The sequence below is a fragment of the Cryptomeria japonica genome, chromosome 5 (genome assembly GCF_030272615.1).
Source record: "Cryptomeria japonica chromosome 5, Sugi_1.0, whole genome shotgun sequence".
Taxonomy (NCBI): domain Eukaryota; kingdom Viridiplantae; phylum Streptophyta; class Pinopsida; order Cupressales; family Cupressaceae; genus Cryptomeria; species Cryptomeria japonica.
The window spans coordinates 394,144,022-394,216,110 of record NC_081409.1 but is presented as its reverse complement, the minus strand read 5'-3'; positions in this window follow the sequence as shown (position 1 = coordinate 394,216,110).

Genomic DNA, 72,089 nt, shown 5'->3' with positions numbered 1-72,089 from the left:
CTTTTTAGTAGAATCTTTGTTAGGATAGTTAAAAGCCATATGTTCTATTTTATCACAATTGAAACATTTCAAAGGTAGTTTTCCTTTATACTTACCTTTGCCTCTCGGTAACCTTCTAGCTAATAGTGCTTCAAACTCTTCCTGCTTTCTGATTTCCTCATATAGTTTGTGTACTTCTTCCATGTTCTTACGAAATCTTTCACTTGCTCCACTATGATCTGCTTTAGAGTACTTGTACTTTCTTTCATTGTAATCATTAGATTCATCAAGATGAAAAGAAGTAAATGTAGATTCAACTTTATTTACCAAAGATCCACTATTATCAAAGTTACTTAACTCAAATGCATGTAGCTTACCAATAGTAGCATCTAAAGAAACTGGCATATTAGGTATAGACGTCAATTCATTGATTGTAGAGACTCAGATTGCATAAGTCGGTAGAATGGTTCTTAACAACTTACTTGTTATATCCTTTTCTTCAATAGTTCAACCTGCTCCTTTGATTTGATTGACAATCTCCTTTAGTCTTGTACTGTACTGGGTTATGTTCTCACCTTCATTCATCCTCATAGATTCAAATTGTCCTCTTAGACTATCTACTTTTTCTTTTTGAACATGTTCATCACCACCATATACAGATATGAGCTTGTCCCACATTGCCTTTGCATCATTGCAACGTTCTAGATCATTAAACTTTGAGTCAGTCAATGCAGATGTTATTTCAATCATTGCTTGGATATGTTCTTGCTTTGCCTTTATTTATTCCATAGTCAATGGATAGGTTCTCGGTGTGATGAAATCATTCTCCAGATAATATACATCATATTCTCCAATTCCTGATAGGTGCAACTTCATCCTTTTCTACAATGTAGAGAAACTTGATGTATTCAGCTTCGGTGCATCCCTCTTATACATCTTTGGATCTTTGCCTCAAGTACCTTTAAACTTTTTCTTCCGGAGTCCAAAGCTCTGATACCAATTGATAGTTCTGATACTTAATGTAAGTATAGATCCAATAGCCAACAAGATGAGAGGGGGGGTGAATCATACAAACTTAATCTTCCATAAAAACATCAGATTAAACCTCGGTAACATATACTTCAGTAATATAACCAAAACTGTTAAACATGCAAACTCAAAAGCATATAAACATCATATCACTCATAACACTAGATTTAACGTGGAAACCCAAATAGGGAAAAACCACTTTGGGATTTCGGACCCACTAAGAAATATACTCTTCTAGAGTATGCTCGGTTAAAAGCAAATCATGTTAAAGATTACAAGCACATTGCTAGATGTGACTCGGTTAAGGGATTTCCCTTAAATGTGTTAGGATCTTCACCTTGTTAGAAGTGACCTTGTTAAAGGATTTCAAACACTCAATCAGAATGTCACCTTGCTAGAGGGTTTTACAAATAAGACTGTTAAGTCCACTCGGTTAAGAGATTTTATGTCACTTTCACAAAATAACAATAATTAAAATCTATCTGCAACTTCACATCTAAAATGCTAAAGAAGATTCTTATTTGCTCAATACAATCTAGACATAGAACTAATCTAGTCCATCTGCTGGGCTTCTATACTTAGTTATTCAAATAGGTCTTCAAGCTTCTGTGCTTGGTAATCACTATGTAGCATCCCTGTGCATACATTTGCCTGCATACATTGTTTATCAACAGTTCCCTATTTATAAACAATTAGCCAACCGCTTAATTTCTTTGATTACACTTCCCATGATCAATCATAGCCATCAGATCTTCAAACTTGTACAGGTTTAGTGTATCCTTCGATCTGAAAAACATTTTACCCTACCTAGGAACTTGCATACATTTCTTGGAACTTGTGCTAGGGTAATGTAGTTCAATCTGCGTTGTAGATCTTCATGCCAATTTTCCTTTGCCATAGATTCATTAACAAACTTCACGCATGACATACCAATCATTTAATTAGTTCCAACTCATCAGCTTCCTTCATTAAATAATGCATGTAACCATTTAATGTATTCTGTTACAGCTCAGTTACAACTCGGTAACAACTCGGTAGCAACTCGGTAAATACTAAACTTTACTCGGTAGACATTCCACCTTCATTAACCGATAGCGATAACCTTAGGGTTTACCAACTAGGTTTTTTGCTCGATAACATAGTATAGTATTAACCTTACAATTTACAACATATGTATGATGTTAAAACAATCTAAACATCATGATCTCATCATTGTCTGACTCGGTAATAGTTGCCCATTGAATACCTTATCCATCCCCTTATTCATCATATTCTCTCTATGTCTTTTACCGACATCTTTATACTCATCAAATCATACTTCTCAAGATATGACAACATCATACTGAGTTAGAAAATCAATTTCTTGACATCAATGACAAAATAATAATATTATGACAGTAAATCATCCTTAATTAGTTATATCCATAATCATCAACAACCTTCTCAATATCCTTATTGAAATGCCAACAATCTCCCATTGTCTGTTATAATGTCAAATGCCAACAAAGGACTCAAAAATAAATATTACAACAAGAAAAAAAATGATGATAATGACATGAACACTGAGGAAGACAACCACACCTTTTCTCCAACACACAAGAAAATTCAGACACTTCCTGAGGATTGGGAGGTCTACAAGAGGCTCTAAGACAATTCCAAGGACATAGGGATGAGTTTGAATGTTCCCAACACATCCCACTTATCCTCCAACCACAAAGGAGAACTGAAATGAGACCTTGGTGAGGTGGTTCTCATAGTCAAATGCAAGAGTATAAAAATGGATACAACATGCAATCCAGTGTTATCATAATTGAATATTTTCTATGATATTATATTGATTTAAGACCAAATACAAATATTCTCTAAGTTCATTTAAGCTACCATAAAAAATAATGATGAAAAGCATAATAAATGACATGTGTCTTGACACCAATACTTGAGATACAGTAAAAATAATAGTCACACCATCACCACTAAGGAGTCTTCAATATAATAATAATAAAATTATGTGAGAGCACTCAAATTTTCTAATTTACATATTTGACAACATATTATATTAACAAGAAAATTGAAGGTATGGAGTAAATGAATCTCACTTGAAAATCCTTCAAAGCTCATCAAAGATCTTCCAAGTCCCAAAAGTGGTTCCATGCTACCAAACCATGTTTCACCCATGGATTCATCCCACTATTGTATGAGATAGTCACCTAGGCACAAGCACACACACTCATATACAACAAGAGACTAGGTATAACACACATGCCAACCTATATGAATAACCATCATATCATGCACAAGATAAGTAAGACAATCCATCATAGCATACATTCCAAGAATAATGCTCAATCAATCATAATATAAAAATGCTCAAGGGGAAAACATCACCAGAATAAGCATAAGAGATAATCCATATCACATAGCATAGACCTATCAACAAAAAGCATACAATATATCCAAAAAGACTTCTAAAAGGGAAGACAATGGGTGCAGAGCGACAAGGAGCGGGAATCCCAAATTTTAAATTTGGGAATGGCAAATTTCTTGGGGAAGGCAAATTTCCTGGGGAAGGTAGTTTTTCTGGGGTCGGAACTAGCAATCAGGCAAGCAGATAGGCGTCTCAAAGTACAGAAGAGGACAAAGATACAGTCAAATCGGTGGAGGACAAAGATTCCAAAACTGGGGACCCACATGATAGAGGTAAAGGAAAAAAATGGTCTTCACTTTTTGGAGTGAAGCCGCTGGCTAAATCAGGGCTTCCAGAAGTCACAAACATCTCTGATCCAGTTTCAGGGTTGGTTGCTATTTCTGTTCCAGACAAATTGGTAGATCTGGCTATCACTGGTTTAACCATGACTTTAGTTGGTTGATTTGCTGGCTTTAGGCCTAACATTGATGTTGTTAGGAATTTTATAAGGAGGAAATGAGTTTTAAAAGGTCAAGTGGATGTGGTAGCGCTGCCTAGGGGGTTTTTTCCTTTTGCTTTTAACTCTGAAGAAGATATGAATAAGGCTCTATGTGAAGGTCCATGGATGTTCGGCAAGTCAACTTTGGCTCTTCAGAAATGGGCCCCTAACATTTCCCTTGATGAATCCTTCTTTGTATCGGCGCCTATCTAGACACGCCTCTCGGGTCTTTTGTTGGAATTCTGGAATGAGGAAGTCTTTAAGGGTATTGCAAATTCTTTTGGATAACTTCTTTCGATTGACCCAATGACAGCTGCTAAATCAAGGTTATTCTTTGCTTGCATATGTGTAAATGTTAATCAACTGACGGATATGCCCCAATCTATTGAGATTATTTCTAAACTAGGGAAATGGACCCAAGCTATTGAATATGAATCGCTCCCATTTGCCTGTTTCCATTGCAAAAAATCGGGTCATTGGGGAAAATCATGTCTGCTTAAGAAGAGTAAGGAAAGCAAGATCGATAGCAATGTGAAGTATAAAAAGAAATGGCAAACTATTGAGAAAAAAGGAGACCCTTTAGTAGAGTGTGATCTGGATAAGGAAGAAATGGTGCTAGCAAATGAGGTGAAGAAGGGTGAGAATAGTAATAATGAAAAACATGATTGTGTTTCCTCTAATAACCAAATAGAGAGTACTAAAGAAGGGGAGAAAGGAAGAGAGTTAAACAACAAAAATGATCTAGGGGACTAGGAGGTTGGTTCTGTTAGTCAAGAGAAAGAAGAGGAAAGTTCTAATAAGGTTGTGCCTACTTCTTCTTTCTCAAAATCAATTGAGGTAAACTTCAATGAAGCTCAGGAGTTTAACCCTTCTGATATTGAGCCCTTATTTCTTCTAACCAATGGAAGCCCAAAGCCTCTCCAATGTAAAACCCCATCTCATAGTGTGGTAATGGATATCCTGGAAGGAAATCTTAGGATTCTTGGTACAAAAGAGGGAAAATCAAATAAGGAGGAACCCAATGGAGGTATCTCAACTAGAAGCAAGAATAAAAAAAAGGCAGATGTTGGAAGTCAAAACAAAAAGCAGGGGAGACCATCTCTAAAAGATCAGAGGGAACAGGAAAGCTGGAAGAACCATGCTGATGGAACACAGTGTTCCATTGAGTTAGCCCTATCTCCGGTTAAAGTATGAAGATAATCTCCTAAAATATCAAAGGGTTGAATGCCCCTCATAAGTAGGATGTGTTACGAAACATCATAAGAGATCATAAACCGGATGTGGTCCTTATTCAGGAAACCAAGATGAGTAAGGATAAAGTGGAAAAGATTAGAATTTTTAAAAATAATGGAGTTATAGGATCTAGCTCGAAGGGAGCATCTAGAGGAATTGCAATTTTTTGGAACCCAAAAATCATTAAAGGTAAGGAAATCATCTCTGCTTTTAATAGGAACTCTATACAGCTTGAGCATATCAAGGATAACTTTGTCTAGGTGTTAACTAATGTCTATGTGCCTAATACCAAAACTGGGAGAGCTAAATATTGGAGAAGCCTTGCTGAAGACAGACTTAAGTTTGTTGATCAAAGCTGGATAATAATGGGAGATTTCAATACTCCGCTAAAAGAGGAAGAGAAGATGGGAGGTCCCCCTTTTCATCTTGATGGTAAACAAGACCTTATGGAGTGCATTAATGATCAAGCTCTTATGGATGTGGATCTTCAAGGGATTAACTATACCTGGACTAATAGAAGAACCGGAGCTGACTTGATTCAAGTTAAGCTAGATAGAACCTTAATTTCTCCTGAGTGGTTAGCTGAGTATAGTTGTTCTCTTGCTTCTGTTATCGAAATTGGTTCTGATCATTATCCAATCTCTTTTACTGCCAATTATTTTTCGACTAAGAGAAACTTCCCTTTTAGATTTGAAAAAGTGTGGTTATCCCATCCTTCCTTGGAAGCTTGTGTTGCTGATTGGTGGAATTCTGAGGTTGAGGGTATGACTCTCTTTAGAATAGCTAAAAAGCTCAATATTATAAAGGCTAAAATCAAAATATGGAATAAAGAGATTTTTGGGGATATCTTCACGAGTAAAATTCAAATTAAAACTAAAATAAAAGATGTTCAAGATAGAATCCAAGAGAATGGGTTGTCTGAAGAACTGAGATTTGTAGAAAATGGTCTGTTGTCTAAATACCATACTATTATTTCTAATGAAGAGATGTTTTGGAGACAAAGATCTAGAGCCTTGTACTTGAAGGAAGGTGATAAAAATACCCGGTTGTTTCACTTAACTGCTCTTAAGCCTAGGGCGGCTAAAAGGATATCCAGGTTATCCTGTAATAAAGGGATTTTGACGGAGGATAATGATATTAGAAAGGAAGCTCTGGAGTATTTTGGCACCCTTTTGGGAGAAGTGGATAACCTGAATGCCAGTAACCAAAACATCCTATTGCAAGCTATTCCTTCTACCCTGATTGTGGAAGACAATAACTATTTATCCCAAATTTCATCTAATTAGGAAATCAAAAAGGTGGTGTTTTCCTTTCAGGGAGATAAGTCTCCTGGACCGGATGGTTTTCCAATGTTCTTCTAATTTTTTGGCATATTGTGGAGATGGACTTTTGTAAAGGTGTGAAAGAATTCTTTGGTTCTAGAAGGCTTTTAAAAGAACTCAATGCTACCTTCATTGTCCTTATTCCGAAGATCCCAGGAGTTGATTCTCTCAATAAGTTTAGACCTATTAGTCTCTATAACTATGTTTACAAGATTTTATCCAAGGTTCTTACTTCCAGATTACTGGAAATTCTTCCAAGAATTATCTTTGTCCAGCAGAATGGTTTTGTCCCTGGTAGACAGATTCCGGACTCCATTATATTTGTTCATGAAAATATCCATTCTCTAAAAGTGGCTAACAATCAAGGTTTCTTTCTGAAGTTAGATATGGCTAAAGCTTATGATAGAGTGAATTGGAGGTTTCTCTTAAGAATTATGAAAGCGTTTGGTTTTGGTGAAAAAGTTATTCAGCTTTTCTCTCAACTTATGGAAACTTCCTCTTCTACTGTTATTGTCAATGAATCCCCTTCAAGTTTCTTCAAAAGTTCAAGAGGTCTTAGATAGGGGGGGCCCATTTCCCCTATCTTGTTTACTATTTTAGTCGAAAGTCTGGGTAGATTTATTTTTAAAAATGTGGAAGAAGGAAAACTTAGAGGACTAAAACCATCTTCATCCAATTTCACTTGTACTCATGAACAGTTTGTTGATGATTCTATCACTATGGGGGAAGCTACCATTAGGGAAGCTAAAAACATGAAGAATGTGTTGAATATTTATGAATCTGCCTCTGGTCAAAAAATTAATTGGGATAAGAGCTCATTGTTCTTCATCAATACCCCTATTCAAAGACAATCAAGGATTGAAAGAATTCTTGGTTGTAAAATACCTGAGCTTCCCTCTTATTATATGGGGCTTCCTCTATGTATTAAGCCTGCGGATAATTTATGGAATAAGTTGGTGGATAGATTCAACTCAAAATTGGCTGGTTGGAAAGGGGCAGTCCTAAGTCAAGTGGGCAAAGTTACTCTGCTCAAAGCCACTCTCCAAAACATGCCTGTTTATGCTCTCAGTTTGTTCAAAATCCCCAGAAAATTTGCGGAAGCAATTGAAAGGATCCAAAAAAAGTTTCTTTGGTCGAGGGTGGAAGTCAAAAATAGAATTCCCCTTATTGCCTGGAATAAAATTTGTTCTTCTAAGGCCACAAGGGGGTTGGGCTTAAGGAAATAAGTTCTATGAATAAGGCTTTATTAGCTAAACAAATTTGGAGAATGAAAGGGGAGGAAAGAGAATGGAATTTAATTTGGAAAAATAAATATCTTCATATGCAACCTTCTGAGGAAGAATTTTTAGGGGAATCTTTTATTGTTGAAGGTTCTTCTATATGGAATGTAGTCCAATCGGCTAAAAGTTGGGCCGCTGTTGGTCGAATGTGGAATCTGGGGGATGACAGAAGTATAAGATTTTGGGAAGACAGATGGATTATGGATAAATCTTTGGAGTAAATTCCAATCCCTAATGACTAGAAAGATTGGTTCAAAAGCAGGTTTGGGGAGTTGGTCAAAGACTACTGGATAAATGGGAAATGGATTGATTTTAGCCAACAGTGTCTGGGGCCAAAGTTCCTTTAGATTGATCTCTCTGCTAAAGTTCCTAGAGACAACAAAGAAGAGAGATTGATCTGGAGGGAAGCCCCAGATGGGAAATATTTTGTGTCCTCAATTGTGGCTATCCAAAATGAAGTTGTGGAAGAAATTCCTATTTGGGCTAAAGTCTGGAACAAGAAGTTAGTTCCTAAGGTTAATATCTTTTTTGGGATATTCATCCAAAACAAGGTTTTAACTCTAGACAACCTTCAAAAAAGAGGTTTTTTTTTTTCCTAATAGGTGTTCTCTTTGTTGTAGGGAAGAAGAGACTGCTTGCCATATTCTCAATTAGTGCACATTCAGTCAGGAAATCTAGAAAATCATTTTAAGCAGGTGGACATTGAATTGGGTTTTTCCAAATTCCCTAGGGGATTCTTGGTAGCAATGGCATTGCCCTAATTCTAATCAAAAGATTGTGGAGACTTGGAAATTTACTCTCCTGAATGTTATCTGGAATATATGGAAAGAGCGCAACAATAGGATTTTTAGGGATAAAAGTGCCATCCCTGAAGTGGTGGTGGATAAAATTTACAGGAGCATATTTGAATGTATCTATGGTACTAATAATGGACTAGCTGCTAAAGATGACTTCAATGACAGGTGGAACCTCTCTACTACCATACCTAGTATGGAGAAGGGAAGAGAAGGTCTGGTTTGGTGTTTTCCTCCTCAGGGATGGATTAAGGCTAACTTTGATGGGGCCTCTAAGGGGAACCCGGGTAAAGCTGGTTATGGGGGCATTGTCAAGAATTTTGCTGGAAGTTGCTTAGTGGTGGTGGCTGGTCCTTTGGGGAGTCAATCTAGTCATTTTGTTGAAACCTCAGCTACGCTGAATATCCTAATTATAGCTAAGAACCTTAATCATGATAAATTATGGCTTGAGGGAGATTCACTTAATATTATTAAGTGTTTGAAGGGGGAGTCTGAGCCATCATGGTCAATTGAAAACATTATTTTGAAAGCTAGGGAAATCATTGCTAGTTCTAAAGAAATAATTATTCAACATGCCTTTAGAGAGAAAAATATGGTGGCAGAATATCTAGCGAATCTAGGAGTTAATTCTGATTCTAAAAAAATTTGGCATGGGGAAGATATTAATATGAATATTAAAGAGCTCCTTAGAAAGGACAGATTTACGGGGAGAGAAGGACTGCATAATCATGATAGGTTATATGATTAATTTATGCTTTGATGGAAAGGTAATGATTACCTGGCAAAGTGGCAGAATCCCTATCAATTTAATATTACCTTGCACACTTTGTGGGTCATCCTTTTAAAAATTTCAAGTAACTACGGGAAGAAAGTGTTGAGTTTACAACAGAGCTGAAAGTTTGAATTCGAATATGGGAGGAGATTTAAGGAGGGAGGAACCAAACAACACGTCTAGATGGAAGGCAATGCCGAAAGTGTGGGTGAAGCTGGAAAAAGGGTCCCTCACAAGCTTTATGGAGAAGCTGGTTGATTACGACAAAGGTAGGGTAAATCTTGTTGTTTCCAAAATTTCTGAAAATTGGTGTAATGGGTCCTTTAAAATCTATGGGGTAAAGTTCAAATTGGACGCGGGTCTCATCGCGACTGTGACTGGTATGCCCCACACAGGGATCAATTTTTTTAGAGACCTTAAAGTTTCCAATAACGCGGTTAATCTGTTCCTGCGTAAGGAAAAAGAGAGGGCTAAAATTGGAAAAGCCACAGGGGGTTACTATGAAGCCTCCAACATCAAGAAAATCTGGGGCTGGGTTTTGAATGCCATAATGGAATACATAATTGTTGAGGGCTTCTTTTCTAGGGCCCACACTTATAACTTTGTTTTATTAAACCATTTCATACATGCCAAAAGGGTATCCTTGCCCTACTATTACTATCTCTTCAGGTCCCTTTCAAGGTCTCTCAATAAACACAGTAAGAATCCCTCGAATCCGGTTCTCCATTCAGGGCTTTTGATGCTCATTTATGAGCATTGTAAAAACCTTGCCATGCTGGAAAACAAGAGGTTATCTGCTTCTCCATGGAAAGGAAAGAGAAAGTTGGAGGGAGGTGAATCCAACAAGGAAAAGGTGACCTCTAGGAAAAAAAAGTAAGAGTGCCTCTGGGACGGAAGCCCATGAAGAAAAAAATGATACAGAGCAAACTGGAAAAGATGGCAGTTATATGAATACACATGATTCTGAGGGTGAAGACAACTAGAAAGATGAGGAGGTGGGTGCAGAGGATGAAGATGGTGAGAATGAGTCCGATAATGATAGCCCTATCCAAAGTGCTTGCCCTGGCAATGACAACAACCAACCAATGGTGGATGTGGAAGACAAGGATATTGAGGAAAAAGATGTGAATTCTGAGAGGGAGAAGAACAAGGAACTTGAGAAGGAAATGACTAAGGATAGTTTAAGTGAGGATAAGGAAAGTGCTGGTAAAGGGTTAGTCTTGGATAATCTTAAAAAACTCACTGAGGCTAGATTGGATTATGATAAATGGACATATGAACTTTTGAAGAACCTAGAAAAAAATGGGAAACAGATGGACAGGAAAAGGAAGGATTATGATAGGGATCAGATAAAATGGAAGCAGAATATGGAGGAGAAGGTTAAATCACTGGAAGATGGAAATGTGGTGATGAAAAATTTGCTGGGCATTATCCCTAATATTCTGTCAGCTGTCAGTAAAAACCTTGAGGACATTGCTAAGGTGCTCGATAATTCCATCTCTCCTAAATTGGTGGTGGACCTTGACATGGATGAAGACACTATCAAGATTGGTAGTGGTGAAGCTACTTTAGGTGGTACTGCTAAGAGGACCAGGGGTAGTGTCAAGAAAGCAACGACTGCTTCTGCCAAGGATATCCCTAATCTTAGGGAAAATATCAAAGACCTGTATGGGATTAGCAATACCTTGGTTAATGCCTTGAAGAATATCAATTAGTTTCTTCTCTCGGGTCTATCTGGTTTTTGCTAGTTTTTTGGGGCTTTAGCTAGTTTTCTATGGTTTTTTGTTGGCTTTTTGTTGGTTTGTTCCTTATGGTTTCTTAATGCTATATCTTTTAAGTTCCTTTTGTAAAGGGTTTCGGGGCCCCTTCAAAACCTTTTTTTACCTTAATCAAAAATAAAAAGCATACAATACAAGTATGAACATGATTACAATTAATATCTCATTCAATCACACACACATGGATAAAGAAAGACACATCAAATACAACCTAATGGAAAGAAGGATGGGGATACTAGAAGAATGCAAGGAGAGTCATCACAATAGCATAAAGGTAGGGCTTTGCGGAACCAAGTATAAATATGTATCTCAAGGAAAAAATATTACCCAAGTGATATCCACAACTCTATCTGAGAGTGGAATATATTTGAATGATCGTATATGTATATGTCATTGACTTACATCTTGGTTCCTTTACCTAAATAATTTCATTCATTATCAAATAATTACATTAATATCATTATTTGAGTCTCAAAAATAACATCCAGGCATAAGATAACATCAAGAGGCACTTCTTCATAACCATATACCTCAATCCTAGATTCTTCATGCACCAAATTGTCATTTGTACATGACACAAAAATTAATGTACAAAAGTGGGATGCCAAAAAATTGAATATAATCCCAAATAATATAAAGAAGGGGATTCTTACTTTTCCTATTCCAATTCCTCACAAACTATTCCTAATTCAAATAACATTCAAATTTTATTTTCAAATGTAAAACTACTAAAAAAAATTCAAGTACACATTAACGAATGCTCAAAATTTAAACTTTTAATCATTTTTATGACTTTAAAAAATTAATCATATCTTTTTGATTTGATTGTAAATAACATTTTTTTGAAAAAGACAAATCTATTTCTAAATTCTTATAAATTTTTTGATAACCACATCTTAAAATTGAATATTTTTAAAATTCATAACATTAAAAAATATAAAAAAATATAAAATAAATTAATCTATTATTTAAACCACACACATGAATATGATAAACATGAATGAAAAAAAAAGAATAGAATAAAAAATTACCTTTAAAGACAAGGTCGAACCATTCTAAATCCAACAAACACTCAAATTAACCACAATTACAATCTTTTCCCATACAACTCCAAACCAATCAAACAAGATTTTCTTCAATTTCTCTAAGAGAGAGTTTAAGAGAGCATTCCTTCTAAAATGTGCCTTTTCCCTCTTTATGCCTTTTTTTTCTTTTATCTTTTCTAGTCTATTTTCCTTTTTATTTTATTTTCTTATTTTCTTTATAAGAAAATGTATTTGCAAATAATTTAGAATAATTTTTTTCTTTTTTAAGGATTAATGAAATAATTCAAATTCTTTTATAAATAATAATAAGTATTTTTCAAAGAAAATTAAGCTAATTGTAATGTATTAAATCAACTATCTAATACATTTATTTAAGCATTATTTCTCCATTTCAAAATTTTCTAGAAGCTTTTCCTACCATTAAAATATAATGATATATTCAATCAAAATATAAATGATTTTAAATAGAAAAATTAAATTTTATGTATTTATAAGTTGTTCACAACACAAATTCTCAAATCACCACTGATTTAGATCCAAACAAAAAAATCAAAGACTCATCTCACATGAATCAAGTGCAATGAAGATTACCGACCATGATAATAGAAAGTGACATCTTTGATATAACCATCACTAGAAAAGTAACCCTCTATATTTAAATGCTTAGGTCACACCTTAAGCATACCTACACCATACATAATAGCTAAAGTGATACATAGTCACCCAACCAAGATAATATCATATGCATTGTATATAAACTAGACATCTATAATGATAGTGATATTTTAAAATACCATGATAGTCATAGAAGCATAATATGAGCATCTCAAAGAGTACAACATAATTTGAATACCATTAACAAGATTTGAGTCTAAGGCCCTAAGCATTCAATGCATACAACCACTCACAATAATATTTAATAATGAAAATGGTGAGCTTAAAACACTAATAAGAACCTAGAGAAACATACACAAGCATGACTCATGTACAAATTCTACATAGCTAAAATAAAATGTCAAACATAGACATCTCAAGACAATGGACATGAGAGCATAACATAAATTATTAACTACACATGCAACACTCTTGAGAAAGTATTCCTCTAACCATAGTCAATGATATATTTAATCCTTTCAAAACTTACGACAACTTTAGTTTCTTGAGTGAGACAACAACTACTACGACCTTATTTAATTATATAAACACGTAAGTCACTACAAACTGATACATGCATATTATCTAATAAAATAAAAAATCAATAATTATTTTATAAATTATTAAATATTTTACTAATAATATATTGTTATAACATATGTCTTCGGACATGTAGTGCTACGGTTAAAACACTTTGTTGGTGAAGTGGCCACCAAGGTTCAAATCTCTGTTAGGTCTTTGTGCTTGCAAGGCCTTGTGCTCCTAAGGCCTTGTGCCTTCGCTGGGCCATTGTGCTCACAGATTTGAACAAATGAAATGTGGAGATGAGGTCCCCCATTTGTGGCCTCACTGGTTCATAGCTCCAGATCAAAAGCATTTACCCCTTAAATAAAAGAAATATTATTATAACATATAATATACTAATCATTGTTAAAACATACACCTAATTAAATACAATTAGAATTTAAAAAAAAAAAAATTGTAAACCAATTTTATATTACTTCAAAAATGACAAATGATCCACTTCTAAAAGTCTATAGAATCTTAAATTAAAAAATAATTCTTTAAATTCTAAAAGTCTATAGAATCTTAAATTAAAAAATAATTCTTTAACTCAAATATAGATCCCTTGATAACTAACCATTTATAAAAAAAATATAAAAGTTTTTCCACCTAAATTTAGAAGAAATAATGATTTTAAATTGTCAACTTTCATAATAATTAATTTTATTTGACTGAAACAAGTTTATTTAGCATGCTAAACTACGACGTCCTAAAGTTTGACATTTATAGAGTTGGACTTTTCAAAAGAATCCTATGATTTTTGTCTTGAACCATAGACTTATGTTTATGACTTCATTTTAAAATATTGTTTGGAGGGGAAACCTACTACATGTTAACTAAACAACAAAAATAAGTTAACCTTAGTTTTAAGGGTCCTTGTTTTATCTAGCTCATTCATTTGTTTCATTCGAGATTTAACACACTCTTCCATTATTATTTTTCTTAATGTTAGGCAAAGAAATATGAATTTTTTATTTTAAATTAAGTTATGAATGTAAGGAGATATTCTATTTTATTTCATGTGATTGTTATAAATTATATGATAAATTGTGAATTTTAAAAATCAAAAGAAATATAAGCTTTAAATTGATTTTAGTGGTTGGTAGAAATATAAGCTTTAAATACAATGTTGTTCTTAGATTTTAGTTGGCATCAAATCTATGATCTAAAAACTGAACATTTTCTTGCAAATGTAAATATCTTCCATAGAAATGAATATGATGTCTAGACACTTTCAATATCTAAAATGTTTGGGCTTATAATAGATAACAATAGACACAATTAGTTGTTCCTATGGGTCAGCCCCCTTGTTTTTTGGCTTCTTCAAATATCAAAAACAATAGACACAATTAGGATTTTTCTAGATGAGAAATGTTTTCTTATTAATAACCCCTTATTATAGAGTTGAAGACAACAAACAACCATGTAATATGTCTAGACATGTGTGACTATTGGTGTAATCTTGATTCTATGTTCATACGATGATGTATTGTGTAATGAAATTATTTAATTAGGGTTTATCTTTTTATACAACACCCTAGCATACTCTTTCAAATATTCACAGCAACTGGTTAGAAAGGGGGAGCATGAGGTCAAGTTAAAATTTGAATTTATAGGTGTAAGGGTCTACTTTATACTCATATCTAAACCACTTTCATTTTTATGTCCACAAAATTAACCTAGTATGATGAAAACTTTAGATTAAAGATCATATTAGAATCTAATTTTGCATATAGAAATGAAATAGAGATTAGCTCTGATAGGGTTTGATTGTAGGTTGAAAGAAGCAGATATGGAATTATTTTTATGATAAATTAAAATCATTAGGAGCTTAGTTTAGGAGACTAAGGAGTAGTCAATGTGTGAGTGTTTGTAATTGTTAGATTGAAGAGATGTTTGTTTACATATTATTTTGTAGGACGATATTGCTTATTTTGAAAGGATAAACTCTATCAAAATTTCTCCAAAATATTGGGTGTATGTTGTTGGGTGGAGATATAAAGCTTAGCGGAAAATATTGTAATGAATTGTGTTATTTGATTGAGGACAAATTATAGATGATGGTTTTGATGTAATCTCTAAGGAAGAATCTATCAAATTTGTATATAATTCGTAAATGTCTCCTTATCTTGTATATTGAATAAAATCATATCCATTATCTAGATAACCTGTATATTAAAATGAATATTTAAAATTAATACCTAAGTATTTATATAATGAGAAATCTCTAAAGCCTTATCATTAAAGAAAATTATAACTTTCAGATTGTACAATGGTTATTTATATTTGATGATCATAATTGTACCTAGTTAAAATTTACTTAAAACTTATTCTATTCCAAACATTTTGAAGGACAAATACTATTTATACATTATAAAGATGTTCAAACAATATAATAATATTATAAAATATAATAATCTTATAGCTCATACTTGTCAACATGAATACCTAAACACCTAATTTTAAAAGGTACAAATCATTTCCTAAAAATCAATTCCAACTTATCTTAAAAGTGGCAACTCACTCTTAAAGTTTGTATAATCCCAATTTTAAAAATATTTATTTACACAAACATAAAAATAAAAAATAAAAAAATTCTCATAATCATTAACCAATTATAAAAAATATTAGAACTTTTTATTTCCACCTAAATCATTCTAATATATACTAATATTAATACTTTAGGAAGTGTATTAATCCTAATAATGTTATTGCACATGTTCTTAATTTTACTTGGGTAATGTTTTTACTTAAGTTAGGAACTATTGCAAATTCATGCACATTCACGGAATTCTATATTATTGTCTTATTCTTATTCTTATTGAATTTAGGAACTCTAAGTCTATATAATGTAGCTCTCCTTACATATTGTGATAAAGCAAGCATTTTGTAAAAACCTTAGATCAGGAAACATAGATAACTAATGTCAATTAAATTTTTATCAAGTTAGTTTGAATATACTTTTATGCGCTATATTTTGGTATTTGAATTTATACTAAATTCTAACATCATATTTGAGCATAGGTGTTAGGATAGGTTTTTGTCAATTTAGAATTTTTAGAGTTAGAGATCTTAACAAGTTGCATGCATAAATTTTTGAATAATTCAATGTGTTTTTCTTTCATATCTTTGGATGAATTGAAAAATCAACAAGATCTTTATTTTTTATGTGTATTCTTATTCTAATTTGTAGAATATAGTGTTATGGAGTCTACAAAACCCTATTTTATTACATCCAAAAAGTTTGAGAAGTTCAAGATTGACTTTTGTTTCCCCAAACTTAAAGTTTGGTAGACTCAATAGTAGAATAAAAGGATTTAAAAGCAAAATATGATAATCAACTATAATTATTGGATATCATTGGCATATGATGAACTTGCATGTTGATATGATGATAATGTATGTTATCATTGATGTCAATAAGTGTAAGAGAACCGGTATGCAGATTGAAAGAAGTTGGTGAACCGGTATGAAGAGGCATAAAGAGATGTAGTGAACCGGTGTCAGGGTTTCACTAAGTGTGACTACCGATTGGTAGTCTTAGCTCTATGGTTATCGGTTTGGCGATCCAGCTTATGAGATGCAACCGATGATACTCTGTGATGAGTTAGCTAAGAGATGTGAATGAGATTGAGGTGCCATGTCAGCCTTGTGCGCGTGAAGGATTGAGGTATGAGAAGATCAATCACGTTTGGAGTCTACCTTGGGAATGATCATTCTTCTTAGTGGTATGAGAAGAAAGCGTGATGGGTTATTGATTCCCATGTGCGGTGAAGAATGAACGATGTAGATTGTCTTGTGATCTGTTTGAATTTGTAATACTCTATGCAATATGTTTGGATGATCAGGAATGGACCGCCTATGTTGTAAACCTAAGATGCTTAGGGTTTAGGGTTTATGCTACCGACCTGACTGATGTCTATAAGGTCATTGATGTTTGTTATTGTAAAGTTGTGAGCAAAAGTTGTGTGTGTATCCGAGTGATGAGATACTTGCCAGACCAGTAAGAGGAAAATTGCCGAGTGTGATTATAGAGTAGAGGAAATGAAAAGGATCTGCCTTGGCATGTAGTGTTTTTATCAGATCAGAGTTTTACCTATTGTCTTCTAACCATTTCAATAGTTGGAAAATCCCTTTACCGGGTAGCTTTAACAGGCTTATTGTAAAACCTATAACCAGGTAACTCAAGATTGTTGAGTTCTTTAAATCCTCTAGCAAGGTAACATTTAACAGGGTATATAGCCATCCCTTAACCGAGTGATCTCTAACAGGATCAGTTCCTAGTAGAACCTTATTGTAAAGTCTTTAACTGAACTAGGCTCCTAAAAGGGTGAGCTTCAAAAGAGTTCAAAAACAAGCTTGTGGGTATTCATCCCCACCGTGGTTTTTCCCATTTGGGTTTCCACGTGAAAAATCTATGTGTTATGTGTTATGCATTTTTCATGTGATGTTTATAAAGTATTTGGTTGAAAGATTATGCATGCAGAGTTAATAGGTTATGGTATTTCTAGTATACCACATGCATATGTTTATGGGTGAATTTGATGTCAAGTATTGATCGTATTTGAAGTGTTCAGACTTATCAGTTTATGATATCTGGTGTCTTACTGTGTTTAACCGGTATTGCCATGGTTAAGTTCAATAATGGTGATAACCAGTTGGTATTGCTTTAGCTAGATAAGTTGTTGGGAGAGTTTTTGTCTGTACTGATTCACCCCCCCCCCCCCCCCCCCCCAAGTACCGGTTGGGGTATCTGTTGTTCATCATTATTCATCAATAATATGAAACATTCTTTAAGTTAAAAGAATAGCTTATCCTATTGAATTTGGAAATTTGTATAAGCAATTACTTTCTTTTTAGATGTTTTCCTTATTCTCATTATATTTAAATAATCTAAGTCTATTAATGTAACTCTCCTTCCATATTTTGATAATAATGAAACAATCATTTTGTGAGCAATATTACATCAAGAAACATAACTAATTAATGCCAATTTCAATTCTATTTAGATGGTTTGAATCTACTTCGATCCATTAGATTTTGGTAGTCGAACTTATCTCAAATTCTTAAAAAATTGGAACATATAAGTGATAGCAGCAATCAGGAAGGAAGATTGGGAGGGGGGGGGGGAGGGGGTGAATCAATCTTCACCGGATCAAAGCAAATTAAACATCAAAACATAAACTGATAAACTGTAGCAATGAATCAGATAAGAAAATTAATAGCACAACACCAATATTTTGACATGGAAAACGCGATTAAGGGAAAAACCACGATGGGAACCTACCCACAATAAGATGATACTCTGCAGTAGTATGTAAAAATATTACAATGGGGAGTGCACATGCATTTAGGCACACTGCCTAGAGCTCAGTGCTCAAAATATATATATCCAGAAGGCTACAACCCTCAGGGAAGTCTCACTGACTTACAATATGATTCGGACTACAATCCAGAAGAAATGAACTGCAATGATAGTGTTATCACTGATTAAAATGGGTTTTTCTTTTCCCATGATTGGTTATGGTTTTGTTGATTTATTGAATAAGGTGTAGTTCCAAATGCTTCAGCTTTGTTCTAGACCTCAAGGGTTTAAGGGTTTTTGTTTTTAAATCCTCTTGTGTTCGGTTCTAAAACCTCTGGTTTCTAATCTTTCGTTACTTTATTCATTTAAGTAATGGGTCATGGGGTCATAGGAAGTGTCCCCCCTTGTTGTTTGCCTAGGCGGTCATGTTAATTAATCGAAAAAATTTATGCCTTATATGTTTTTCTTCTAAAGTTGTCAGGCCCAGTAACTAGTGCGCATCTCACGGGTGGATCCACGGCTCGCGCTATTTCGCTAGGCGAAGTTGCGCATAGTTTAAAACCAGTGAAGTTGCAAAAAACACATGGCATGCCACATAGACAGTCCAGTTGGTGGTTGACAGCGAGTAAATTGGCGGCACGTGGCATAAGTCACAATAGTCAGTGGGCCAGGATTAAAGGCTAAAAAGGCGGTCCCCAGAGGTGAGTCAAGTCGCAGGTGGAGATGACTTGGCAGGTATAGCTGTTAATAACTTACTGGAGCCCCGTGGTTTCCTTTTGGCAAATAAGAAGGTGACAAGTCAGCTCCGAAAGTGACTGGGCGCTAGGTGTTCAGGATGCGTCAGTGGGCCCACCCCTCCTGAGAGCCTTTTCAAGCGGTTAAAAGCAGATCAACTTGAGTGATGATCCGACAGCCCGTGCTATTTTGCAAGGGTAAGATGCACGTCCTTTATACCCCATGAAATAGCAAGAGTGAACGCGAGCCGTCCACGTGTCATGATGACACGTAGTCTAAGAAGAAAGTGTGGGCCCACCAAAGTGGAACCGGTGGTATGAAAGAAAGACACGTGGCCAGTATCAAGTGGAATGCGAAGGGAATTTTAAGGCAAATGGTTGGATGCCACATGGTATCATGTAGCCAATAGAAAAGCGGGACCCAGAGAAAAGCCAAAGCCATCAGTTAACCTAACGCTCGATTAAGTTTCTTTTGATCGAACGGTTGGCGTTATTTCGTAGAACCAAGCTGCCCGAAAGTTATGCTTCGCGAAGTTGCGAAAGAGCAGAATGAAACACTTGCAGGGATATTGTGACCCGTTGGAGCGAAAAATACGACTTCTTGTATGAATTCAATTTTGAAGGGATGGCCGAAGCATGCAGAATCAATCTTATAGTTAAGGCCCTGAGTACAAATATTTGATTTCCTAACAACCGGGTAAAGATATTTTTAAAGGATATTGCAGAAGAGCAGACGCAGAGTTATTTTCCTCAAATATAGAGCAAGTCGGTCCAGTTGCAGAGCAAATTCCTTAAAGCAAAGAATAGGTTCTCTCATATTTTTGTGTAGCAATTCTTGTGCAGTGTTCTAAATAGATAATTAATTCTTCGCAGAGTTGTTTAAGAGTGACATTTATTTCTTGCATTTTCAAAATGGCTCCCAAAAGAGAATTTTCTAGTAAGGTTAGCTATTCAGAGAGGAGTGTATGTGATGATTTTTTAGAACAGTTGACGTTGTCAACTAACCAGGCATCAAAGGCAAAAGAGCTAGTGCCCAAGGCTCCCCGTCTAAAGATAGGAGAAGGATTATATGACAAGTGCAATTGGTTGAGAGACCCACAGGTTGGACTGTCTGGGTTGGGGATGTTTAAAGTGGGATTTGGAATGAGAAATTCTCCTACCCCGCAAAACAGTATCTGGGAACTGGATGTTGGGAAACTAGTAGTCCCAGGGGTATTCATGGATACAGATTTGCTGACCCAAATTGCGTTCAACTATGATCCAGTCACAAGAAGCATTCGGGATGTAAATGGGAAAACCCTTGTGGAAATTAATGCTGAAGAGTTTAGGACAACATTTGGGCTTAATGAGTTTACAAACTTTCTAGAACCAATAAATTTCATAGCATTAGCCCAAATTTACAGTGCACAGAGGAGTCATCTCAAGAATGGGCCTCTTAAGGAATTTTTTGTGAAAATAGGAGGGTTAACAGTTGTAGGACCCAACACACAAGAGCCCTTCTCATTAAGTATGTTCACCCTGAGGGCTAAAGGAATGTATTGGGCACTTTGCCAAGTTTTGGGAGAAGATGCTGAAGCAAATATGCCGAATCATTACTTGTTAATGATCGCTCAGATTTTGAATCCTTCTCTTGCAATCACATTTGATTATGCCGCTTATATTGTTGATGCTATTCATGGAGGGTTGATAGGAATCAAGAATGGAAAGGTGGACAGGTCTTTTGGATGGTACTCACTCCTAGTGCATCTTTTTCTCTTCAAAGGTGGTGATTACTTTGCTAGTGGGCTGGACCTGGTTAAGGAGAAGGAAGGAGAAAAAATGTCAGTATAGTTATGGAGTACTGTATTGTCATGGGACAGAGAGGATGCCAGTTTTTTGAAGTTTGATAAATATTTTGCATCTAAAATAAGGACTCTCCTCTGCTCAGAGAAACCAAGAATCCCCAAGGTTCTTCTGGAATTCATAAGACCAAAAGAATTTGCAGAAAACATAAACATTGTTCATAACTGGGGTGACATTTATTTATATCCAGTTTCCATAGTTTTCAGAGTTTTTGGTTTCAAAGGTACTCCATTTTTGTTACCTTACCAGGTCCCTCTCAAAGTGGGAATCGCAGAGATCCTCAGTCAAATTAGTGGCTTGCAAGAGGTAGAGTTGACAAGCAAGGGTAAAGGGACTATTTTCCCTGCAGCTACCATAGTCCACCAATTTGTAATAACAAAGGGAGGCTGAAATTGCTTTGAGGATTTCCTCAAACCTTATCATTTATCCATTGCAGTGTCCAGGTGTGCCGATCCAGAGGACTTCTTCAACGGTATGTTTAGGAAGAAGGTAGCATGCAGAGGTAAGCCTCATCAATTCCAGTTTCCTGAAGACCTCATCATAAATGAATTTGATCTAGATGAGCAGGAGCTAAGAAAAGAAAAGTGGGTGGCTTATAAGAAAGCCCTAGATTTTGTGTATCAGTTTGATGCTAGCTATGACCCATTGTCTAGCTTTTTCCCACTAGAAGAGAAACTAAAGTTTTTAATTATTTTCTTTGAGGATGTGATGCAGACATTGAAGGAGAAGAGGGAAGCTATAATCACGAGAAACCCAGAGAAAGCCAGAATGATCCTTAGTAGGTCAGCTTCTAGTAAGCCAATCCTTCCTGGTGATTACACACTGCATAAGAAATCAGGTTATAGTGTGCTAGTGCCTACAACAAGGGAGCCCTTTACCTCCAAAGGAAAGAGGAAGATACAAGATGTCATTGACATCTAAGAGAGCCCAAAGAAGCAAAGGGTGGGGAAAGAAATACAATCAGATACACCTTTGTATTCCCCATTCCAATCCCCTATCCATATAGGAAATGAGCAAGCAGCGGCTGAGCAACTCCTACAATTGGGTAGTCTAGGGGAAATTGCATACACCTATGATGAAGTGGAGGAAGGGATGCCGGAAGAACCCATTGCTACTGGAATGGATATTACCTCCACTGAACTTAAAGGCCAGGAGTGGGATCTTGAGATAAAGCAGGTAAGTAGTGCCTTTCTAGCTGATAACAATTTTGTCACATCAGAAACATTCATGCAATTTATATGGAAGCAACACATAGATAAATATAATGCTAGATGTGAAACAAGAAAGGCTGAGCAGCCCAATAAAGATCCAGCCTTGGTGGAAGAGGAAATAAAGTAGGAGATGATGGAAGAATTCAAAACCATCAACCCTGAGCAGGGAAGAGATATGGTAGCACAAGCTGGAGTGCTTATCTTACCTGAATGGGATATTGCAGATGCCCTGGTATTAGATGCAGTAAGGAAAGAGACTAAACCAATGGAGGGGGTCAGTTTCAATAAGGATAATGCTGCACTCATTATGTGGTCTCTCAAGAGAAATGAGAGCAAGAAAAGCAAAGACACCCTAGGGTCAAGTTACCTTGGTGGAATGATGGTGAAGAGAGTGCAGAGTACAGGGTTAGTAGAGGCTGCCAACACTATGCTAGAAACTGCAAAATTTAGTGTTGTAGTAGCAGAGAAGGAAGCCGAAGAGAAGGAGGCCCTCCAAATCAAGCTAGAAACAGTTCTGAAGGCTTATAACAATGCCAAGGAGGAGGTAAGAGGTAAGGATAACATCATTGCCAAATTGCAGAGCCAGTTGATTGGACAATACCATCAAGGTGAGTCTTCAACATTGATGATTTCCTCTTCTCCTACAAGGCCTCCACCTTCGATCCCTATCATTGAGTTTCCACCATCTCCAGCACCCTCCAGCTCTCAAATGATTGAAATTACTCCTCAAGAATTAGAAAATTTGAAACAGGCTCAGGCCTTATATGAAAAGAAGTATGAGGAGAGGGTAAGAGCTGCAATATCCAGTTTTGCAAATACAATAAATGCCTCATTGCTCTACAACAATGTAGGTGAAATTATGGAAATATGGAATGAGCTCAGGAGAGACAAGGCCATTTTGACGCCTATTTTTGATAGATGAAGGCTTAGGGAGCAGGATTTAGAGTTTATGTGTGTATCCTGCGATGAAGCAAGGGCCAATGCAATTATTAAATCCACTTCTGATGTCGCTAAAATCTTAATTCAATTAGCAGCAGAGGTGGATAATGTGGATAGAAAGGTAAATTTGTGCAAGAAGGAATACACTGACCAAGTTTTTGAGTTGCTCCCAGGAGTTTTTGCTAGCCCAGATCTGTTAAAAGACAAACAAATGTGGCTCAAGGAGATAGAAGCTAAATTGTCAGCAAGAGTTAAAGGAATTATTGATCTTGATGATGCTTCTTTCTTTGTTGTGACAATACAAGAGATAGAGAAAAATAAGTTGCATTATGCTTTTCTCAATTCAGAAGTCAATAAAATTAGAAATTCTTGGAAAAGGTTGACTAAGACTAAAGATAAAGCGATTAATTTCTCATGGCTGACAGAGGAGATATATAGTGAGTGGGCAACTAAATATGCCACCCATGATCCAGAACAGTTGGAGAGCGCCCCTGAAAAGATAGAAGAGGTTGCAACCGAACAGCTTGTTGAAGAAACTGCAGAAGTTGAAAAGAGCTTGTAACTGCTTTTGCGAAAAGTTTGTAACCTCTTTACTCTGAAAGAAATAATTGTAACAAACTCTCCTTGAGAAGTCCGAAGCTTTGTGCATCCATGTTGTTATAAATGGATACCAGGACTAGAGGAAAGGGGATCGCAAAAAATTGTAAGAAAACGCTATAGAAATTTATCTGAGCTTTTCTAAGTCTAAAGGAGAATCAAAATTTCTTGTAATGTTTCTTGAACTAAATATCAATATACAGACCATCGGTTTTGAGTAAAGCTTTGTGTTGTCTTCAAGTTTGTTCACAAATTTGTTTACTATTTTCATTTTGAATAATCCAGGGTTGTTCTATTTGAATGGAATTGTAAAGCAATTTTAGTATAAGTGTTCGTTAGCTTTTCTCTTTAGGAGGGAAATTAAAGAGGCAGGAATCACTCATACTAGTAAACTCTCTGGAAGGAACTTTGAATTTTGATGACCATAGCTTGGTTTAGAGTTCTTGAATTCTTATAGGTGTCAGGCATATACAAGGATTGATAGAAACCAAGCCGACGGGAAGCATAAAGATGTTTTGTTTGAGGAGTCTTATTTGAGTTTAGATGACTTTGTGACCTTGGATAAGGCACTGGTATTAATTGGAGTTGTTTATTGCATACTTTGTTGATCGAAATGCTGAACTTAAGTACAATTTTCATTCTTTGTTTTCAGTTGATTTCAAGGTGAATAGACCCACTGGTTTTCTGGACTGGTATGCTATGGGTTTATGTTTGAAAGCATGAATTTAATTCACAAAGGTATACCCACCTGGGCTCTGAGTAAGCCCGAAGTGTAGGAGGTCTAATCAAACCTTGTCATATGTTGTCTTGAGAATTTCCTTATCTTTGATGTCTCTTCTGCACCAAGCTTTAAACCATATTATTTTAAGGATGTTAAAGGGAATCAGATTTTGAAGACAACAAAAGTGGCGACTCTGCCGGGGAGAGTTACAATAAAGATATAAGCATAGATCTATGTTGAGGCTTGTAAAGAAAGTTATTGTGTGTTTGTGGATAAGATTGCTTGTTTTCATTATTCCCATAGTTTTGTGGGTGGCGACTCTGTTACTTTGAACCAGTCCTTGTGAGATACAAATCTTTCTGAAAGGAAGACAAGTAAGATGCAAGGAGCAAAAAACACAAGATCTTTCATGAAGAAACATCCTCGTGAAACTTTGTACGAAGGTCTGCCAGAACAGTCACGGAGAGGCCAGAAGAGATCCGTGTTGCATGAGCCATCAAATGCTGCTTGGGTGTAGAAAAACAATACTACTAGTAAGATGCTTGACTGACCTGTTTATGCAAAGTCTAATTCATCTTCCAGAGATTCAGAGCATGATATCTTAGGTTTTTATTCGGGATTGTTTGGAAATATTGATGATGCACCTATTCTAAATCAAGATCTATCTCATGCTAGTGTTTCTGCAAAAGATAGAACCAGTTCAAATGTAATTAGGCACTCTGTTCCTAGGACAATTGATGGGAACATTAGTCTGATTGACATAGATCAAGTTAATGCATCAGACTCTGAAGAAAACTTCCCTGAAGAGGATAAAATGTCTCAAGAGATTGAAGAATTAAATAAAAGAGTCCATCATTTGATCTCCCTAAGAGCCCAAAATGAGGCAAATAAGGAGAAGGAAGTTAAAGCCAAATTAATGGAAAGAGATAGGCTTCTTAGACAGATAGCTGATATTGAAATGCTTGCTAAGGAGAAAGAAAAAAGTGATGAGGAAGGCCCTGTGATTAGGGAAATCCTAATCCCTAAAACTAGACAAGCTTGTAAGTCAGTAGCCTAGCCAATTAGGGAAGTATTAAATGACTCCCAGCCTCCTAAAGCCAATCTAGATAAAGGAAAACAAAAATGGGTAGATGATGGAATAGAGTCTAAAACCGCAGAAGAAATTTCTCATAGGATTCTAGCACATGAGAGAGAGACGGAAAGGATGAGGAAGGAAAAGGAAGATCTCCAAATGGAACTGGAAAAGGCTGAGTTAGAAGCAGCGAATCAAGAAGTAAAAAGAAAGATTAACTACTTAAAGGCTCCCCCTATTACATTCCCATTAGAAGATCTTAGTAAGCCTAATTCCCAACACATTTCATTTCCTCAGGTTAATGCTCAACCTGCAGTACAGGCTAGTATTAACTCAGTAAGCCAACTACCTGTGAATAAACAGTATACCCCGACACCTCAATCTCCAATCCCAAAAGCTAGAGTGACCATGGGAAATAATAGTGCTATTACCCCTTTTCAAAGAAGGCCCATTAATCTGGAACAATATAGACAATTATTTTTTGATGGGATCCCAGGATATCCAAATCATGTTCCCACTGAGCTAAGAGACAGACTCCATAAATTTGCTGGGAACAATGCAATTAGTGCTGAGGAACATCTGAAATCTTTTGGGGATTTAATAAATGATTATGAGATAGCAGATGAAGATGTTATTATGAAACTGTTTGTTCAATCCCTGGTTGATGATGCAAGAGATTGGTACAGAGGTCTTCCAATAAATAGCATAGGTTCATGGGAAGATTTTAAAAATTGCTTTCAAGAGCAGTATGGCAACAAGACTAATGTGAGTTTCATGCTAAATGAGTTCAACAACATTAGAAAATCTGAAAATGAAATGGTCACTGATTTCAATGTCAGATTCTAGAAAGCTATGCACAGATTGTATCAGGTGATGAGACTAGATGACAACATGTGTCTTAATACATATTATAATGCATTTGATTCTAAGATGGCCTATATCTTAAGAGATAAAAACCCCCATAATTTGAGAGATGCTTTTAGAATTGCTATAAATGTAGAAAGTAACAGAAAAGCATCTGGAAAATTAGGAAGAAGGACTGACGGTAGATTATGGCAAGAAACCAAACATCAACCTAATAAAGTTGCTAAAGAGTATGATAAAATAGAAAAATTGGTTATTGCTATGAAAGATCTGACTGCTAAGGTTAACAAAAATGATAAACCTTATTATAACTGGCAAGACAGGTCGCCTAGATTACATGATATGCCCTATAATACCAATTGGAAGGATGGTAAACCCCAAATTGAGAAGCCCAAAGTTACCCAAAGTCAAGACACACCGGATCCCTTGAAAGGAAAAACTATTCACAATATAGAAAATACTCCCTGGTGTATTGCTTGTGATGGACCACATTCCCCTCATCAGTGTGCGGTGGCTTAAGCTCTGGAAGAATCTATGAAACCAGAAGCAGAGCTTGACATTAATATGTTTGAAACCATTGTAGAAAGTGATGAGGAATCTATGCAAAGTGAATACAGTGATGTACTAGATAATGAAAAGTTAATGCAAGGACAGTTAGCCTTAGGTTGGCATCCTACATTGAATGTGGTAACAATTGAAGATGAAGAGGTTCATCTTAGAAGGCCCAATGAGGAAGAAGTTAGAAATCTCACTAAGGCTGCAATTGCCAAAGCAAAACATAACTATAATTTGAGAAGCACCAAGAGAGACACTGATCAAGGTGAGCCAGGTTCTATGTTTGTAAAAGAAGTCACAAAAAAGGGGGCATCAAGCAGTGTTACTACTTTTCCTAAAGTCAGTCAAGACAAAGAAGAACAGGTTAAAGATGTACTTAAAGGCATAGATGATAAAAATGTTGGTGATGTACAAGGAGTAGAGACAGTGAAAAAGGCAAGTCAATTCAAAACACAAAAGGTTAGAGTTAATACTGAAAAATGTAATAATTCTACATTTGATATGGCCCAAGCTTTAACTCAAATGAAAGTCACTGTTCCATTAGTAGAATTGCTAAAGATTAAAGAACATAAGGATGCAACTTTGTCTTTATTCTCTAGTATATCTGATAGTGACACAGTATTATCCACTGGTTTAGCTAAAGTTGGAAAGGATCAAGAGTTCCAAACCCCTGAGGTTTATGTTGGAACCACTATCACTCAAGAGCCTTCTCAGGTAGATCCCTTCTATGTTACTTTGTTAGTCAATAACTGGTTGATCAAAAACTGCATGATAGATTCAGGAGCTGCTGCTAATGTAATGCCCTATGGTGTTATGAAAAAATTAGGGTTATCAGTAACCACTGTGTATGGGAAATGCTATGCCATGGATAACAGAGAAGTACCTGTGATAGGTACAATGAAAGATGTGGAAGTAAAAATAGCAGCATTTCGTGAAGCCACTTACAAAATGGATGTTATTGTTACTGACACTAAACCCCACTATGGTATGTTACTTTCCAGACAATGGGCAGCAGCAGTAGGGGGAAATGTTCAACTGGACTTATCTTATGCTACCATTCCTATTGGTGGTAATCAGGTCAAATTATATAGAGAACCACGAGCTCCTAGGGTAATTGAAAATGTAGACCCCAGTATGCTTAATTGTATGATTGATGTAGATTTAGATAACTTTAGACTTCAACCAATTTCACCTCAATTGAAGAATACTGACCCAATTGTAGTTGAGCTACAAGCATAGCAGTATGGGTTGTGGTAGATGTATTTTGATGGAGCTTGCTCCAAAGAAGGATCTAGAGTAGGGGTTCTTTTTGTGTCCCCGTCAGGCATAACCTTTAAATACTCATTTTTATTGGCATTCCAGTGCACAAATAATACTGCAGAGTATGAAGCCTTATTACTAGGACTTGAGGTTGCAAAAAGGCATGGAATCCAACTGTTGAAAGTGATGGGGGATTCATAATTGGTTATCTCTCAGGTAAGATCTAAATATGCATCCAAAAATGATAGATTAAAACAGTATAAGCATGCTATTTGGGATGCTATTGAGCATTTTGATGCATTTTCTATCAATTGGATAGAGCGAGCAAAAAATATTATGGCAGATTTCCTAGCTAATGTTGCTTTGAAAAATGATGATGCAATGCTAACCGGTATTTTCACTATGGAAATAAAAACTAGGCCTGCTATTCCTGATAATGTGTACAATTGGCAAGTTTTTGTTGATGATGAAGACATTCTTAGGTTTATTCAATGTGTTGATGACTATGATGGACAAAAGATTGATTGTAATGCATTGGTGGAAGTGGTAGACAATAGAGAGACAGTGTTTGGAAATGATGTCCAGTTGGAAACCAATGAAATACCTAAAGGGCTGGTAGAGCTTGAAAGCATGTTTAGTTATAATGATAGTCATTTACATCAGCAGTCTACCACCAAGTTGGAAGAGTTAGAGGAGGTAAACTTGGGGACAAAATCATCCCCTAAGTTGGTATATATTGGAAAGAAATTACCCCCTCATGTCAGGACTAACCTTATTAATTTATTGAAAAGGTATAAGCATGTCTTTGCTTGGTCTTATGAAGACCTAAAGGCGTATAAACAAGATCTTTTTCAACATGTCTTTGCTTGGTCTTATGAAGACCTAAAGGCGTATAGACAAGATCTCTTTCAGCATGAAGTTCCCTTACTTCCAGATGCTAAGCCTTTCAGATAGAAACAGAGGCCTATCAATCCCTTGTTAGAAAATAAGATGCAACAAGAGTTGACCAAATTGAGAGGAGGGATTATCAAACCAATAAGGCATTCTTCATGGGTCTCCAATTTGGTTCCAGTAAGGAAGAAGAATGGAGACATTAGATTGTGTGTAGATTTTAAGAATCTAAATGTTGCTTCCTTGAAAGATAATTACTCATCCCCAAATATGGAAGCCATGCTACAAAGAGTGACAGGCTGTGATCTTTTATCCATGATGGATGGTTTCTCAGGATAAATCAAGTGTTGGTAAGGGAGTCTGAACAATTTAAAACAACTTTTACTACTCCATGGGGAACTTATGTATATGTGAGAATGCCATTTGGATTAAAAAATACAGGAGCTACATTTCAAAGAGCTATGGATGTAGCTTTCAAAGAATTCATAAACATCATCATGGTGGTGTATCAAGATGATCTAACTTGTTTCTCTAAAAGGGCTGATGATCATTGCGGACATCTAGAGAAGGTGTTCATTAAAGCCTTGGAATTTGGTGTATCATTGAATCCCAAGAAATGTCATTTTGGGGTCACTGAAGGAAAGTTATTGGGACACATAGTTTCTAAGGAGGGGGTAAGAGTAGACCCTAAGAGAATTGAAGCAATCAATAGGGTGTCTGAACCTAAAAATGTGAAAGGTATCCAATCCTTTTTAGGTAAAGTAAATTTTGTCAAGAGATTCATTGCAAACTTCATAGAGATAGTGAAGCCTATTATCAAATTGCTTAAGAAGGACACAAAGTTTCATTGGGATCAGGAAGCTTCAAAAGCTTTTGCTGAGATTAAGAAGGCAATCCAGGAGGCACCAGTGTTGAAATCCCCTAATTATAGTAAGCCTTTTTCTCTATTTTCTTTTGCTTCATATCATACGGTGGCTGCAGTATTACTACAAAAGGACAATGAAGGATATGAACATCCCATAGCCTTCTATAGAAAATCTTTGCAGGTAGCAGAACTAAAATATGAAACCATGGAAAAACAAGCTTATGCCCTAGTTAAAGCTGTTAAGGCTTTTAGGCCATATTTGGTGAATGCAAACATCATTGCCTATGTCCCACATGCTGTAGTTAAAGATATTTTGTCTCAGTCTGAGGTTACTGGGAAGAGATGTAGATGGATCAATAGAATTCAGGAGTTCAACTTGGAGATAAAGATCACCAAATTGGTGAGAGGGTTAGGTTTGGCTAAGCTCATGACTGAGTCAAATCTCATGAATGCATGAATGTAGAAGTACAAAATGTTGAGGCTAGAGATGCTTTGGTCACTAGTATTGAGAGGCAACCCTAGTACACAGAGATAATCCAAGTTTTGAGAGGTGATATACTCCTAAAAAAAATGACATATAATCAGAAAAGAACTCTGAAACTCAAGTCCCAAAGATATGTGCTCATTCAGGGTGATCTTTTCTGGATAAATAGAGATGGAGAGTTACTAATGTGTTTGGATGAGTTTCAAGCTAAACAGGTGTTGACTGAAATGCATGATGGAGTATGTGGAGGTCACTATTCTGCTAAGACTACTGCTGGTAAGATAATACGAGTTGGGTATTATTGGCCCACCTTATTTAAAGATACCCATGCATATGTTCGGAGATGTGATCCATGTCAAAAATTTTCATCCAAACTCAAGTATGAAGGAGCCTTACCCCTAAATCCAGTCTCTGTAGAAGCTCCTTTTGTTCAGTGGGGTATTGATTTTATTGGAGAAATTGTTGAGAAGTCAGGGAGAGGTCATGGATGGATCATAGTGGCCACTGATTATTTCACCAAATGGATAGAAGCCATCCCTACAAGAAGAGCTACTAGTAAAATTGTCATTGATTTCCTGATGGATAATATTGTAACTAGATTTGGGACATCTGCAAAATTGGTGATGGATAATGCCATGTGTTTTAGATCAGAAGAATTTGTAGGCTTTTGTACTAGTCATGGTATACTCATGTCATACTCTTCACCTTATCACCCTCAGGGGAACGGACAAGCAGAATCCAGTAATAAAAGCCTGTTGAATATCATCAAGAAAATCCTAAAAGAGAATAAAAGATCTTGGGATCAAAAGTTGAAGTTAGCTCTGTGGGCAGATAGAATAACAGTTAAGAAGTCAATTGGAATGTCACCTTTTGAATTAGTTTATGGTGCCCAAGCTAGATTGCCGGTAAATAACCTTCTTCCAGTGTATCAGTTTTTGCAAAATCAGGACATCGAGGTATTTGAACCAATGGAAGACAGAATGATCCAATTTGTAGAAATGGAGGAGCTTAGGGCTTCTACTCATAAGAGAAATCAGAAGATCCAGTTGCAGTCAAAGTATCTTTTTGATAAAAGGACATCACTAAGGAAGTTTCAAATTGATGACATGGTTCTTCAGTGGAATGCAAAAGGACAGGATAAGGGAAAGCATAAGAAATTTGAATCACTATGGATTGGCCCTTTTGTGGTCTGTAATTTAAATGGTAAGGATTCATATTTCTTGAAGAATATGGATGATGAGATGTAGGAATTTCCAGTGCATGGACAATTCCTGAAGCATTATTTCTCTTAAATGTCCATGCATGGTAGGTCCTTTGTTTGTACATATTTTGTTTCTTTCCCGCTTTTCTGTTTTGGTTTGTGTTTTGGTCTGTTTTTCCAAAGTTTTCTGAGTTTTCTTGTGTTGACCTTGCGATCAACCATCCCCAGTCAGAGCCACTATTATCACTGATTAAAATGGGTTTTTATTTTCCCATGATTGGCTATGGTTTTGTTGATTTTTTGAATAAGGTGTAGTTCCAAATGCTTCAGCTTTGTTCTAGACCTCAAGGGTTTAAGGGTTTTTGTTTTTAAATCCTCTTGTGTTTGGTTCTAAAACCTTTGGTTTCTAATCTTTCGTTACTTTATTCACTTAAGTAATGGGTCATGGGGTCGTAGGAAGTGTCATTCTTGTGCAATGTTCTAAATAGATAATTAATTCTTCGCAGAGTTGTTTAAGAGTGGCATTTATTTCTTGCATTTTCAAAATGGCTCCTAAAAGAGAATTTTCTGGTAAGGTTAACTATTCAGAGAGGAGTGTATGTGATGATTTTTTAGAACAGTTGACGTTGTCAACTAACCAGGCATCAAAGGCAAAAGAGCTAGTGCCTAAGGCTCCCCATCTAAAGATAGGAGAAGGATTATATGACAAGGGCAATTGGTTGAGAGACCCACAGGTTGGACTGTCTGGGTTGGGGTTGTTTAAAGTGGGATTTGGAATGAGAAATTCTCCTGCCGCACAAAACAGTATCTGGGAACTGGATGTTGGTAAACTAGTAGTCCCAAGGTTATTCATGGATATAGATTTGCTAACCCAAAGTGCGTTCAACTATGATCCAGTCACAAGAAGCATTCAGGATGTAAATGGGAAAACCCTTGTGGAAATTACTACTGAAGAGTTTAGGACAGCATTTGGGCTTAATGAGTTTACAAACTTTCTAGAACCAATAAATTTCAAAGCATTAGCCCAAATTTACGGTGCACAGAGGATTCATCTCAGGAATGCGCCTCTTAAGGAATTTTTTGTGAAAATAGGAGGGTTAATAGTTGTAGGACCCAACACACAAGAGCCCTTCGCATTAAGTATGTTCACCGTGAGGGCTAAAGGAATGTATTGGGCACTTTGCCAAGTTTTGGGAGAAGATGCTGAAGCAAATATGCCAAATGATTACTTGTTCATGATCGTTCAGATTTTGAATCCTTCTCTTGCAATCACATTTGATTATGCCGCTTATATTGTTGATGATATTCATGGAGGGTTGATAGGAATCAAGAATGGAAAGGTGGACAGGCCTTTTGGATGGTACTCACTCCTAATGCATCTTTTTCTCTTCAAAGGTGGTGATTACTTTGCTAGTGGGCTGGACCTGGTTAAGGAGAAGGAAGGAGAAAAAATGTCAGTACAGTTATGGAGTAATGTATTGTCATGGGATAGAGAGGATGCCAATTTTTTGAAGTTTGATAAATATTTTGCATCTAAAATAAGGACTCTCCTCTACTCAGAGAACCCAAGAATCCCCAAGGTTCTTCTGGAATTCATAAGACCAAAAGAATTCGTAGAGAACATAAACATTGTTCATAACTGGGGTGACATTTATTTATATCCAGTTTCCACAATTTTCAGAGTTTTTGGTTTCAGAGGTACTCCATTTTTGTTACCTTACCAGGTCCCTCTCAAAGTGGGAATCGCGGAGATCCTCAGACAAATTGGTGGCTTGCAAGAGGCAGAGTTGACAGGCAGGGGTAAAGGGACTATTTTCCCTGTAGCTACCATAGCCCACCAATTTGTAATAACAAAGGGAGGCTGGAATTGCTTTGAGGATTTCCTCAAACCTTATCATTTATCCATTGCAGTGTCTAAGTGTGCCGATCCAGAGGACTTCTTCAATGGTATGTTTAGGAAGAAGGTAGCATGCAGAGGTAGGCCTCATCAATTCCAGTTTCCTTAAGACCTCATCAGAAATGAATTTGATCTAGATGAGCAGGAGCTAAGAAAAGAAAAGTGGGTGGCTTATAAGAAAGCCCTAGATTTTGTGCATCAGTTTGATGCTAGCTATGACCGATTGTCTAGCTTTTTCCCACTAGAAGAGAAAATAAAGTTTTTAATTGTTTGCTTTGAGGATGTGATGCAGACATTGAAGGAGAAGAGGGAAGCTGTAATCAAGAGGAACCCAGAGAAAGCCAGAATGATCCTTAGTAGGTCAGCTTCTAGTAAGCCAATCCCTCTTGGTGATTACACACTGCATAAGAAATCAAGTTATAGTGTGCTGGTGCCTACAACAAGGGAGCCCTCTACCTCCAAAGGAAAGAGGAAGATACAAGATGTCATCGACATCCAAGAAAGCCCAAAGAAGCAAAGGGTGGGGAAAGAAATACAATCAGATACACCTTTGTATTCCCCATCCCAATCCCCTATCCATATAGGAAATGAGCAAGCAGCGGCTGAGCAACTCCTACAATTGGGTAGTCTAGGGGAAATTGCATACACCTATGATAAAGTGGAGGAAGGGATGCCAGAAGAACCCATTGCTGCTCAAATGGATATTACCTCCACTAAACTTAAAGGCCAGGAGTGGGATCCTGAGATAAAGCAAGCAAGTAGTGCCTTTCTAGCTGATAACAATTTTGTCACATCAGAAGCATTCATGCAATTTATATGGAAGCAGCACATAGATAAATATAATGGTAGATGTGAAACAAGAAAGGCTGAGCAGCCCAATAAAGATCTATCCTTGGTGGAAGAGGAAATAAAGTAGGAGATGATGGAAGAATTCAAAACCATCAAACCTGAGCAGGGAAGAGATATGGTAGCACAAGCTGGAGTGCTTATCTTACCTGAATGGGATATTGCAGATGCCCTGGTATTAGATGCAGTAAGGAAAGAGATTAAACCTATGGAGGGGGTCACTTTCAATAAGGATAATGCTGCACTCGTTATGTGGTCTCTCAAGAGAAATGAGAGCAAGAAAAGCAAAGACACCCAAGGGTCAAGTTACCTTGGTGGAATGATGGTGAAGAGAGTGCAGAGTACAGGGGTAGTAGAGGCTGTCAGCACTGTGCTAGAAACTACAAAATTTAGTGTTGAAGTAGCAGAGAAGGAGGCCCTCCAAATCAAGCTAGAACATTTCTAAAGGCTTATAACAATGCCAAGGAGGAGGTAAGAGGTAAGGATAACATCATTACCAAATTGCAGAGCTAGTTGATTGGACAATACCATCAAGGTGAGTGTTCAACATTGGTGATTTCCTCTTCTCCTGCAAGGCCTCCACCTTCAAGCCCTTTCATTGATTTTCCACCATCTCCAGCACCCTCCAGCTCTCAGATGATTGAAATAACTCTTCAAGAATTAGAAAATTTGAAACAGGCTCAGGCCTTATATGAAAAGAAGTATGAGGAGAGGGTAAGAGCTACAATATCCAGTTTTGCAGATACAATAAATGCCTCATTTCTCTACAACAATGTACGTAAAATTAGGGAAATATGGAATGAGCTCAGGAGAGACAAGGCCATTTTGACGCCTATTTTTGACAGATGGAGGCCTAGGGAGCAGGATTTAGAGTTTATGTGTGTATGCTGCGATGAAGCAAGGGCCAATCCAATTATTAAATCCACTTCTGATGTCACTAAAATCTTAATTCAATTAGCAGCAGAGGTGGATAATGTGGATAGAAAGGTCAATTTGTGCAAGAAGAAATACACTGACCAAGTTTTTGAGTTGCTCCCAGGAGTTTTTGCTAGCCCAGATCAGTTAAAAGACAAACAAATGTGGCTCAAGGAGATAGAAGCTAAATTGTCAGCAAGAGTTAAAGGAATTATTGATCTTGGTGATGCTTCTTTCTTTGTTGTGACAATACAAGAGATAGAGAAAATTAAGTCGCATTATGCTTTTCTCAATTCAGAAGTCAACAGAATTAGAAATTCTTTTAAAAGGTTGACTAAGACTAAAGATAAAGCGATTAATTTCTCATGGCCGACAGAGGAGATATATAGTGAGTGGGCAACTAAATATGCCACCCATGATCCAGAACAGTTGGAGAGCACCCCTGAAAAGATAGAAGAGGTTGCAATCGAATGGCCTATTGAAGAAACTGCAGAAGTTGAAAAGAGCTTGTAACTGCTTTTACGAAAAGTTTGTAACCTCTTTACTCTGAAAGAAATAATTGTAACAAACTCTCCTCGAGAAGTCCAAAGATTTGTGCATCCATGTTGTTGTAAATGGATACCAGGACTAGAGGAAAGGGGATCGCAAAAAATTGTAAGAAAACGTTGCAGAAATTTATCTGAGCTTTTCTAAGTCTAAAGGAGAATCAAAATTTCTTTAAATGTTTCTTGAACTGAATATCAATATATAGACCATCGGTTTTGAGTAAAGCTTTGTGTTGTCTTCAAGTTTGTTCACAAATTTGTTTACTATTTTCATTATGAATAATCCAGGGTTGTTTTGTTTGAATGGAATTGTAAAGCAATTTTAGTATAAGTGTTCGTTAGCTTTTCTCTTTAGGAGGGAAATTAAAGAGGCGGGAATCACTCATACTAGTAAACTCTTTGGAAGGAACTTTGAATTTTGATGACCATAGCTTGGTTTAGAATTCTTGAATTCTTGTAGGTGTCAGGCATATACAAGGATTGATAGAAACCAAGCCGATGGGAAGCATAAAGATGTTTTGTTTGAGGAGTCTTATTTGAGTTTAGATGACTCTGTGACCTTGGATAAGACACTAGTATTAATTGGAGTTGTTTATTGCATACTTTGTTGATCGAAATGCTGAACTTAAGTACAATTTTCATTCTTTGTTTTCAGTTGATTTCAAGGTGAATAGACCCACTGGTTTTCTGGACTAGTTTGCTGTGGGTTTATGTTTGAAAGCGTGAATTTAATTCACAAAGGTATACCCACCTGGGCTCTGAGTAAGCCCGAAGTGTAGAAGGTCTAATCAAACCTTGTCATATGTTGTCTTGAGAATTTCCTTATCTTTGATGTCTCTTCTGCACCAAGCTTTAAACCATATTATTTTAAGGATGTTAAAGGGAATCAGATTTTGAAGACAACAGATAGCATCTACAAATTCCTGATGACAGTTCTGGTTAAGCACAATTGTCTACTCCGCAACACCAATCTCACCTTAACACTACATTGAATGACAAGTCTCTGGTTCACACAATCACATCTCTCTAATAATGCAGACATAATACCAACACCTAAATTACATAAGCATCTCACCTATATATAGAATTCATCAATCTTGATAACAAGGTCGAGTAAACCCTCAAGCCTCAACTTACAATTATAGAAATTACATCACACGGTACAAAGATCGACCATCAGACTGACATTATGATTTACATTTCATAGAATGGACCTAATTTAAATTTCCAAATGATCACATCTACCAGAAATCATGCCAAGATCAACCGCAACATGCTACACCACCAAAAATACCGCATAACACAAAAATCATCACCAGTTCATAAAAATTACCAAAAAAATCGCATAATGATCAATGCGGATTTCCAAAACAAATATGACATGACTATGAAACACCAACAAGCACGTTAGAACCATCTGGAATAGTTGCACCAACACCACTTTTCAAATCTTCATTGATCAACATCTAGATAGCTCAAGAACACAACCAATTGGCAACTGTCGTGAAGAAACATAACTTGTGGAGCACCAAATCACAAACCATCGGAAATGAAGATACATAAGATCATCCCCAAAAATATCCCAAAGTCTCAGCACAGGATCTAATCACACTGGAATATACCGGAGGAAATATCGAATTTTGCAAAATAGTGATCAACAAAACAAAACTTCAAAAATGGATAAAAAATGCTTCCCAAACTCACTGGAATAAATCACAGGAATATGTTGACATCAATGAAAACAAAATATCCTAGCAACAGCAATGACAACAACCAAATCCAACAATCTCCTCCTTTGTCATTGATGGCAACATATGAATGTGAAAAACAGTCAATGCAAAGAAAGAAGATATCACTAGCAAGCTCCCCCTAAGATCAAGATAGATAAAGCAGTTTTTCACATGCTCTCTCTCCCCCTTTGAAAACAATGCCAAAGATCTCCAAAATAGAAAATCAAACTCTCTCCTGATACAGAATCATGAATCTCTCTCCCCCTAGGATACACAACCAAATCAACAGACTACTTTAGCAGAGGAGCAACATTAACTCATCAATCCGGATAAAAGAATAAGGCTCTGAATTCCACCGGATTGATGCAAATCAATGCATCTAATTCTCATCAGGAGGGGTGGATACCTCTAACTTGTCTCTCAAATAGACAAATGTATCTGTAGGTAAAGGTTTAGTGAAAATACTAGGAATTTGTTTCTTTGTAGATACATACTCCAGCTTCACCTTCCCTTCACTGACTTGCTCTCTCAAGTAGTATATTTGATCGATATATGCTTAGACTTTGAATGTTGTACTAGATTCTTTGGAATATTTATAGCACTAGAATTATCACAGTATATAACAGTAGGCTCATCATGAATAACTCTGATATCTTTCAACATTTGCTTCATCCAAACTATTTGAGTACAATTACTAGGAGTGACAATGTACTCTACTTCAACAGTAGATAAAGATATTGAATCTTGTTTCTTGCTAGCCCATGAAACCAACTTCTTACCTAAAAAGAATGCTCAACCAGTAGTACTATTTTGGTCATCAACATCAAGAGCCCAATCTGCATCAGTGTAAGCACATAACATGAAATCATCATTCTTCGGATACCATAAACCATAATCCATAGTTTCCTTTAGATATCTAAATACCCTCTTAACATCAGTGATATGACTCTCCTTCGAATCAACTTGATATCTTGCAGCCATACACACAACATGCATAATGTTGGGCCTAGTCTGAATAAGATATACCAATCCACCAACCATAGATATGTACAAAATTTGATTAAATTTAGGAGATTCATCATTTTTGGATAGTTTACAACTAGTCACCATAGGAGTTCCAACCAGTTTGGAATCATCTAGTCTAAACTTCTTCAATAGTTCCTTCACATAATTAGTTTGAGATATATAGATACCTTCATCACTTCTAGCATCAAAATTTCCAAGATCCTCATCTCTCTTAATATTAACATTTCCTACCAAAAACTTTTAAATATTTCATAGTAGGAATATGACCAAACCAAATCTCATAAAGGTTCTTATAGGTATCACCTTTATTACGAAATTTGTTGAATGTATAAACTGTAGTGCTAATAGCTTCTCTCCAGTAGACCTTCAGAACATTTCCTTCAATCAACATGGTTCTTGCAGCATCCAAAATAGTATGATTCTTCCTTTCAACAATTCCATTCTGTTGTGGAGTCCTAGGAGAAGATAGATGTCTTCTGATTCAATGCATCTCACAGAATGAATTGAATTCACCGGAATAAAATTATCCACCTCTATCAGATCTTAGACACTTCAGCTTCAATACAGACTCAACTTCTACTTTAGCTTTGAATATCTTAAATTTCTCAAATGCTTCTGATTTTTCCTTCAAAAAGACAACCCACATCATTCTGAAATAATCATCAATTAGAAGCATAAAGTATCTATCACCCTTCACACTTATAACATTTGTAGGTCCACATAGGTCAGTATGCATAAGATCCAACAATCCATCAGATGTATAAGGTTTTCTCTTGAAATAAATCCTTGTTTGCCTACCCAACTGACACTCCTTACATACTGGATTAACATGTTTAACAATTTTAGGTAGATCTCTAACAGCTTGTGTAGAACCGATCTTAATCAATGAATCAAAGTTTACATGACAAATCCTTCTATGCCACAACCAACTCTCATCTATCTTAGCAATCAAACAAATTTTCTCACCAGCATTCAAATGAAATAGTTTACCTTTAGTCTTAATCCTAGATGCAATCTCTATACTGGAGGCATTCAATATCTTGCATTTACCATCCTTGAATTGTAAATCATAACCCTTATCAACCATCTGTCCAACACTCAACAAATTATGCCTCAAACATTCAACATACAAGACATCATCAGTGTTATGCTCACCATCAAAAGAAATAGAATGTCTCCCATGGATTACACAGGCTTTTTCATCTCCAAATCTAACTATTCCACCATCATACCTTTCCATGCTTACAAATTTTATTTTGTCACCGATCATATGATGTGAACAACCGTTGTCAATCACCCATACACCCTTTTCTTCTACCTTAGTGGCCAAAGCTTTCTCCTCAACAAAACAACTAGTGGAATCAATAGGTACAGGTCCATCCTCTTTAATGGCAATAAACAAAAATTCATCTCCTTCTGATTCATCATCTATAACACCTTCATCTGCAACATAATAACATTTCTTCTGGTTCCTAAGGTTAGACTTGTAAGGCTTATCATAGTTTTCATGCTTCTCATATCTATCATTCCTATCATACTTATCAAACTTATCCTGTCTATCATACTTAGACATTCTCTTTAGACATCTAGAAGCAAAATGTCCTATCTTATTACAAGAAAAAAACTTTGAGGGAAAATTTCCATAATACTTACCAACACCTTTAGGTAATCTTTGAGCAATCAATGCTTCAAGATCATCAAGGTCTTTTTCTTTCTCTACTATCTCTCTTCTTTCTCTTTCGTATCTAGATATCCTGCACTCATCAGGATCATAGTTCTTCTTACTAGATACCGATGATGATGCTCTAAATGTAGTCTTAGACTTTCCATGTGATTCTCCAAATTTGCTTAGCTGAAATGCAGTAAGTTTTCCAGCCAACACATCTCTTGTCACTGTAGTCACTCTCCAGATCTCATCAATAGCAACAACCTTATGTTTGTAAGTAGGAGGCAAAGATCTCAGCACCTTAGCAACAATCTCATCTTCCTCAAACTTTCTACCAACATTCCTGATACCAAGGATAAGTTCATTCACTTTAGCCATGTATGAATGTATGTTCTCATCATATCCCATCTCCAATGTCTCATACTTTCCTTTCAATCTCTACAATTTAGCAACTTTCTCTTGGCTATCACCTTCATACAGGATCTCAAGCTTCTCCTAGATCTCATGTGCGGTCTAAAGTTCCATAATATTTGTCATTTCAGAATCAGTCAGGGCACTAAGCAATGCTTCCTTTGCTCTGATGTTATATTTTTCTTTCTTAACCTCATCAGGAGTGGATGGTCCATTCTGAGGAACAACATAGACATTCTTAGCAATCTTCTAGTAATCTTCTCCAAGACATTTCAAATGCACCTCCATCTAGCTCTTCCATATAGTATAGTTACTTCCATCAAACCTCAGACTATACTTCTTGAAAAGAATACCTTGAGCTGCCATCCCGGATCTCCTCAAGTGATTAAGATTCTACAGGAGGATCTAGCTCTAATACCAATTGATAGTAGCAATCAGCCAGGAAGACTGAGAGGGGGGGTGAATCAATCTTCACTGGATCAAAGAAAATTAAACTTCAAAACATAAATTGATAAACTACAATAATGACTCAAATAAGCAAATTAACAACACAACACTCAACACCAAGATTTTGACATGGAAAACCTGGTTAAGGGAAAAATCACAGTGGGAACTTACCCACAATAAGATGATACTCTATAGTAGTATGTGAAAATATTACAATGGGGAATGCACATGCATTCAAGCACACTACCTAGAGCTCATTGCTCAAAAGATATATGCTTGGAAGGTTACAACCCTTAGGGAAGTCTCACTAACTTACAATATGATTCAGACTATAATCTAAAAGAAATGAACTGCAATGATAGCATCTACAAATGCTTGATGACAGTTTTAGCTAAGTACAATTGTCTGCTCTGCAACACCAATCTCACCTCAACACTGCACTGAATGATAAGTCTCTTGTTCACACAATCACTTCTCTCTAATAATGCAAACACAATACCAACACCTAAATTACATAAGCATCTCACCTATATATATAATTCATCAACCTTGATAACAAGGTCAACTAAACCCTCAACCCTCAACTTACAATTACAAAAAATACATCACACGATACAAATATCGACCATCGAATGAATATTATGATTTATATTATGTAGAATGGACCTAATTTAAATTTCCAAATGATCATATCCACTAGAAATCATGCCAAGATCAACCACAACATGCTACACCACTAGAAATACCGCATAACACAAAAATCATCACTGGCTCATATAAATCACCAAAAATCTCACACAACGATCAATGTGGATTGCCAAAACAAATAGGACATGACTAGGGAACACCAACAAGCATGTTAGAACCATCCAGAATAGTTAAACCAATACCACTTTTCAAATCTTCATTGATGAACATCTAGAAAGATCAAGAACACAATCGATCGATAATTGTCATGAAGAAAGATAACTTGCCGAGTGTAGCATCATAAAATTGCACCCCTTGCAATTTTGACTGCATTTTAGGCCATCACCCTGGCGACGACATTTCCCTACCCAATTGGGACCCTTTTCTATCCTATTTCTTCAAATTTGCCTTTGTTTTAACCCTAGTATCACCTCAGGACCTTGTCTAGGCCTGGAAATAGGGTAGGACAGGGGCGTGGCACCCCTATCCTCCCTCTTTGGGTGGCCTCAAAATGGGTCCATTTGACACTTGATCCTAATTTGCTCTTCAGGATTTAAATTTCCCCTATGTCGGCCTTCTGTGAGATGAAAATTATTCTCTTAGAAAAGTATAAAAGGGGATCTAGTTCTCTCAATGGCATAAGAAAAAATGAGGCAATGATAAGTGAAGATAAGCAGAAATTAGGTAAACAAGTGGAAGGTCTCCATTATCATCATCAAGTCTTCTTCCTCTTCATGTGTCTTCATCCATCTATTGGAGCAACATTACAATATTCATTTGCAAGCATGTGTGTGTGTGTGTGTTAAGGTTTTGTCATGTTACATGCCATTTCATGCAACACTTGTGATTACATTCAAGAAGCAAAGAAACCATCATCAACAAATTGCAGATCTATAAGGTATACATTTCCATTATTTACATCTAAACATTTGCAATTAATTTCTTTCAAGGTTGATTCCTCAACCGGGGTTTGACTAAGGAAAACCCCTATCCACAACCCTTCTTCCCTTCTTTTTTATGTGTAGGTTGCAGGTGTGCAACTATAACTGCAAATTTAAGCTTCATTTTTAGAGACGAAAAAGCGCTTTTTGGCATGTGGATTTTTCAGAGTACCGGGTGCAACTTCAACCCGATATTGACAAATTTTCTCCAAATTTGCAGGGCAGATCTATATCAGTCTAAATATCTTAGATCTAAAGTTACAACGCGACCCGAAATTGGTAGCTTCTTATTTCACCCATTTTATCTTTATTTTTTGCATAGTCAACAAGTCAACTCTTCCACTTACAAAAGAGGGTAAATTGCATTGCACCCTTGCAATTCACTTAGTATTCAGATCCTTATTCACTCTAGGGTTTGGATCTAGTGAATTCAACCCCTCTTTTGAATGTAAAGTTTCTCCCAAGTGAAAATCATCCTAGTGATTTCCTTTCTCTCTCCTAGGTGGGGAATCACTAGGGTTCAATTTTCCACTTTACATGAAGCACCAAATCAAGAACCATCAGAAATGAAGATACACAAGATCATCCCAAATAATATCTCAAAGTCTCAACATGAGATCTGATCACACCAGAATATACCGGAGGAAATAACAGATTCTGCAAAACAATGATCAACAAAACCAGACTTCAAAACTAGATCAAAAATGCTTCCCAAACTCGCTGGAATAAATCACAGGAATATGTTAACATCAATGACAACAACATATCCTAGCAGCACCAATGACAACAACTAAATCCAAAAATAAGATAATATTCATAATTTATTGGATTGTTTAGAATTTAATAATGTATTGGATGCAATTTCATTGATATTTAAATTATTTTAATTTAGTAAAAAATCCTAATTAGCATGCGAAGCTATGATATTTGTATTTTATTTTAATATAATATAATATCCAACTTATACATAACTACGTAGATGATATTATTATGTTTTGTTGAAAGTTATCTTTATATTAAGATTTGAAAATATTTACACTTAGATATTCTTTCTTTTAACACTAAAATATTGTGATGGACTATCTCTAAAGAATTAAATATTATGCTAACAATATTAATGAATTGTGTATTGTATGAAATATGATTAAATACAATTATGTGATTGAAAAGGATGTCTTAATATTTTCTTGAGTGTAAAACTAATAGGGTTAGATCAAATTAAAATTGAAGGGACTTATCTCATGTGTAGGACAATATGTTTCTCTTTATATATTAAATAAGTAACTAAACCTTATGATAAAATTGTAACATAATTGTCTCTAACACATGCCATGGGGTCATTATATGTTCTCCTTGGATTACTTATTTGAAACCGTGATGCAATGTCTAAAATGTTTCAATCTAATTGATTTAATAATGTATGGTTTTAGACATGATTGAGTGAAGGGTAAATGCTATACCTAATTATATGATGCTTTTGTGTGCATGTGTATGTATGTATGTATGTATGTATGTATACACACACACATATACATGTATATATATGTGTGTGTGCATATATGTATATGTATATGTATATGTATACATGTATATATGTGTGTATATTTATATATGTTGGAAAGAGACACTGTACTAGTTGATTTAAGTGCTTAAGGAATATTTTGGGGTTGTCATTGATGGCAACTCAGATCAGAAATCTCATTCAATATATGCAGAATTGTTCTATCGGAAGTTTGATATCCATTTTTCTTAAGTTTGGAAGGTGTAATACAATATGTGACAGAGTATGAGTACATTGAGTAGAACTCAATTTCGGTTGCATAGTTTTGGTTGCAGTGGAAGAGTTAATTGATTGGATGTTCAAGATAGCTTAATTTGCAATCCTAGCCTTTGGTATTGACTTTCATGCAAGATAAAGGATCAGGTATCTGATATTTTAGAAAGAACAGGGTTATTTTGGTGATTAGTGATGAAGCATATTATGCAAAATATTTGGGATGATTTTGGTGATTGATTTTGAGTTTGAGGTGGTTGAGCTGACATGTGTGAAGCATATTATCAATTTTTTTATGTCCGCATATGGATTTGTAATCAGATTGAGCCGACTTATTGTTACACGTTTCATGTTTTGCAAATATTTTGAAGCTGACATATTGTTGACCTAATCAAGTGGTGAAAATATATAAGGCCGATCTATTTGATCATTTTATGTATATATTTTGATGTGCAGAGAGTGTATGAGCATTTGAGCGCAGTTTCACATGCACTATCTTTGATTTAGTGCTTTGGTGTACGACAGAGCAGCAAAACAAAGAAGTTTGTCAAAACAGTGGAAGACAGTCACTTTAAGCTTAACCAAAACTACATTTTGGCATTTGTAGATGCTACTCATAAGTTAAGACATTCTTCTTGTCATTTTAAATCATTTATAGGATAGTGAGTCGTCTAGAGTTGTATCCCTCTTTTGTAATTGTGCAGTGAGCTCTAAGAAGTGTGCTTGAATGCATGTGCATTCCCCTCTTATAATGTTATTATACTCTTGATCATAGTATTATAATATTGTGGGTCTCAATCCCACCATGGTTTTTTCCCTTTCTAGGTTTCCACGTAAAAAATTTAGTGTTATGGTTTTGTGCTTGTTTGTATTAATTTTTTGCACTTTACTTTTATTCATTTACATCTAATGGTTTAAGAATTAGGTTAAGAAGGTTATAAATTGTAGAACATTGATTCACCCGCCCCTCTCAGTGTTCATTGATTCCAACAATTGGTATTAGGTCTTACTTCCTTTAAGGAAGCCTAACAACTTGAGGAAGTTTGGAAATAGAAAAATCAATGGACTCCGGTTTGCAGAAACAACTTATTGTGGCACTTGAAGACTTAGAGGAAGCAAGGAAAGAAGCAAGTAGCCTAAGAAGAAATTTGAGTGATGCTGAAAATTTCATTGAGTCATTGAAAGAACAAGTGAACACATCTAGAGAGAAGAGAAAGGGTCTAATGGACAAAATCAATGAGAAAGAAGAGAAAAGCATTGATAATCAAGTCCTAAAAGAAAAGACAAATGAATGAGAAAAACTTGCTAGAGATAATGTAGTCTTGGAAAATAAAATGCAATCAATTATGATGAAGATGACTAAGGAGATTTTAGATAGGAAGAAGAATGAAGAAAGTATGAATCGGTCATTGAAGGATATATCTGATGAATGTTGTAGATTGAATCATGAAAATGACTTACTAAAGCTTGAATTGATACAATCCAAAACTAATGAGCAAGAGCTTGAAAGAGATCATAATTCTAAGAGATGAACTTACTACTGCTAATGAGTACACAGAAAAATTCAATGCTAGCTCAGCCAAGCTGGATGAAATGATACAAAGTTAGAAGAATAAAAGTGATATGGAAAGACTTGGATTTGAGAAAGGAGAGAGCTATGGGTCTGGTCAAAGCAATCATCAAAAGAACAAGAGATCTATGGTAAGACAACCTAATGCTTATAAATTCAATGGTAAATTTTTTGTTTGCAATAAATTTGGTCATATGGCAAGTCAATGCAAAAATAGAGCAAATCAGAGTAATTCATCATTCTTCGGACAATGTTTCAATCGCAATAAATATGGTCATAAGTTAGTTGAATGCAGAAGTATGGTAAATAGGAGAAATGTAAGATGTTATACTTGTGGAAGATTTGGATATATTTCTAACCAATGAAGATCAAGGTGAAATCAAAGTAATTTCAGGCCTAATCAAAGAAACAACATTGTATGCTATTGATGCAGGAGCATCCCTAGTTCTTGGCAAATCTTTTTTTTAGTTTGTTTTGTAGTTTTAACACTCTTTCTGCATTTTCTTGCATTGGCTCACTAGATCTTATGGAGCTAGATTTTTCTTAAGGAAATGATCATCTTACTTATCCCTAAATCATAAAGCATTTGGCTCATTTTCTGACAAGTTATCGATTCGGGATTCAGACAGTTTTCTAGCTTAGGGCATTGGAACTACTTGGACCTATTTGCTATTGATGAATCTTGTGGATCTCTTCCATAGCATGTGAAGCCTAGTTTGTAAATTCCAATGGTCCTTGGCATGTGGCCGACCTTCCCTTTGATCCGCACTTCATCCTATGGATTTTTCAGAGGAATCTCTTTGGTGGAGGTTGACCTGTTGGCTTTACATGTTTGATCTTGTTCTTCAGTATTTGATCCCTTTTGGGCTGACCGAATCTCCCTAGTGTTGGAATCCAAGAACACTGAGGAGGGGGGGTTGACTCAGTGTTCTTTCAGTTAGAGTAATTTTAACCTTATTAATACATCCACTTATTACTAGTATACATAAAAGAAAGAAACATCAAGTAATATCAATGCAACCATATGAGTCAACACCATAACACAAATATTTATACGTGGAAAAAATCAAAGAGGAAAAACCATAGTGGGATTGGTGACCCACAATATCTATCCACTGGCTATAAGAATAAATATTACAAGAGGGGCCTGCACATGCTACACATGTAAGAAGGCACACTTCCTAGAGTATACTGCTCATCACAAAAGGAGCCTCACTAACTATAGATCCAAATACTGGATTACAAACAAAAACTGAACTCAAAATGTACATCTGCTTTGATAGATGAGTTTTGGTTAAAGCATTGTCTGTATCGGTTAAACTGTAACCTCTCTTACCAGTATCTTAGATCGCTTCCCAATCCTCTAGATGAATAATCAACATCGATTGCAGATCTTTACATTCACATTCTATTTATCAAAATAACATCATAAAACCTTTCACATCAGTTGTCTTCCATATATCCACATCATTTTTAAATAACCTAACCCAAACTGACTTATATACCCATTTATATGAATAAACACAAATGCCTTATGTCGGCTTACAAACATATCACAAAAGGTAATACACATGTCAGCCCAGATAAAATATAAACATAAAACAATATGATCATTTCCGCTTCCACGCTTGTCAGATCAATCTCCTATGTCAGCCTTAGAGTATCGGTTCAAAGTTTGTCAGTTCCCTGAATTTCGGTTCCCTTGATTGCCGATGAAGTGAATGTCGGTTACCTTTATTGCTGGATCTCCCATGAAGTGTGTTGCCAACAATAACAACACTTATAACCCAGATCAGTGTCAATTGCCAACAATCTCTCCCTTTGGCATTGATGGCAACACTCATGTGAAAAATGAATCGTTGAAGTGTTGTACCAGTTCCCATCCAAAAATTGATCTCCCAAAACTGATCTTAGAAGACTACTCCTCCTGAGCTATACATTACTTCTTATGTCCATAGACATTTTTCACATCCACCTCTACCCTTTGACAGCAATGCAAAGACAAGGGCAAAAAGAATAATAAATGAAGTTCTATACAAACCAAAATGTGATTACTGGATCTAGATATACTAAAAAATATCCAGATAAGCACCCTTCAAAAATGCCAAATAAGTATCCCAACCAGATTTCAAAGTTCCCAAAATAGATATAAACCCATTCAGAATGTAAGCATGCAGTTCTTCCTCTGTTAGGGTTGTCGGTGTGGCAAAAATCATATATTCCATACATTCCCGCTTATGAAGTAGCAAAGTATTTAGTCGGGGACTTACCAAACCTTTCAACTCTCTGGCTCGCCAGATAAACTTGTCTTTTTCCTTCTCCAAGGCTGAAATTGTAGACTCTCAAAGAAAAATCTGACCATCAACCGTGTTGGTCAATGATTCAATACCATAAAAAATTACCACAAGTTGTTTCAACTTATCCTTATCCTCCTTAGCCTTTTCATCTAGCTATGTTGTTAGTTTTGTTGTGTTAGTGCAAGATCGGTGTATTCGATTGCATTGATGAAGAGCCTCATCAATCCTTGTCATCTCATATGTCAGCTTAGCCATGTCGGATTTGATCATGTAATCACAGGTGACCTTCCTAGCTGCATTATACCTTTCCACCAACTACGGGTTTGGCACTTGTTGAAGAGTTTTATACTCTTTGGCAATGTGCTCAGTCAAAAATTTCAACTTACGGGATGGACTAGCTACTTGATCAATCTTGCATTTTGGTGCAAGCTGTTGCAAAATAGAAATAGCTTGCACAATAACCTGCTTATCTTCTGACCCTTCCTTCCTTAATTTATGAGCTGCAACAAACATCAATTCAAAACTGCTCAGCTGCTCAATGTTCTTATTTCCAAGACACAAAAAATCTTCTTGACTGAATGAGTCAAGTGCCAACAATGACAGACCAACAGACAATGAAGGTGTTGGTACCCAGACCTCAGTCTGATCAACATGACCTTCATCCTTTTGATCTACTTTATCCTTTACCTCCTCAGCACCAGTGGTTTCGCCACTTGGTGCAGTTATTTCCACTGCCTCAACCTCATGAACTTCAACTTTATCAAAATCAATTACCAGATGATTATCTACCAGTTTATTGATCTCAACATCTTGTACAAGTGTAACTATCAAAGAAATGTTCTTAGATGTTTTTCATGATGGAATCTAAGAACATTGAGAGGGGGGTGAATCAGTTTTCTACCGGAATGGAAAAATTTAACCTTATTAATACAAAAAACTCAACAACTGGTAAACATAAAAGCATATAACAATAAGCAACGGTGCAACCACAAAGATAAACACCATAAGACCATAGATTTATACTTGGAAAAACTCAAGGAGGAAAAACCACAGTGGGATTGGAGACCCACAATATCTATCCACTGATCAGATGAATAAATATTACAATAAGGGGCCTACACATGTAGGAAGGCACACTGCCTAGAGCGCACTGCTCGTCACAATGGAGTCTCACTGACTACAAAAGAGGTTAACCACCTCAAAATATTTGGACAACAATCTAGAAAGAAGAACTACCTATGATAGCCTCAAACATGCCAGACTATAGTTTCAGTTAAGCTCAAATCCGGAGGTCTAAAACCCCTTACATAAACCCAAATCGATCACCTATGATTGACCAAATCCTCTACATAAATAATTAATACATTATTCGCTCCTTTCCTACTCATTTGTTCTACAATGAGATCTTACATCACTTTTATACCAACTCGGGACCTAACCAATTAGGTCGGCCACCCAAGTGATAATTCAATAGATCCATTGCATAATCCAAAAATAAAATCATAAAACATGTCAGCCTAAGGCAAAACAAACATCATCCAATCAATAAAACATCACAGAAGTGCATAAGAAGGATCCACCAACATGTTCATGAAACCGGTCCATAACCTATATAGCACTAGACCTAAATTAGATCCACACATGCCAAAGTAATGACACCAATCAGTCAAGGCACAAACATAATCACCATCAGCATCCTGAATCCCTTCTAGAAGCCACACCAACACCACTTATCATTACATCAAATATCTTCCATAAAGCTCTACCGACGAAACCCTTACCAGACCTACAAAGCAGTCTTACTAGAACAGAAGATAGCATCCGATCATGAAGTCAATACCAACTGATTGAAACATACTTCAAAAGCATATGAACCATTCATTCAAACTTATTCCATCATTCAGATCATACTGGTGACAATGAACTAATAATCTTCCCAATCGAATCCTTCTACTAGAGGCCAGTAAACAACAATAATAGCTAGTGTTGACATCAATGAAAAAACATCAATGCCACACATAATCAATTCCTTCATATTACCAACGATCTCCCCATTTGGCATTGATGGCAACACTAGATGTGAAAAACATCCGAAGTGCCAAGAAACACCAAACAAGTCTCCCCCTATGGAAGACATCTAACAATCTCCCATAAAATTATATAGTAATGAAGCTTTGAACCAAATATCTCTGTACCAATTAACCATCCATATATCTGAACCAAACTCTCCTAATGAGACACAGCCAATATGAAATTTTGTTTCTCCTCCTTGTGCCAATAATCTCCCCCTTAGACTGATATCTTGTTAAGCTTTCTTTTTCACATATATATCTCCCCTCCTTTGACATCAATACCAAAAATATGACATAAACACCAAACAAAAAACATAGAGCCTTTGAACACATAGCTGACTACTCCCCCTGAGTAGTAGCACCAACTCATCAATCCAGAATGAATAGAACCTCTATAAATGCATACCCAATTGATGCCAATCAGCATCACTCAAGTCTCTATCGGAGGGGAAAAAAATCCCAATCTGTCTCTCAAATGCTCAAATGATTCCTCAAACCAATCTGACTTCATTTTCTTCTCCATCAAAAAAATTATACTTGATAGAAATGTGCTTAGTCTTGGAGTTAAATACCGGATTCTTTGGTATGCCAATAGTTGCAGAGTTATCACAGTGAATAACTACCAATTCATTGCAATCTACCCTTATATCCTTCAGCATTTGCTTCATCCATAGAATTAGTGTACAATTAGTAGAAACATACTTAGCTTCATAAGTACATGACTACTTCTTGCTGATCCATGAAACCAACTTTTTGCCAAGAAAGAATGCTCCACCAAATGAGCCTATCCGGTTATCAACCTCACCTACCCAATCTGCATCTAAATATGCTCATAGTGTAAAGTCCTCAAAAACTAAAAACCATACCAAAAAAACCTTGAAAATATCTGAAAAATCCTAGCTACCAGAGCAAGGATTCAACATAATCAATTCCTTCCTTGTGAGAGTATCCTTTGCAGATCAATCTAGCCTAGTTCCAAAAACATCCAAGTCCATGTATTGTCCTTTTCTAAATAATCCAATTCCTCTTCCAAAGTTTACATCCAACATTTATCTTTACAAGCTTCAATTATCGATGTCAGTTCAACTTGAGAAATTAAACATACCTCATCAGCTGCCAACCATATTCTTGTCCAATTATCTAATCTTCTGAATGATTCAACCTTACATACCTAGGAGTCTTTTGACTTTCTGTTCCTCTGCTCTGATCTTTAGTTATTGTTGAATTTTTTGATACTATCAAGGTAACTAGTTAATCATTCTATTCCAATATAGGTGCTATCGGTTCAGTCATGATAATCTCCACTTTTGGTTCTCATTTATAAGTTCTGATTAACAATCTTCACAATTCTCTGCAGTCTTTTGTTATAACATCTATATGCTTTTCTTTTATAAGAATAACCAAGTAATATCCCTTCATCACATCTAGGGTCAAACTTTCAATTCACTATCAAGGATTCTGAAATATAAAACTGTAGGTGTATGACCAAATCATAACTCATAAAGTGACACTGGTAACCAAACCAAATCCAAGATCCAACAAATCTTCATCATTTAACCTTCAAACTGACTTCTCCAAAGATTTGAAATAGGCTTTTAGACCACTACTAGGCAGATTTGTCATCAATTTGCATCCCCTTAAGGAGAATGCCTTAGTTATCAGATGAGTTTCCTATCAATGTAGGAAGATTCTGCTCTGTTGGTTGAGTAACCATGGTATATCCTTCAATCAAATCAACATTTGGGGCAATTTATTCCTTTTTCATCATATTTATCACTTCTTGTAGGTAGGTTCTTGCTTCTGCACAATTTAGCAATATGTCCTACTTTGTTGCATGCATAACAAGTGAGATTATTCTTCTGAATTGCCTTATTGTAACCTTGACCATTCCTTGACCTGCATTGATTAGCCATATGTCCAAAATTTCCACATGCATGATATTTCGCATTCATTCTACAATCTTTTGTCTTATGACCATACCTTTTACAGTTTGAACATTGACCAGGAACTGCATTATTATCTTGATTTGCTCTATTTCTACAATGTCTTGCCATATGACCAAATTTGTTGTAAGCAAAACATCTAGCATTGAATTTATATGTATTGGGTTGCCTTACTGGTGACCTCTGATTCCGGTTGACCTTCTGATCCTTCAATAGCTCATCAAGTTTAGCAAAACTAACCTTAAACTTATCTTTGTATTCATTTGTAGCATCTAGATCTCCTCTTAGGATTGCCACCATTTTTTCCAACTTGTGTTCATTGTTTTGTGATTGCACCAATTCAGTTTTCAACATATCATTCTCATGTGCCAACCTAATGCATTCCTCGGATCTATCTTTCAGAGATATAACAAGATTTTCTTAATTCTTCTTCAAGTCTTCAATCTCCTTGCACATCCTCATAGTTAGGGATTACAATTCATTCTTCATCACACCATTCTCCTAACTCAACTTCTGGCATTGTTCCTTAAGGGCATCTTTCTCTTCATCATCTTGATTTTGCATAAGTTTCTTCCTTTTAGCTTGAGCATTAGATAGCATTTCTTGCAGAGTGATAATAAATTCTTTTGCAGATCTAAGTTCATTTTCCAACTTTATGTTCTTAAAATTTTCAGCTTCAAAATCTTTAAGAGCAACTTCTAGCTACTGCCTCAAACACATCTCCATGGATTCTGGTTTCAAGATCCTCGAGTGGTTAGGCTTTTGCAAAAAGAGGACCAGGCTCTGATACCAATTGTTGGAATCCAAGAACACTGAGAGGGGGGGTGAATTAGTGTTCTATCGGAATGGAAAAAATTAACCTTACTAATACAACAACTCAACAACCGATAAACATAAAAACATATAACAATAAGAAACAATGCAACCACAAAGATGAACACCATAACACCATAGATTTATAAAAACCACGGTGGGATTGGAGACCCATAATATCTATCCACTGATCAGATGAATAAATATTACAATAAGGGGCCTACACATGTAGTAAGGAACACTACTCATCACAATGGAGTATCACTGACTACAAAAGAGGTTAACCACCTCAAAATATTTGGACAACAATCCAGAAAGAAGAACTACCTATGATAGCATCAAACATGCTAGATTATAGTTCCGGTTAAGCTCAATACTGGAGGTCTAAAACCTCTTACATAAATCCAACTCGATCACCTATGATCAACCAAATCCTCTGCACAAATGATTAATACATTATTCACTCCTTGCCTACACATATGATCTACAATGAGATCTTACATCACTTTTATACCAACCCAAGACCTAACCAATTATGTTTGCCACCGAAGTGATAATTCAATAGATCCATTACATAATCCAAAAATAAAATCATAAAACATGTCGGCCTAAGGCAAAGAAAACATCACCCAATCAATAAAACATCCCGAAAGTGCATAAAAAGGATCCACCAACACATTTCATTAAATCAATCCATAACCTAGATAGCACCGGACCTAAATTAGATCCACATATGCCAAAGCAATGACACCAATTAGTCGAGGCATGAACATAATCACCATCAACATCCTGAATCCCTTCTAGAAGCCACACCAACACCACTTAGCATTACATCAAAGATCTTCAATAAAGCTCAGTTGGTGAAACACTTACCAAGCCTACAAAGAAGGCTTACTAGAACATAAGATAGAATTTGATCATCAAGTCAATACCAACTAACTGAAACATACTTCAGAAGCATATGAACCATTCATATAAACTTATTCCATCATTCAAATCATACAAGTGATAATCAACTAATAATCTTCCCAATCCAATCCTTCTATCGGAAGCCAATAAACAACCATAATGGCTAGTGTTGACATCAATGAAAAAACATCAATGCAACACATAATCAATTCATTCATATTGCCAACAATTCATTCCAAAACCGGTAGATCTCCACCTAGTATACCTTTACCTTTAGCATCAACTGTGATGTCTAGAATGTCATTCTTAGGCAGAATATCCAGTGATGTAAAGAAACCTGGTTTATCCACAGAATTTAACCCAAGCCTCATGAGTTTCCTTCACAATTTCATTTTCTCTTCCCACCATAAGACTTATATACCGGTGTCCACTCTGGAAAATTATTTTATTAGAAAACTCTAGACACTATTTCATCTCTTCATCAATTATAGCACCACAAACAATTAGCAATTCCTAAATCTTAATATGCTTATCCTCCTCAATATCTGATAACCTCCTAGCATCTAACTTATTGTACAAATCTATCGATATTTGAGTCTTAATTTCAATTAAAGCTTTCTTATATATATATCTAAATATAACAAAATTAATTCCTCAATCTCCTTTTGTTCCTTATCATCCATATCACCATATTAGTGTTGCATGTTACTCAAAAAACCATCCTTTGTGATCTAATCAATCAATTCAGCAACAGAAGGAGGAGAAATAACCTTTACACTTTTACCAAATTCAAGAGCAATATCAAAATTTGATTTCTTCTTCTTACCAGGGGTGGGAGCAGACTCCTTGGCTGATTTCCTTTTCTCTGTAGGCTTCCTCTCCTTCAAAATTTTCTTTTGAGCTATCAGAGGAGTGATTATGGATTTCTACAGCTTCCCTTCCTCAGGCTTCTTCCTCTAAATCCTCATATAGATCTTAGGAATCTTCGGGATTTATTCCCCAGTCTTAGAACCAGATTCAACAGGAGCAATAAATGTTTCTGGTTTCTTCCTCTTAGATAAACCCTTACCGGTTCCTACTGTTGGAGAAGCCTGAACAACTGCCAGAGAAGATGCCTCTACCAAACCAATGATTTGTTTGATTTCAGAGGACATCTTCTAGATAGCCTATCCAACCTTCTTGATTTGTCCTTCCCTTTTCTTCTTGCTGAAACCAATCTTCATCTTAGATTCCTTCTGCTTAGTTGTGCCAAATGTTTCTCCTTCTCATCAACCAGAGCATCTATAAGAATCTTGGAATAAAGGTCCAACATCTGTGCATCAACCTCATAGCCCATCTCAACAACCCAAATAGTCCTAGGTTGTACTGCATCCATCAAAGTTTCATCCTTTTTCACGATGAAGCATATGTTGGTAGAGTATTTATCAACAATATGCTTATGGATCCTTTCCCTCTTCTTCATAGCTTTCTGAAATGCCTTGAAATAACCCCACAAAATGGAGTCTCTATCTTTTCCCAAGTTTCTCAATGTATCCTTGATTTGTTTACCTACTGGTATATCAAAGGCCCATTGCCTCTTACCGGATCCCGGTATCTCATTCAAAAAGAAAAGAATCAAACAAACAATGAGATTTCCATATGGGAATGTACCTTTCTTACCTCGCTTAATCTTTCCCAAATTAGAAATTAACTCATCACACATCCATTGAAAAAGATCATATTTCTCATTTTCTTTGACCATCTTGTGTGCACAGAAAATATAGGAACTAGAAACAGAGTTCAGTCGGTTTGATTGAGCTACCTTGTATCCAATTACCATGCTTTCAAATTGAACAACTTTATCTCTAATAGTGCTAATCCGCATCAACCGGTTGTTGGAGGTGGCACCGGTTAGCTTGCTCACCTCATTGTTTGAAATCTTCCTCCTACCTGGTGTCTATCCAACCTAGGGTAAGCCGATGATAACATGAATCACCTCCTTGGTGATTTTATAGGGCCACTCAAGCCACATGAAATCTCCATGGACTTGGCTCAGCACATACCAAATCATCTCATCCTTGAACTTAGGCATCTCCAAATGTTGGTGAAACCCTGATCCTTTTGAATTTAAAATTTTGGTTTAAGCAATCCATCCTTGTTCAACAAAGTAGGCAGATACATTGATTTAATTTCTGATGAACCCAAATCCTCTAGAGTGAAATGAATATATGCTCTCACATCTTCAACATAAAGAACTTCATCGGGAACCCTAGAAAATGCGTCGATAGAGCCATCGACCTTTGTAATTTGAGGGCATTCTTTGAATTTTAGATGTGGATGATCCTTAATATCCACCACAATAGGGATAACCACATCTGCCAGATCGGGAGCAGATCCAGAAGCCATTCTGATTTCAAAAAAATGGCATGAAAACAAGGGAAATGCCTCACAACCAAAGCCAGTGAAAACCTTTGATAAATCTGCACAAGGAATATTGGAAATTGCTAGAAAATGCTCTTAATCACCTTGATCACCTTAAACTTTCTCTTCTTTTCTTTGAGTGATGTGTGATCAGAAATGAAGCAACTTATCCCTTTTAATATGTGAAACCCTAATTTCCTATTGACATCAATGCTTGCCAGCATATTATACCAAATACAAAATCCATTATCTCAGCACCAATGAATCTCCAAACTATCTTCACCAAGATCTAAAACAAGCTTTCAGACCACTACTGGGGGCAATGTAGGATCTGATATTAATTTTTCTCCCCCTAAGGCTAAGGCCTTAATTACCGGATAAGTTTCCTGCTGGTGCAAGAACATTCTGCTCTGCCGATTGGGTAACTAGAGAATTTACCTCTATTGATTGATCTTCAGACTTCCTAATATACTATTTAGCATGATCATACTAGATCTCATCAACCTTTTTCTTTCCTTTCTCATTTGATGTGTCATTCCCTTCCAGTGTATTCTTTCTTTTACAATATTTGCCAATATGTCTTATTTTGTTGCATGCATAACAAGTAACATTGTTCTTCTGAATTGCCTTGTTGAGTCCTTGACCATTCTTCAATCTACATTGGTTAGCCATATGTCCAAACTTTCCACATGCATGACATCTCACATTCATTCTACAATATTTTGTCCTATGACCATACTAATTACACTTTGAACATTGATTAGGAACAACATAATTATTCTGATTTGCTCTATTTTCTACATTGACTTGCTCTATGACCAAAATTATTACAAAAAAAGCATCTACCATTAAATTTTTGTGCATTGGGTTGCCTTACTGGTTATTTTTTATTCTGGTTGTCTGGTAGATTCCCTTGATTTGCAGTACCAGAACTTTCTCCATTCTCAAATCCAAGACCTCTAGTGTCTCCGGTGTCTCTTTGATCCTTCAATAATTCATCAAGCCTTGCAAAAATGACCTTGAACTTTTCTTTGTATTCATTTGCAACATCCAAATCACTTCTCAGGATTGACATCATTCTTTCCAACTCTTGCTCATTGTTCTGTGATTGCACCAACTCAGTTCTCAAGACATCATTCTCATGCGCCAACCTAATGCATTCCTCAGATTTGTCTTTTAGATATATAACAAGATTTTCTTCATTCTTCTTCTGGTCTTCAATCTCCTTGGATATCCTGATAGTCATGGATTGCATTTTATTCTTCATGATATTATTCTTCTGACTCAACTTCTGACATAATTCCTTAAGGGCATTCTTCTCTTCATCATCTAGATTATGTAAAAGTTCCTTCCTTTTAGCTTGAGCAGATGATAATTCCTTTGCAGAATTCAACTCATCTTGTAGCTTCAAGTTCTTCAACCTTTCAATATCCTAGTCCTCAAGTGCTACTTCAAGTTCCTTATGTAGACTCATCTCCATGGATTTTGGATTCAGGATCTTCCTTGAGCTGTTAGACTTATTCAGAGGTACAAGGCTCTGATACCAATTGTTGGAATCCAAGAGCACTGAGGGGGGGGGGGGGGGGGGGTGGTGAATCAAAGTTCTGTCAGTTAGAGTAATTTTAACCTTATTAATAAATCCACTTATTAACTGGTATGCATAAAAGAAAGTAACAACAAGTAATATCAATGCAACCGCATGAGTCAACACCATAACACATATATTTATACGTGGAAAAAATCAAAGAGGAAAAACCACGATGGGATTAGTGACCCACAATATCTATCCACTAGCCAAATGAATAAATATTACAAGAGGGGCCTGCACATGTAGGAAGACACACTTCTTAGAGTACACTGCTCATCACAAAAGGAGCCTAACTGACTATAGAGCCAAATATTGGATTTCAAACAAAAAATGAACTCAAAATGTCCATCTGCTATGCTAGATGAGTTTTGGTTAAAGCACTATCTGTATGGGTTAAACTGTAACCTCCCTTACCAATATCTTAGATCACATCCAAATCCTCTAGACCAATAATCAAGAGCAGTTGTAGATATTTACATTTTCATTCTATCGATCAAGATAACACCACAAAACCTTTCGCATCACTTATCTTCCATATATCTACATCATTTTTAAATGACCTAACTCGAACTAACTTATATACCCATTTACATGCATAAACACAAATGCCTTATGTCAACTTACAAACATATCACAAAAGATAAGACACATGTTGGCCCAGATAAAATATAAACAAAAAATAATATGATCATTGTCGGCCTTACAATACCAGTTCTAAGTTTTCCAGCTCCCTTGATTGTGAGTGAAGTGAATGTCGGTTACCTTGATTGTCGGATCTCCCATGAAGTGTGTTGCCAAAAATGATAACACTTATAACCCAGATGAGGGTCAATTGCCAAGACCTGGATCATATAAATTATTGTAATTGAGAATTAGAATTCAATTCCAGAGAAGTTAGAAGATAGATCTTAAGATTTAGAGGTCCGGAGTCAACCGATTCTGTAATTGAACATGTATGTAGCAGTCCAGTGAGATGAATCTTGTAACCCAGATGTTACCAGTTATCTGTAATCAATTTTCATGATCTAATTCATTCAGTTCTACATTGCCTCCATCATATCCTCTTGTTTTTGTTGTGTTTACTCTTGCTGCCTAGTCCAGATTGATCTCTTTGACTCCTAACCAGTGACTGCACCAAGTGGTATCAAAGTGATATTTCATTCCAGAGATTATGATGTCTTGATAATTTTGTTGTAGGGTGGTGAACTGTGGATCCAACTTGCAGATGCAAAGGATTAGCATGATGTTGGAAATATGTTGGATTTGATTAAGTGTTGACATTGATGTCAACACTGTATCCCGGTTGGATATGGTTCTACTATCCCAGTTGGACCTATCCCGGTTAGAATTGGTGTTTATCTTGGTTTTGGCTGCGATTCTGATCCTGTATGATCAGATCCCTAGTTTCAGTTTTTGGATGCTTATCAAGATTCTTATATGCTTGCCATATTCTATTGGTTCATGATTTGGTGCTCCAGTGGCTATCGCTTATGTTCCCAGTTGGTATTTCCTGATACCAGTTAGCTTTACCGGTTAGTGATATTTAATGATTTGGCTAGATGATTTTGGTCTGGCTTATGGAATTAGTTTCTATCATATTGAAGGTGCTTCTTGATCATGTCCTAATTGTTTGGTGGCTTTTCATTGGCCGGCGTGCTGTTATGGTGGTCCTATTTGGATACGGTTAGACTTTCTGTGTTATTGCACTGAGGGTTTTTACCAGTTGGTGAAACGTGTTGGTGATTAGTCTTAGCGTGATTTTCGATGGATATAATTGTTTAGGAATTTGTTTTAGGTCCATGCTATGTAATGTAAATCATAATATTGGTCTGGTGATATCGTGTGATATAATTTTTGTAATTATGGGTTTATGGGTTTAGGTTTTAGCCGACCTTATCAATAAGGTTGATGATCTGTATTTATAGGTGACTTATTCATGTAATGGGATTGATGGTTGTGTTTGCATTATCAGAGGAAGGTTTATGTGTGAACAATTGATATATCATTCGACAAAAGGTTTTGGTGTTGCAGGGCAGACATCTGTGCTTAACCAGAACTGTATCAAGCATTAGGAGATGCTACTTTCATAGTTCATTCTTTCTAGATTGTAGTTCGATTCTTTTGTAAGCCAGTGAGACTTATCTTTTGTGATGAGCAGTGAGTTGTAGGTTGTTGTCCTGATTGCAAGTGCAATCCCCATTGTAATTATTTCACATACTATTGTAGAAGTATTATCTGATTGTGGGTAGGGTTTCCCACCTTGGTTTTCCCCTTTACTGTGTTTTCCACGTCAAAATATTGGTGTTGTGTGTACTGTGCTTTCATGTTTTATCTTTTATTGTGTTGGTTTCTTTGTGCTCTAGTTTAAAGGTTTTAATCTGCAATAGTTCTAATTTTTGATAGTAGACTAATTCATTGCCCCTCTTAGTTTACTCTTAGTATTAGATTTGTTTAACAATTGGTATCAAAGCGAGGTCCTCTCTACAGAAGCTTAACCTCTTGAGGAGATCCGATGACATCTGCATCTAGTTCCACATTTAATCTCGACCGGAAGGAGAGTGTTCGTGTTGATAATTATTCATCTTGGATATTATTACACCTTACTTAAGTTTACTTAGGTACATGCATTTCATAGTAGTTTGGTATGAGAGACTTGGGTGTTTGTGCTACATTGGGATAGTGTGTGTAGGATAATTTCCACCTTTTATGGTGTGATTTTGTTATTATTTTATCATATCCACTTATTGTGGAGTGATAATTCCACCTTTGGTGGGTGATCCACCTCATGTGGAATATTTTATTGTTTCTCCTACCTACCCTTGTTTCTTATTGAGCCACATGTCATGTTTGTGTGCTAATATACCCATATAGCCTTGCCTATATATGCAGGCTCATATTCATTATATGAATAACTATTGATCTTTTGATCATCTTTCTATTGATGAGAATACAGTTTATTCTTGTCCTATATTTTGTCTCTCTAATTTGTACTTTTCATTGAGTTCTTGATCTTGGTAAAATCTCACATGGTATTAGAGTCGTTAGAGCAACATTGATTCGTCTTTGAGAGACATAATTGCGACGTCAAGAGGTAGATCTGAGGAGAAGCATCTTTTGGAGGTTTCCTAGACCAGATCCAACCTCGCCATTGCATCCGAGTGGTCATTTCCATGAATTTTAAGTATAAATTTGACCTATTGTGGTGAAAATCAAATTTCGGGCTTGGAGGAAAATTTTTGCCCAATTTGGACTGTACGGTATGGATTTTTGAAATTTGAAAAAATAAAAAATAAAAAATAAAAAAAATATATAATGTGGCCGGCAGTCTGCAGACTACCCCACACACTGTACTCTGTAGTTTTTTGCAGTCGTCCACATGCTCCGGTCGCTGCATCCGTACCGCCCGGGCCCCGTTGTTCATAGTCCAACCGTCGCTGCACCCGTACCTCTCACCTTCTAGTAAGGCCATTAGTTTGCACCACCGCTGATAACCTGCACCACTGATGGGGCCACATCCTCATCGACCGCCTCCGTTCCATGGCCCCTGTCACGCAACCCACATTCTACTAATAAGATTTTGACATGTCAACAGTCCGTATAGTACAGATGCCCAGTCAGCAAGGAGGTGAAGTTTTCACGATGGCTAGATGACCATGAAATTTAACATCATGTTTTCTGACATGATCATTTTTTGAAAATTTGCAAGCCCCCTCCGTTGAGCTTTTTGATTTTGCAGTTCAACTTCAAATGGCCATATCTTACTCATTTTTGCTCCTTTTTTGGTGCAATTTTTTTTGAAATGGGCTAATTTTTTGTCTACATTCTTGTGCTGGCATTATTTTCTGATTTTGATGGACAGATATTTCATAAATCTTAGTTTTTTGTGACTATACCTATCCAATCCCCATATTTGCAACTTCTGGGACTCTGTTTGGGCTCATACAACTCCTTTTCAACTATCATTTTTTTTGAAAGTGCATTATATTTCGTCTACTCTCATAATATGCTACCAGTTTGTAGAAATTTTGGGTAGAAATTGTACTTTCAGCACATGGTCTTTTATGGCCAATTTGTCACTTGTATTGCATAGATCTATCTTGTTGGTCTTTTACATTGTAGTTATCAGCCTTTTGGGGTAGTTGTAAAACAAAATTAGAAGTCCACCTTTCCATTGTTTGCAAGTGGCCTATTCTACACACACTACATATAAAGTGCCAAAATCATCATTTTGAAGGGGGGTACTTTGATTGATTAAATTTGGGGGGGTGTCTCTTGTGTTTTTGTGCTCTTGTGTTCCTTCCTTTTTGCTACTATAGGTTCTTCTAAGTTTCCTCTCTTAACTCCTCATAATTATGCTACTTGGAAAATTGATGTATGGAGTAAACTTATGGAAAAAGGACTAACTCATTACATTGATGGAACTATTGTTGCTCCCACTAATCCTAAGGTTGATCTTACTGGTCACTTGGATTGGCTCACTAAGAATATCATAGAAATTGGTACCTTAAGAAAGTATGTATCAAAGGATCTCATTTTTCATATTGAGAAATGTACTCTAATCTAGGATGCTTGGAAAAAGTTTCAAGACTTGTATGGTCAAGTTGATGAGATTAGGGATACCAGATTGATAGTGATCTCACCATGTTAGATCCCAAGAACTTTGATAATATACAAGACTATGTCACTAAGGCAAAAGAGTTGAGGGAACAACTCAAGGATTGTGGTCTTGATAAGAAGGATACTCAGTTGATACTCAATTTGATGGGCAAACTTCAACAAGAATATGCAACATTTGTTTCTAGTTTCCAATTGTTAGGATTAATGATAGTCCCAAAGATACTGAGAGTTGGGGGGGGGGGTTGAATCAATATCTAACTGGTTAGCAGAATATTTAAACTTATTAAGAATTTTGCATCCCAAAATAGTGTACCGATAAATAAGAATTAATGCAGTAAACAGGAACAATAAAGACAACATAGAAGACACACCATAACACAAGATGTTTTAACGAGGAAACCTAGTGTGGAAAAAACCTCGGTGGGATTTGTGACCCACAATATTCACTCACTGGCCAATTAATAAATATTACTTACAATGAGGGGCTTGCACATGCAGGAAGGCCAATTGTCTAGAGTTCACTGCTCAATAAGAGTCACATTGACTACAAAAGTGGATTATGAAATCCAATACAATGTACTGCTTCAAATCAATATCAACTATGCCAGGTTCAGTACCAGTTTAAGCTCATTCTTTAACCAAAACCTTCGTTGTCAACTATATCTCCTTATACAAAATATCATCCATTTATTCTCTCCATGCATATACCTTACTACTCAAAATGACCTATAAAATCTCATACATATATATATGAGTCTTTTACAATATGCCTTGTTGGCTTTACAAAAGATAATTACAATTAAATACAATAAACAAAAGTTTATTCCCTGTCAGCTGGGGTGTCGGTATGCATTGTTGTTGCTGCTGGTGAAGTGTTTGACAGTGTATGTAGATGTCTATGCCAGTGCCGGTGTCTGCCGATGGCTTTACCAGATGAGTGCCAGAAGGTTGCCAGATGGTTGCCATCAATGACAACACCAACTATTCTCATAAGAGTGTAGAATACCAACAATCTCCCCCTTTGGCATTGATGGCAACACTCATGAGAAAAATCCAAAAACTATTTCCAAAAAATGAAGTCCAAAAAGTTACCAAAAGATGTGCTTCCCCTGAGCAGATGATCTCCTCTGATTAATCATTTTTCTATGTCCACTACTCCCCCTTTGACATCAATGACAAAGGTTGTCAAAAATTGTCAAACAAGTGCAAAAATTTCACCTCAAAGTTTGTAACCGGTTGGTTACAATTTAAAATATATTTACCAAAACCAAATTTAAACTTTGCATGAATCTATTGCTATCATTTAAGGTTGCCTCAGTCTGTTGGATCATGTTGGTGAGATGATGCATGTTCTCTTCCGGTGATCTTTCTCCTTGAAGTAACCTTGACGATCTCATTTCTTTGAGAGATAAGGTTGTCCAACTTAGGACCAAGTTTATACTTAAGTTCTCTAGCATTAGCCTTAATCCTTGCCTTCTCTTTCTCAAATTTCTCCAATTTCTTTTCAAAACCTGCTATTTCCTACTCAATAACTGATATAGGTTTTGATGAACCAATTATGTTATCAGCTATGTCATCTATTTCTTTCTGTACTCTGCTTATTTCCTTTTCTATGTCCTTTATCAAAAGATGTTTGCATGTTTCTCTGTACAACTCTTTATATTCCAAAATTGTAGTATTCAGTGCCGATAATAGTGTATTTATGTGTTTTGTGCACTTCTTTATTGTATCCTCAAAGAATTTATCTTTTTCCTTTTCAACTTTCTCTTATTTTTCTTTTTCCACAACAAAGATCCCATTTATCAGCAGTCTCCTTTGCAATCTCATTTACTCTACTTGCCATTAAACTTACTTGTCGGTGACCACTAGAAAAAATGGATCTGTTAGCCTCACAAATTAGGTCATCAATCTCCTCTTCTGAGTTAATCGAATGTATAGCTAGAAGTTTTTCAACTTTTAGTTTCTTGTCTAATTCCATCACTACAATCCTCTTTGCATCTAATCTTCTATATAGTTCATTGGGCACGTCATCCACAACTTCAATTAAAACTTTCTTGTATATATCCAGATGTAAGATTATACTGTTTTCAATGCTTTCCTTTTCTGAATCTTTCAATGTGTTATACAATTTGCTCACATTAGCCAAATTACCATCATTATTTATTTCATTTAGCAAATTATCTAATGAGGGTATGACCGGTTTCTGTTTCTTCTTGGGAGTTAGTTTCTTAGTTGGTTGCCTTACTGCCTGTTGTTTCTTCCTTAAGGTCCTTGTCCTTTTGGACGGAGGAGAGGGTACCGGTGAAGGTTTTCTCTTCCTTTCAACTCTTTTGAATTCAGCTGGTATCTCACTGTCAGAAGATGTGCCAACTGATGAAATGTGTGCCTCTGGTTGCAGTCCTTCGAGCTCACTAGCCGATATACTAGTAATGTTCATAACATTTTCTTTGATTTCCTTTACCTTCTTTGATGCATCTCTTATGTATTTTTCTCTTTTCTTCCTTTGCTTCATTGTTTTCACATTACTTTCAACTGTTTCAGCACTACAAAAAACTTCTTCTATTGGTTCTCTAGGTGCATCTCACAAGACTTTTGCATAAGTCTCAATTATGTTGAGATCTACCTCATAACCCATTTCTGTTACCCATACAGTTATAGGTAGTACAACTTCCATCCATGTTTCATCCTTCTTGATTACAAAACAGATTTCTTTATCATATTTATCCACTACACTCTGCGGTAGTCTTTCTCTAGTTTTCATTTTGGCATGAAAAGCTTTGAAATATTCAGTTATATTGCTATCTTTTGCAGTTCCCATGCCGACAAAAGCTTCCAATAATTGTTTTCCTACCAGTATGTCATAGCCAAAGTCTTTTTGTCCTATACCAGGGATCTCCTTTGTGAAATACAACATTAAGAATACTAAGAGATTACCAAAATGAAATGTCCCTTTCTTATCACCTTTAATCTTTTTCAAATTATCTATGAGTTCATCTTTCAGCCATTCACATACATCTATTTTTGCATTGTTGTTCACCATTTCATAAGCACTATTAATGTAAAGACTAGAAACTGAATTAAGTATGTTTGCATGTGTAGTCTTGTAACCTAAAACCATACTTATGAATCTCACATTGATGTCCTTGATGTCATTCACTCTTAGTGATCTACTATTAGATCTTGCTCTAGTTAGGGTCATGACTTTTTTGTTAGGGACTTTCTTTGTCTTGTCTGGTCTGCTATCAGTTGAGGGTAAACCTATTACTGCCCTAATTGTTTGTCGGGTGAATTTGCAGACAGAGTCTAACCATAGAAATTCTCCATGTTCCCTACTTAGGACAATTCTCACTACTTCTTCCAGAAATTTAGGGATATTCAATATCTCAACAAAACCTAAAGTCTCCATAATCTTGTGCTTGGGTTTAACAGTGACATTTTCATCACAAATTACAATTCTAAACATTTTTAATAATTCCTCAGAACCTAATTCTTCAATGTTGCAATGAATATAAATCCTAGGGTCTTCAACGTAAGCTACACCTTTTGCAATCTTTGAAAATGCTCCTATGGAATCATCTTGCTTAGCTACTTCGGGAATAATTTTGAACACGGGCCTAGGGCGGTTTACATTTTCCACAATAGTAGGGTTCGTAATAAATTCAGGAGAAGAAGAAGAAGCCATTTGAAAAATACCTTTAGCTGCCTGATAATGTCTGAATGCTTGAAAGAAATCGCTTCACACCTTCGCTTTGAATGCCTTTGCTTAGATTTCGCGCTTTCTACTAATTTGAATGCTCAGTGAATCAAAAATGAGGGAAAATCGATGATTTATAATGACTTTTCCTTCAACAACCGCATTAAATGCTCGTCGGTTAAGTGAAAACTTAACACATCTGCTGGTTAAAAAGAAATTTATCTTCTCACCATTGGCCGAGGGTAATCTGCATGATATTCAACTTGTTGCAATACCCCTAAAGGGTTACTTCTCAGTTGGATGAAGAATCTCCTGTCGGTGGAGTAATACTCTATTCTACCGGTGAAGGGATAGTCTCATCAACATTCTGATCTGTCTTCCTAATGCATTGTTTTGAAAATTCTTGCTTTACCTCATCTACCTTTTCTTTGCCTTTCAAATGGGGTCCTTTATTATTCGCCGGTGAAGTCTTGCTTCTACAAAATTTTGCAATATGTCCAATTTTGTTACAAGCATAACAAGTTACATTATTCTTCTGAATAGCTTTTCAATAGCCTATGTTGGTTTGTGTTCTGCATTGATTAGATAAGTGCCCAAATCTTCCACAAACATAACATTTCACATTCATTCTGCAGTTTTCTGAGTTATGACCAACTTTGTTGCATTTAGAACATTGACCGGTGGGTGCATTGATGTTCTGATTGTTTCTGAATCTACATTAATTTTCTCTATGACCATACTTGTTACAATTAAAGTATTTCCGATTAAATTTATAAGCACTAGGTTGTCTTACCAGTTTATTGTGATCATGATTGTTTGTAGTACCGAAACTTTCTCCAACTTCAAATCCAAGTCCATTAGTATCTCCATTAGGTTTCTGAATTTTCAGCATGTTATCAAATTCTTCTAAGCTTTTCTTGAATTTCTCTTTGTGTTGATTTGTAGTAGCCAACTCATTTTCTAGAATTCCCTTTTGTCTCATAAGTTTAATTTTATCATGTTGCATGTGAATCAGATCTGTCTTCAACATATCATTTTCATGACTGACTCTTATATTTTCATTTCCAACATCATTGAGTGTCCTAGTCAAGTCATCTTCATTCTTCTTTCTATGTTCAATGTCTTTACAAAACCTCATAGTCATATCTTGCATTTCATTCTTCATAGTACTATTTTCTTGTCTCAACTTGTTCACAGGTTCATTAAGAGTTTCCTTTTCATCATTATCATTTTGCATCTTCTCATGAAGTTCTTTTCTTTTATTTTGAGCTATAGTAAGATTCTCCTGAAGTCCTTGAATGAATTCCTGTGTAGTCCTTAGATCATATTCAAGTTTGATATTCTTCAACTTCTCTGCATCATAGTCTACAAGAGCTCCTTCCAATTGTTTTCTTAAGTTCTCCATCTGTACCGGTGTCAGAATCTTCCTCAAGTTGTTAGGCATTTGCAAATAGAGGACCAGGCTTTGATACCAATTGTTAGGATTAATGATAGTCCCAAAGATACTGAGAGGGGGGGGTGGGGTGAATCAATATCTAATCGGTTAGCAAAATATTTAAACTTATTAAGAACTTTGCATCCCAAAACAATGTACCAGTAAATAAGAATTAATGCAGTAAACATGAACAATAAAGACAACATAGAAGACACACCATAACACAGGATGTTCTAACGAGGAAACCCAGTGTGGGAAAAACCTCAGTGGGATTTGTGACCCACAATATTCACTCATTGGCCAATGAATAAATATTACTTACAATGAGGGGCCTGCACATGTAGGAAGGCCAACTGCCTAGAGCTCACTGCTCAATAAGAGTTACACTAACTACAAAAGTGGATTATGAAATCCAATACAATGTACTGCTTCAAATCAGCATCAACTATGTCAGGTTCAGTATCGGTTTAAGCTCACTCCTTAACCAAAACCTTCGATGTCAACTATATCTCCTTATACAAAATATCATCCATATATTCTCTCCATCCATATACCTTACTACTCAAAATGACCTATAAGATCTCATACATATATATGAGTCTTTTACAATATGCCTTGTCATCTTTACAAAAGATAATTACAATTAAATAAAATAAACAAAAGTTTATTCCCTATCGGCTAGGGTGCTAGTATGCATTGTTGCCGCTATTGGTGAAGTGTCTGCCAGTGTATGTAGATGTCTATGCCGGTGTCGGTGTCTGTCGGTGGCTTTACCAGATTAGTGCCAGAAGATTGCTAGATGGTTTCCATCAATGACAACACCAACTATTCTCATAAGAGTGTAGAATGCCAACACCAAACCCATAGGGTGACAATGGGTTCAAGCTACGCAATGCCTACATTTGATGCTTTTGCCAAAATGTTGATGATGGAACAAACTAAGTTGATAAGCATGGGCATTATTAAGGCTTCTAAGTCTCAAGAATTAGTGGCAAATCAATGAAACATGGGAAATCAAGGAAAGGACAACTCAAACAAGAAGAAATGGCAATCAAAGCCTAAGGACAAAGCATCACCTTCTCCACAACAAGGAAATTCATCCTCTTCCAAGAGGGACAATTCACCAAAGAGGGAGAGACCTACTTGTGCATATTGTAAAAATTTTGGCCATGAGGAGCGTTGTTGCCATTCTAGGAAGATTGATGAGCTCACACATATCCTCAAAAAGCATAACATTGATTTGCCTAATATCTACAAGAAGGACAATTCATCATCTTCCACTTCCTCACATTCAAAAGGAAAAGGGAAAGCATTCATGGCTTCTACAAGTGGGAAGACTCCCTCTTTTTGGAAAAGAAAAGGATAAGCTCTTTGTGCTACTACAAGTCATGATTCAGGGAGATGGCTTCTAGATTCAGGGGCTTCTCATCATATGGCATCTTTGCAGTCTATGTTCTCTACATTTGAGCCTTGCACCATGTTGTAGATTTTGATGGGCAATCATACATACATGGATGTGATTGGGAAAGGATATATTGCCATTAGGGATAACTCCTTCAATGATGTATTATGTGTACCCCATTTGACAAACACTCTCCTTTCCATCTATCAAATCACACATGGCACAACTAAGAGAATTATGGAGTTTACACCTAAGTCAGTTTTCATTAGAGACTTGGAGACTAGAGATATCATTGTGACTGGGGTGGTTGATCATGCATCTCAGTTATACTCATTTTTTAGATTTTGTTGATGATGACGATTTCACATATGACGATTCTACACATGATGAGTCTATATATGACGGTTCCGATTTTGAGGAGAACTTTGGGTACTTGAACTTGGGGATTCTCACATGTGACCCCATTCTTGAGCCTTGTGTTTCATCTCCTCCTATTGATATCATATCATCTATTGCACCCGATGATGTAGATAGTGTGACATTTTTGCCTTCTTGTGATTCAATGCAATAGGATATTTCATGTCTTCTAGCTTCAGTTTCATGGGATGGCTACTTGATAGACATTGCAGGTTTCTTTATGGAATCCTACATTTCAAATTTTGGAGACATCATTGATGACATTCATCTTCTCTTTGATGAAGATGATCCTTCTTCGATTGTTGTGAGGGAACACTCTGACCCTCTTTTTCATTCTCTACATAATCATTCTTTCGAGGTTGACATGATTGTGGATTCTTATGTACAATAGTTGGAGGAGGTCTCTGTATGCTTAGAGGAGACATGTGAGTCTTCAGGACATATTTTATATTCATCTCCACTAGATCTTGGAGTACCTTTTTCAGCAGTGTGGAGCAGTTTACCACCTTTGGAAGGGGTATCTTTCAACATCAACATGGGGACACTTGAGCAGTTTTTAGAGACTTCATTCATCATGAGTTTTTTTCCTACATCTTCCCTTCATTATTGGGGAGACTTCATGGATACACCTTTGGTGTTGTTTCTTCCTAAGGGGAGGAATGTTGTTCGATGTTCATGGAGCAGTTTCTTCATTCATTCTCAAGATTCTATCATTGGTGCAGATTCTACATTGAGGGGGGGCTACCTAGCTTCTCTTCTTCTCTCATATGGGGGGGAATTTTTCATCACATGGGGTTTTATTCCTCATATACTTCTATGAGAGTTCTCTTGTATATCTTTCATCTCTCTTTTGGGGGAGGTTTTTTTCCCATTGGATTTTTCTCTCTTTCCCTGCTTTGTGAGAGATTTCATTGCATTAGTTTGCATGCATTTGCATTTGTACATGGGTACCTAACATGGCCTTGTATCCGAGACCCATATTACATTGCTTAGTTGCATTGTATACTTAAGTGCATTCCCCTAAGTTGCACTTAAGGGAGGGTGTTTGTGTAAATATTTATTCATCTTGGATATTATTACACCTTACATAAGTTTACTTAAATAAATGCATTTCATAGTAGTTTGGGTATGAGACACTTGGGTGTTTGTGCTACATTGGGATAGTGCGTGTAGGAGAATTTACACCTTTTATGGTGTGATTTTGTTACTACTTCATCATATCCACTTATTGTGGAGTTATAATTCCACCTTCAGTGGGTGATCCACCTCATGTGGAATATTTTATTGTTTCTCCTACCTACCACACCTATTTCCTACCTACCCTTGTTTCTTATTGAGCCACATGTCATGTTTGTGTGCTCACATATCCATATAGCCTTGCCTATATATGCAGGCTCATATTCATTGTATGAACAACTATTGATCTTTTGATCATCTATCTATTGATGAGAATACAATTTATTCTTGTCCTATATTTCGTCTCTCTAATTTGTACTTTTCATTGAGCTCTTGATCTAGGCAAAATCTCATAGAGAGTCCTAGAATTGATGTCACAAATTACAAGATATGGAAGCAAGAAATGAAGAATCATCTGAGATGTCATAGAGCTGAAGTTTGAGAGCTAGTGGACAAAGGGTATATACCTCATGATCCTGATTCTAGAACACTGACACTTGTTCATGAATAGAAGAGAGCTGAAAATTATTTTAAAGCAAAAGAAGCATTATTGAGTGTCCTATTCGATGAAAAGGTATTGAATGTCATAGAGTTGGAGAATGCAAAGCAGATCTGGATAAAGCTTGAAACTCTTTATGAAGGCGACCAAGCAGTAAAAATTGCAAAACTTGAAGGCTTCCGGGTGAGATATGAAACTTTGAAGATGGAAGAAGATGAGATGATTAGTTCTTTCATGGATAGAGTAAATGAAATTTTCATGGGGATCAAATGTTGTGACAGATCAGTTAGTGAGGATGAGGTTGTGTCAAAGATTCTGAGAGTTCTACCTCTAGCTTACAAGATGAAGGCTACTGCAATTAATGAACTTCAGACAATATCAAGTACCCCTATTACCAGAGACACACTACTTGGGAAATTGACTTCTTTTGAGCTTGAGGAACTTGGAGATCAGAGTGATACTAAAATAGAGACTGCA